At 40.0% G+C, this 72,089-nt stretch overlaps 1 protein-coding gene across 1 annotated transcript; it reads left to right on the top strand.

Moving 5' to 3' along the window:
* The first annotated feature begins 13,661 nt into the window (after positions 1–13,661).
* Positions 13,662–33,415, top strand: MYRFL (myelin regulatory factor-like). Its single transcript, XM_011929314.1, has 9 exons — positions 13,662–13,672; positions 17,164–17,237; positions 17,333–17,386; positions 17,504–17,683; positions 26,790–26,852; positions 27,482–27,569; positions 32,541–32,661; positions 32,939–33,013; positions 33,134–33,415. Exons 1-9 carry the CDS (start codon positions 13,662–13,664, stop codon positions 33,218–33,220), a joined length of 753 nt encoding a protein of 250 aa, XP_011784704.1. The 3' UTR covers positions 33,221–33,415.
* Positions 33,416–72,089: the final 38,674 nt, after the last annotated feature.

The following is a 72,089-nucleotide window of genomic DNA, read 5'->3' on the forward strand; positions in this document are numbered from 1 at the left end:
ACTGCCTACTGTTGCTCAGTTCTCATTAACAACAGCAATGCATGAGGCTTACTGTTTCTCTGTATCCTCAACACCTGACATTATCAGACTTTCTAAAATTTGCAATTCTGATTGAGTTAAAGGGGCATCATATTGTTTTAATTTACCTTTCTCTGATTAGTAATAAAGTTTTGCATCTCTTTCTTATGTTAGCTATTAGGTTTTTCCTTCCGTGAATGGTTTGACTCAGTGTTTTATTGGGTTAACTTGTCTTTTTCGGGACAAGAATATAACTTTTCACTTGACTCTATTATTTTATTTTTTCCTGGTATTTTCAAAAATAAAATTAATGTACCAAGTCTATAGTAACAGCTTAAGAGACTGACAATTATTTTCTATTTCAATGCCTTGTTAGCTTCTTCCTAGTGCTAATTACACCTTTGAACTGTATTGTTTATTTGCAGTTTACTTGTTATTGGTCAATCTCTCCTACTAGAAAATATTCTCTATGAGGACAGAGATCCTGTCTACTTTATCTAATTGTTTTATCCCTGCACTCAAGTGAGTGTCTAGCATATCATAGGTGCTTAATAAAGAACTACTGATTGTGGTAATCAGTTGAATATTGAGGTGCATGTGTCAGGTACTGAGTTGGCCCTGAGGAGTCACAAGACAAAGTCACTGCCTTCAAAAGGAGCTTGTTAATCATCTTGGTAAGATGAGAAATCAAAGAATTATAACAAACTCTGATATTTGCTAGTTCAACTGGAAACTTGTCTCAGTCAAAGGACTGAAGCCCTTTCCACGGAAAATTGCACTTATCTAAAAATAATAAAAATTAAATGAGGCTTCTAAGGCAAACAAAGGGCAACAATACTGCACACAATTTTAAACACTTTTATGAATCTCATGCTCTTTCCATGTAAAGCGGAAGAGAAATGAGTCCAAGATTTGTCCTCTTTGCAAGAGAAATATGCTTGCTAGAGAAGCCCGTCCTCCAGAGACCTGTTGAAAAGCCACCTGGAAGTCTGAGCTTCCACACCATCCCAGCAGCCTGCTTTTCTGGTTTAAGGATTCTTTTTTTAAATCCATGTCAAGGCCCAGTACGCTCTCCACAAAATCAACTCCTGGACAAAAATCTGAAGCTGAGTTTATTCAAAGCCCAAACAATTGCCAGACACACCCATTGGCTAAAGACAGTTTTTCTCCCTTTGGCAATCATTTTTACAATGCTCAATTACAGACTATTTTATTCCCATGGTTTTATTATACAACATCAGTCCATGCAACACCGGATGCATCATTTACCATAAGGAGAGATTTTCAAGTCTGCAATGCTGTCTTATGAGGAAAGAAATAAGGGCCTATTTCAACTTCTTGAAGCTTGCTTTGCCATCAAGCTAAGTTACCCTCGCTCAGTGTCACTAAATAAAGGGTGAACTGTAGCTTCCAAAGAGAGAAGAAATCAGCTCCTCTGCCTGGCTGTGCCCCAATGTCTTGGGTACATTATCTTTAGACCTGCAATGGACCCAGGAACTTCCAAGCTGTGTTTTGCCGAGTCCAGGGGTTTCCTGGAGGGGGTGGGGTGAGAGGGAACTCAAGGGCTTTCAACTGTTTCCTGAGCCAATCTCGTCGCAAAGAGGACAGGACCTAACCTGGGTAGAAGCTGGTTTGTTAGATATCATCGAATCACCAGCCCATTGCCCCAGATGATAAACACTAGTGTTTGTTTAATTCACTCACATTTCCATGGGCATTTCCCAACATGAAAAAGGAATTTGGACCTTAGGTGTCTTCTTTGTTTTTGTTTCTGTTCTGTTTTGTTTTGTTTTTTGCTTCTCTGAGAGAAACTTCAGATAAAAGAATAAACTAGAAGCTGGTACTCTCTTCATTTCTCTGGAGAGCAACACTATGACCTCTCAGTGCCTCATGCCACGAGCCACTTGTAAGAATATTTACTGATTTAATCATCAGATGTGTACTGAGTTATTAGTTTGTGCTGGCGTGCCAACTATGGATGAGATGTGAGCCCTGTCCAGGTGAGCCCACTCTCCAGGTAAATCTAACACCAAGTTTAAGGAAGGTGGGAGCAGGGGAGGACAGGTGATTCAGGTAGAGGAACCAGCATGTGCTGGATCCAGAGGCTAGAGGAATCCTGCCGTGTTCAGTGAATGGCAAATGGTTCAATATGGTGAGAGCATGGAGCGTGAAAGAGGCTGTAGTGAAAGATGAATTTTAGATAAGGGATACCTGCTGTGAACTCACTAACAGCTCTGATTTCACAAATGCTTTCCTGTTGTTTTCATGTGCAATACACTTGCTGGTCTGCCTCTAGTGCCCATTTAGAAAACATGCTCATTCTGTCCATAGGTACGCTAACTCCATAGCAAGTCTCAGTGAGTAAAAGATTCTTAGATGAATTGAAGCAGTTGCCACCTTTTGCTTCACAATCTCATTAGCAAATTTTGGTGGCAAGCTGGTTTAATCATTTTTACATCACAACTGTAAAGTTGTGTTTCAGCGGAGGTAGTGGACCCCATTTAAAAGTGTTAATAGCTGGACAAAGTACAGTAATTAATTGGGTTCAATTACAAAATGGTTAGTCATCAAGGATGAGCATCAAATGGGGAGACTTTTCAAAATGCCCCTCAGCCCTAATGGATCCAAGCTTCTTTAAAACTTTTTTTTTTTTTGTAGAGATGGGGTCTCACTCTGTTGCTAAGGCTGGTCTCGAACTCCTGGCCTCAAGCAGTCTTCCCACCTTGGCCTCCCAAAGTGCTGGGATTACAAGTGTGAGCTAATGTGTCTTGCCCATGAATCCAAGATTCTACATGGGGTTCAGACATGTGTATTTAGAAAAAAGTTCCTCAGGCATCTGTGATATGGGTTCTTGGTTCAAATCTGCTCATTCAGACCTAATCACTTGCATAGAAAAGAACATTTTCAGAAAAACTCTGGATTATAGTTTTGAACATATTTATACTGGCTTCACTCTGACAATGGGGGACAGAAGTCAGAACTCCAAATATTTCAGTAAGTGTCAACCCCTATAATATGTATTGGAAATTTACTTTTCAGTAATTTACTATTGGATAGATCCATAAAGTCAGAGCCAACCATAATTATAATCAGGAAAGTGGTAGTAAATTTCCTCTCCACTTTTATTTCCTCTTGAATCGGAAAACATATGAATTATCTCCTTGCCTACCGGATCCACCTGTAAGATATATGGTACTGGCAAATTTGAGTTGGAGAAATTAAAGCTGACCTTTTATCATTATTGACAAGTAATCAGGCAATTGGAATCATTGCTTATAGCCTATGAGGCAGTATTGAAAGTCCTGTTGAGGAAAACACTGCAGAAAGAACCTATTGCAGTTTAGAGGGGACTTTGTTATCATTCTCCATAGTCTGCTTTGGCTTGAGTTAAATCACAAATTAATGTATTAAGCAATTTTTTTTTTAAAGGAGAAGAAGCCGGTTACCAAGGGAAAAAAAAGAACATCAGTAGTGTCAGTGAGGATGGAGAGAAGTGGTGGCTTTGTGAGATTTAGGATGCGGAACTGACAGTCCTGCATGGTAGATTGCCTGCCAGTGAGCAGGGTGCAGGGAGGGGTCAGGGAGGACGGCTGGAAATCTGTTTTGGGCTGCTGGTGGACATCAGCTGACCATGTGATCCACTGTAAATAATACAGCTGTATTTACAGTGTAAGGCTCTCTACAGGATAAACATAGTAAATAATGATTTAACATTTATCATGATTTGGAATCGTAGAATGCTGTTTCTATCTTCATAATTTCTGCCTTATTTTTATTACAACAAATTTGGGAGTAAAGGAAAACCTGTACCAGGATTAGAAAATTTAGAAGGGCTTTTGTCAGGAGATTTTTGTTTTTGTTTTGTGATTTAAAAAAAAAACACTTTTAATGAAAAATTTCAAATGTATAAAAAACTAGAGAGAATAGTAATGAAACCCCATGTATGCCTCACTCAAATTCCCCAGTTATTCATATCAATTCTTGTCCATTCTTATTTTATTTAAATCACTCACCAACTACCCTCTTCCACCAGCTAGATTATTTAAAGCAACCTCCAACATCATACTATTTTATTATAGATTTTCAATATTTTTTTCTAAAAGAAAAATGGCCTCTTAAAACCAGAACCACTATAACATTATCACACCTAAAAATGTACAGTAATTTCTTAATAGTATCAAATCCAGTTGGTGTTGAAATTTCCCCAATTGTTTTTACATATGTATGTATAAAACAAAGAAACAAATACATGCAATCGTTTTAGTAGACATTGAGGATTATTGCCTAGATTTATTGTTCCATTAGGGGTTGGAAAATAGTGATACTCTATCATTTCTTCTTTATTTATTCTCTGGAATTTATTTGGAATTCTTCTTAAATGAACTTTCAAATATGTAGATTTTATATAGGATAGGCAGGATAAGTTTTATTCTTTTATTTACAAAATTTTTAAAAAATGAGTTAAGCCCTTAATGTCTCCCAAAGGTAAATAATAAACTATTTTTAAAACTTGAATAGGATTTTGGATGCTTTTAAAGCACATTTGATTCTTTGTTCTCTCATAGTAATTAGTCCTTCGATGTTCTATCTTTGGCCAATGAGAGTTTCTTCAGTTAGCTCCTGAGTCATTTTGACCCAACCACAGTGCTCTATGATAGCTTCCTTATTTTCTCATATTAAAAGATATTCCAGGTTCACTTCAGACTTATCCTACCCCAAATCTGGAAGAGTTCCAGGTTCACCTCAGACATATCCTACCCCAAATCTGGAAAAGTACCCAAAATCTGGGTCCTTTCACTGGGAATGGTATTTAGAGACTACAATGAGGGGTCTTCATTGTTAGTAGGTGGGAAGTTTTTTTTCCAGTCCTTTTTACTTAACATAGCTAGAAAATATCTTTTTCTTTTAAGATATGAAATATTTCAGGAATTCATACTAATATTTCTAACTTAAATTTAGATTTGCTAGACTTTTACTAAATGTTTTAATTTTATGTTTATATCTCTTTTCTTAAATGCTAAAAATCTTGGTTTATAGCACTATTAACTATGTATTTGTTTTATCCAAATGTGTGCTGTCTATATGTGTATACTCCATCACTATTATTACTAACAGTATGATTATTGAAAAGCTTAAGATTCCCTTGCTGGTTGACTTTTTAAAAATTTTTATTTTTTTGTCTTTAGGCTCTCTCTCTCTGGGAACGGGCAGTCAAATTGCTATGTTTTGAAGTCACTTAATATCAATCTTCTCTGTAAGGTTAAAACAGAAACTCAATACCCAGTTAGGTTTATTTGTTTTATTTTGCCTTCTATTTCTAAGGGATGTTTTTAAAATTTTTATTTATTTTTTATACGTATTTAAAATACCCGCATATTGTAAACGTAAATTTGTAAAACAAGGTACATTCAGAGAATCTGGATTCTATCCATTTCATCCATCTTGTTTCTTCCTTTCCATTATGTGTAACAATTTTAAGTTAGTTTTTGGTTTATTCTTCATTTTATTAATATAGATATGTTTTGTATTCTTCTTATACTACAGACTTTGCTCCATAACAGTATATAGAGATATTCTTCCTTTCTTTTTACAGTTGCATAGTATACTGCTGTGCAAATGTACCACAGTTTATTATCAATTCCCCTATTAATGGACATTTGGTTTGATTGTCGTCTCTTTTATATCTTACTTTTCTCCAGGAGATCTATGGAATAAACTCCTAGAAGTGGGTTTACTGGCTCAAAAATAAAAATATTTGTAATTTTGCTAGATATTGCTAAATTCTACTCCAGAGTGGTTTTATCAATTTGTTATTTGGATGGATTTTGAAGGATGTATGGTAAGACTTCAGGAAAAATGTAGGGTTTTCTGATGACGTTTGAGAAGCCAAAACAAGTATGATTTTTTTGTTGTTGGATTTTTTTGGTAAGTTTTCTTAAAGCAAACATAGGCCTCAGAAATCAAGCTTTTGGTCACTTTGCATCCCATGTGCGAAGGTTTTCTGCTTCCATAAGCTGCTAACTCATAGCCCTTTTCAATTCACTTATGTCTATTCTTACTGAGCATTTCCTGTGGGCAAAGGCATGTGCTAAATGCTGGTAAGATATGCAAGTAAATCAACATAATTCTGCCCTCCACAAACTCATGATCCAGGTGGGAGACAGACACATAACATCTGATACAAGGCAAATGGCCAGGTGATAGAATTGAATATGCTTTGAGGACGTTGTAGAGTGAGGGGTGCTCTCTGACTAGTGGTCTCTGGGAGATACTGGGTACGGTGGGATTTGGACTGGCCTTGAGGAAAGGCATTTTTATCATAGGTAATTATGGGAGTGAGGTCTCAAACACTGGAGAGTGCAGGGTGTTCAGGGGCCTTATCAGATCTGTGTGGCTGCTCTGGAAGTTTCAGAGAGTTCTCCAGTGTATCATGAGATACATCTGTTTTTGAACTGCATACGCTAAGCCTTGAATCTGGAATGTTCAAGTTTTGATTCTTTCTGAGTGATTGCTCTACAGTGTTTGAAACCCTCAAAGCTTCAGTTTGGATGATAAGAATCTCAAAGGCACGTAGCCCTGAATTTGACCCTCAACCACAATACAGTCTCTGTTGCCCTTGAACTCAGTCTTGGACCAGCCTCTCTGCAATTCAGAAAGTGCTGTGGGATTTTGAACTTGCAAACAGAGAGAGAGAGACAGAAGGAGGGGTCATGGGGTTGGGATGTGAGTTGATAAGAGCTTTCCAGCTTTTTATTATGGCTGAGAGATGGGCACATGTGTTCATATGACAACTGAAGTGTGTGGATGCTGAAGAGGATGGCCTGGACTCTCTGGGTTTGGTTGGTCTCCCCTTTCTTTTTCTGATGTGTCATTATATTTTACGAACAGGAAGAAATATGTGCTTTCTTAAAAAAAATTGCTTCAAAGTTAGGCTACAATATAAGCAGTATACAATAGTTCATTGGATGTTGAAGCAGATATTGACACCTCAAGAATTATCTTCTCATTTATAGATGAAGAAATGGAAGCCCAGAGAGGTTATTGCATTTTGTCTGGAGTCTCACATCTAGTAGGTGGCAGAACTCAGAGAAAAGCCCAGGTCTTTGTTCCTTCTTCCCTCACATGAGCAATTTGATGCACATTTTACGAGGGAGAACTGGAGTCATTTTCTAGGAATTTTGGTGATTAACAGAAAATTTAACATTCAGAAGTCTGTTCTGACTTTCTTTTTTCTTTTTTGAGATAGAGTTTCACTCTTGTTGCCCAGGTTGGATTGCAATGGTGCAATCTTAGCTCACTACAACCTCCACCTCCCGGGTTCGAGTGATTCTCCTGCCTCAAAATTTTAAATATGGAATAATGGCCATTGAAAATAAATCTTTTGCCAATGTCCTTCAGCTCCTTTTTTGAGTTACAAGGTCATATTTTCATTTTATTGGAAATTGAACAGAAGCAGTTTACTACACAGCCAGCAGTTTAGCAAGACTGCATTAGGTTTCAAACCTCTGCAGATTTATCTTGAATGAACTTGAAGATGTGTGTGTCTGTAACCATTTTCAACGGTATATTCCAACTGTCTTTGAATGGACTGTGGACAGCTTTGTAGTGATCTCAAATTGTTAATTTATGCACTCTGTTTGATTTTTTCCCTTTTAGGACCAGATCTTTATGGAAAATGTAGGTGCAGTGAAGCAACTGTGCAAACTAACTAACAACCTTGAGGAGAGAATAGAAGAGTTAGAAATATGGAACAGAAAGCTGGCCCAGCTAAAGCGGCTCAGTAGTTGGAAGTCATCAGCCAGCGAAGCAAGCACAATCAGGTACATTCAGCCAGGATTGCCATAGAAATTTGGGGAAAGGAGAGAGTGAGCTCTTTCCAGAATAAGATCAATCTAAATGGTCTTTTTGATCAAACAGCAACCGCTACTTTCTGATAATGAAGTCTGCATTTTTCTTTTAGAATATTTTGGAGCACAATTGTCTTATGTGATAACTTTCTTATTTTTTTCTGTTTTTTTTTTTTTTTTTTTTTGTGCATGAGTTTTGTTGTTGTCATCCAGGCTGGAATGCAATGGTGCGATCTTGGCTCACTGCACCCTCCTCCTCCCAGATTCAAGTGATTCTCCTGCCTCAACCTCTCGAGTAGCTGGGATTATAGGTGCCCGCCACCACATCCGGCTAATTTTTGTATTTTTAGTAGAGACAGGGTTTTATCGTGTTGGCCAGGCTGGTCTTGAACTCCTGACCTCAGGTGTTCCACCCACCTCGGCCTCCCAAAGTGCTGGGATTACAGATGTGAGCCACCATGCCTGGCCCTGTTGCTGTTTCAAAAGTGGAAAAAAACCAGGAGACGTCTGTTTAGTAGCAGTTGTTACAGGAAGTGCTAAATTTTCTCATAAGGGTGGCTTCTTCTTTAATGAGGAGAAGTGGTCATTTCTAAATTTAGAAAACTATGTTTGGTCCTCAGGGGGAAGACTTTTTGTTATTTTTTCTTAATTGCTTAAGAAGGTAAATGCACATTTCCTGGGGTTTAGTTTTGAGAAAAAGAGAAATATAATGTTTAATTCATTCAGTTATACTTACTGAAGTTCCTTTTCGCAAAAGGAACTCTCAATTGCCATGACTTTTCCTTTTCAAAATATCACTGTATTGCAAAAGAAAGTCATAATGCTGTGTTAGTGACAGCCTGGGCCTTTGTCATATATCTCCTGGAGAGGTATTTGAATAGTAACCAATTTTCTCTCTCTTTTAAAGCAAATCTAGCAGAGCCGTTAGTGCATCTTCTCCAAGAAGGGCCATTCATAAAAAAAACAACAAGGTAAATAGACAAATTTACAATGAAAGGAAATGGTATTTTCTACTTAAAATGTCTTTAGAGAAATTAGTCAAGAATTTTTTTCTCATTTATTTGTTGAGAAAATCCCTAGTTTGCATCCTTATGTACTACATGTGTTTAAATATTAGCCCTCTAGTAGATATTAACTGGCTTTTTAAAGCAAAGTTTAGAGAAACAAGTACAGAATATATTAATCTCAGAATTATTATCTGCAAGTTTTTGTTTGTGTTGTCCCCTTCAGGCGAAAGTCAGCAGCCTCAGCATACAGATGGCCTTCTGTTGCCAGATCTGTGTACATGCCTTGATCCCCACCCCCTTATCTTTGGCTTTAGGAGATCCCAAAGGGACTTTAGTTAATCCTCAAATCCCTCTTTTCCCTTTGATATTTAGTACTAAATATGCAAATGGAAGAATAGGTATTCACTTGCTGGCAAAGGTTAAAATGTGATGGTTTTATTAATGAATAAAGAAAGCATTTATTAAGTAGGATAGTATTTATAGTTAAAGCGAAGGTTAATCATTTATTAACTTGAAGGACACCGTCTCCATCACACAGAAATATCAGTAAGGGAGAAGCTGCAATACACCCTTCCTAGCAGCACTTCGTAAGTAGCTACAAAACTCAGCTTGCTCCCTCTGATCTAGCAGTGGCCCAAAGGTGGCCCTTCCCTGGGAAAGATATCCATGACCTTAACTGACACCCTATTAAAGATTGACCTGATGCTTGTGTCACTGCCTCATTTTACTCTCTACTCCTCATGCTATACTGTGTTGAATTATTCTAAAAGGATTCAGAAAGAGTTCAAAATTCTTCTACTAAAAACAAGTAAACTATTATGCAGCTGACAAGCTCCTTAGTGTATTGACAAACACAAATACCCAGGTAAAAATATATGTAGAATTGCTCTGGGGCAAGTTACTCAACCACACTGGGAAATAGGGACAATTATAGTATTTACACAGATTGTTGATGGGATTTAAATGAGGATTAAGGAGCTACAGCTCTTTGCACAGCACTCAGCACTTAGTAGGTTACTCAATAAACACAAAACACGAAAAATATTGTGTAGGAAAGGTACCCTTTGGACTAAATAATTTTCAGTGGGACAGAGGGAATGGTATCCACATCCATGGCAGCCCTGATAGGTGCAGTTTGGTCACCTGTAATCTCTGTAGCTCCCATCTTGCAAAATAAGAGATTCTCTTTATTTTGCAGTTATCTCAGAATATTAACTAGAATATATGGCCCATAAGAGCAGGCCCTGTGTCTGCCTTCCTCATTCTCGTGTCACTAGGACTAGCACGAAGTAGCCACGCAAGAAATATTTGTCAGATGAATACCTGAGTGGAGAACCCAGTATGAAAATATTCCCTGAAGTATGACAACTGAAATTAAAAAACATTAAGTGGTTCAGTGTCTTGGGTATGTGGGTGGGGTGTAAGCTGGGGTGTGGTCCCAGGGTCGGGGACTCATGTAGGCCTTAAAGAGCGCCCGTTGAACTCAGAGACCTCTTGCTGTCACTAGAGGGCCTGTGGGAGGCAGAAAAGATGAGTCAGATCTCTTCTAAGGAATTGCATTGTAGCCAGGGAAGATTGGAAGAAAATACAAAGAACAGTTGTACCTGGATGTCATCAATGCTGCAGAGGCTCAGAGTGTCAGGAGGTTTATAAGAGTTGAGCCTTAAAGGAGGAGTAAGCTTTGGCTAGACAGCAATGAAATTGAAGGAGAAGTTACAGATGGAATGGCATAAATGAAAGTCTGGTGGCTGGAAATGGCTTCCTTGAAGGATTAGGTGGGAGTTGTTTAGGGAAGATAGCGGAAGATAAGGCTGAAAATAAAGAAGCCATGAAGGCCTTTTGAATAATAGCAATATCTAAGTTGTATAGTTTCCTTTCTTTAAAAACAGACAGTAAAAAGGAGGCAGCATAGCATTGTGGTTAAGAGCATAGATTCTGGAGCCAATTTTTGGGGGTTTCAAATTCCTGGCTGTGTGATTTATTAGCTGTGTGATCTTGAGAGAGAAACTTAGCCTTCCTGTGTGTCATTTTCCCTATTTTTAAAATGGGGTTGATAAAGGTACTTGCTTCCTAGGGTTGTAGAGGATTATTGTGAGGATTAAATAAATTGATATATGTAAAGCATTTAGATGGGTGCATGGCACATAGTAAGTGCTACATAATAGTTGTTATTAATGTGTTCAAACTCAATATTTTAGCGAATCTCATTTCAGGCTTGTCCAGGGAGCTCAATAAAATGCAAATAACCAAAGTGCTTGTTCCCTCTGTGCTGACCTGCTAAGAGATCTGAGCTCTTCCTGTGAGGTTGACTTTTACTTCCATGCTACCACCCATCTCCTAGGTGTCCTCTGTTCCTTGGGGACTCTGTGGGTCATTGAAATGCTTGTGTGTGAGTGGGGAGTGGTATTCTGGAGTAGGGTGGGGGTCTTGTTAATGAGCAGATTGATGCTGTGGGCAGTTAGTGGGTCTTACCAGATGGTAAGAAGCCTGACTGGGCCCTGCCTTTACTTCCACACGGCTCCCAGTGCTGGCCAAGATGGTGTTCATTCTGGAGGAAGATTGAAGTCTCCTGATGTAGCTCTTATTCAATCAGTAGGGTTCCTCTTTTTTCCTTCTCTTTCTCCACCTCCAAGAGGTAGGTGGGCCATTCTCGCTATACGTAGAACTCAGGATGAGATAGGAAGCTCCCCAGGATTCAAATAAGAATTCACTGACTATTTGGAGGAGGAGAGGGAAAAGGAAAGAATGAAGATGGCTGGGCATGGTGGTTCACACTTGTAATCCTAATACTTTGGGAGGCCAGAGTGGGTGGATCACTGGAGCCCAGGAGTTCAAGACTAACCTGGACAACACAGTGAGACCCCATCTCTAAAAATATTAAAAAATTAACTGGGTTTGGTGGCTGTAGTTGCAGTTACTAGGGAGGCTGAGGTGGGAGGATCACTTGAGCCCAGGTGGTAGAGGCTGCAGTGAGGCAAAATTATGCCATTGCACTCCAGCCTTGGTGACAGAGCAAGACCCTATCTAAGAAAAAAAAATGAACATGGGTAAATACTTTTTATTGTCCTACCTCTTACAGGTTCCCAGCCCCTACTCTCCCCTAAATAAAACCTATTGAATCAGAATTTTACATTTAGGGCATTTAGGGTTTTCTCAAGCACCATAGTAATTCTATGCACACCTTAATTTGAGAGACATTACAGTGTTTATTGGATATACCTAATAACTCTGAAAAGTAGGCAGGTATTATTTTATTATTCCTATTTTATCGATAAGGAAAATGAGGATCAATGACATTTAGATAACTTGAAGACTCAACTCTAAGTCTGACTCCAGGTCTTAGGCCATTTCTCTATATTAGGTCAAAGGATTTTGAGGAAAAGCATGGAGACTTAAAATAATTCAGTAGCTGTGGGGGTAGATTGAAGGGGAAAGCACTTACCCTGAGACTAGTCCTATTTAATTCCAGTCAATTCAACAAATTTCATTGAGTTTCTCCTCTGTGCAGTACACTATTAAGATGTCCTCAGAACAGTTTCTGTGAGACCTCAGAACAGTATAAGCCATTGACTTCTTGGTCATCACAACAGCTTCCAGCTGTACTTATGGATGGCTCAGTTACAATAGCCCTAAGGGATAGTGTACTTGGTAAAAATGGCATAGTGAATCCTACACCCCTACCCTATACTACACTGAAGAACATTTGCTTTAGTCAGATAGCTAGCCCAATAAATTAAACCAAGAACCAATTTAAAATTATTACCACCTTATTGTACCCAATAAATTAAACCAAGAACCAATTTAAAACTATTAGCACCTTATTCTAATACCCTAATAACCAAAAGCATGACTCTATCCTATATCCCCAGAAGGCAGCAGGCAAAAATACTCCTTATTGCATTTATAGGAAACTCATATTTAAGTAGCACCTCATTTAAGTGGGCAGAAAACTTCTCCTATCTCTTCAGCCAGATTCCCCAGCAATTCCACAGCTGTCATTCTGTAGCTCTTGGCTTGTTCCCCATATGCAAGTTTTTATGCCAATATGTATCAGTCCTAAAGTTTTGTCTCATTCACAGCCTGGAGACTATAATTTACTAATTTTCATGTCTCCTATAGTGTTGTTCATAATGCTGCTCAATAAATATTGTAGAATGAATATGAGAATAAATAAGACACAGGCCCAGAGATATCTGTATATACAGGTGAAAAATTGAATACTGGTGTTACAATTTTAAAAAGTGTTTCGTGGGATTTCATTCTATAAAAACCTTTTTCATCATTTATCATGATACCTGAAATCATTCCATTGGAAATCATCTCTTCATGTCTTTAAGATCTTTTGATTTTCAAAAGTATCCTACTCAAAGAGATGGACATCTGTGGTCTGACAACATCTCGCCTCAGGTCCCCCTTTCTCATAAAACTGCGGAGATAAGTGCCCAATGAATGGAAGATCATTGTCTGCAGGATGTCTGGGAAAAGGGAGATTGCTGTAGCTTGGAATTTCAAGGAAAGGGAGGTACTTGAGATAGACTTTGAAAGAATGTTGTTTTCAGAGAGGCAAGGAGGAGGAAAGAGATGTAAATTGAGGCAAGCACTCAAACTATCCCAAGACAGCAGCAAATACCCCTGCTGGGAGCAATTCTCCAGGCTCCCTTCTCACATTTAGAGTTACTAATTTATCACTGCTCATTACTGAACCTTTTTATAGGTTTATCTTTCAGGAAAAAGACGGACGTGTCCTAATTGGGTTTTCCAGACCTTGGTTATAACTCTGATTGCTGTGATGGCATTTTGGTAAGAAAAACTTCACTGTTATGCCATGTCAAGCTCTTTTGTTCCTTCCCATGTTTCTTTTATCACATATGAACTGGGGACTTGCCTGTTTACTTTGAAGACAAGAAGCCCTTTAAACGAGGCCCTGAACTTTGATAGTGTAGAAATGAGGGAACCCTTTTTGAAAACTGTTATTTTGAAGAAAAAAGCACAGGCTTTCTGCCTTAAATATGACATGATTTTTTTTCAATTAACTGCCATGTTTAGCAACAAACTGTGGCTTTCGTGTGTGTGTGTGTGTGTGCGCGCGCGCTCGTGCATGTGTGTGTGTATCTTTCTTAGCTTTGCAAATTCTGTTTTCTTTTCTGTTGACCTTGGAGAAAGAAGTAAATAAGAAATCAAGTATAATCCACTCTCCCTTGGTCACTCATATTTATGGTAACTCTCCTGGATTCTTCAGTGAAGACTTTTCACCAAAGGGACACCAAGATATACCATGTGATGGAATTGTAGCCAAATCTACTAAGCAGTTAAACCAAGCAAATACAGTGAGGACAGCAGTATTTGCTATGCAGATTGGGCAACTTTTGATGCCATCCCTCCTCTGCAGCCCACAAAGGCAGGCCTTTGCTAGAATGCAGGGCCGTTTCTCAGGTCTCTAGGCTTCTGCTGCTGTGATTCCCCTCCCCCACCACACTGGGCCTTTGAGACCTGGTCATCTTGCTGTGTTCTCTTGCCTATCTTCTCTGGGCCTTTGAGTGCACCTGGTTTTTTCTTAGTCGGACTATTCATATGGTGAAAGGATATTTATCTGTCACTCAAAAAATGCTTTGTTAGCCTGGGAAAGGACTGGCTTCTGGGGCTTGTCTTAGGGGAGACAATTATTCTCAGGGGCAAAGCAAGCTGTGATCTCAAGGTGCTTCCAGTTCCTTGACCTAAAGCTGCATCCCAGCTACAGAAGATAGTGTAGCTTTATCAGTGCCCATCTTGTTCCTTAGTGTTTTCGCTTGTGACTTGCTACTGCCCACTATAGAGAAACACCCAAGTATTTGACACCACTACCTAGAATTCCCATTAGAAGCCTTCGCACTTTTCTTATTCTCACAGGTGTGCTTGTCTTCTCCTGCTGGGATTCCCAACTCAGGAAGAGTGTGAACCTCTATCTTAGTGGACATACTTAGCATTCTCTAGAGACACAGATTCCCCAGTCCAGTAGAAAGGTTATAAGAAGTCTAATTGTAAGGTAAAGAGACTGCTTTTTAAACATGCTTATTAGATCTTATTATTTCCAATATTGTTTACCACTAAGACTGCAGATGGTAGGTGTTAGACTTATTGTCTTGCTTCTGGCATGTGATATACCTGAGTAGGATCAAAACCAGGGTTTGCCCCCAAAGAATGGAAAAGATGTCCAAAGATGTCCTAGAAGTTTTCTGGGCTTTGTGTTGAGGCAGATGCTGGACACAAATCATAAAGAGTATTTTAGAATTTGGAATGGGGAGATGGAGTGTGGGAGAGGTAGGAGAACAAAGAAGGGGAGACTGTGACACAGGATTTTTCTCAGCCTTTTTGCTGGACTCACAGCAGCAGTGCCCCATCTACTTGGCTCGTTCTGCTGCTGAGTGGGAGCACATGAGAGAGTGAGTGCAGAGTTTGGTCGGCCACTCCAGGTGCTGATACAGGAGCAAGCTCCATGCAGGGCTCATGGCCAGTCCAGGCATATCACCCCAAGGGGAATGTGGCAGTGCCCTGGTAAGAGTGCCTGGGACCCCGAAACCCCAGAGCGGGTGTTAGTGTGCTAATTAGTGCTTTTAGCTCTGCCATCTGTAGCCCAATGCACAGCAGAGTGTTAGCAATTTAGTTGACCCCTGGCTTTATCACATGGGGCAGCTGCCCACCACTGGTGAGGGCAAAGGGCCAATGATACAGCCTTTCTGGGTACCCATGCTCGGTGAGTCCCAAGCTCTTGTCCAGCGTCTAAGAAGAATGAGGTCACGCTGATGATTGAAGGGTGATGAAAGCAGATAATTTTATTGAGCAAAGAAAATAGCTCTCAGCAAAGAGGGGAGCTGAAAAGGGGATGGAAAGTTCAGGTCATCTTCCCCAAAATCAGTTTGTCTCTTCCCTGAAGTCAGGTCATCTCTTCCCCAAAGTCAGGTTATCTCTGTCTCTACTGACTGAGTCTGGGGTTTTTATAGGCACAGGATAGGGGCAGGGCAGGCCATAGGTATTATTGGAAAAGGCAGCATTTGATTGGTTAAAAGGCATTATTCAGAAAGACCCACTTGGGAGAGAGTGGGAAAACAGGAATAGAAGTTCTCACTCTGGGCTGTGGGTTTCAGGCTGTTTTTGGCTTTAAGGTGGAGTTTCACTGGGGACCCAACCCTGTCTGCCTAGGATTTCTCTGCCTCCTGCCTCTATTAACTGGACTACAGCAAACAGTTGCCACGATGACACTATAAATTCTATCTGACAGCATCTTTGGGGTTTAGCACCACTTTTCCCAGGCAGGGCTGTGCCTGCTGGGCAGTAACCAGCTGCTGCTGAGAACACTTTGGGAATTTGTTCTTTATGAGCACATATGGCACAGTTTTCTTGTGTATCCTAATGATGGTAAATCCAGCACCTTTGGTAGGAAGCAAAATAATGAGGAGTCAAGTTTGGAAAACTGGGTGTGAAGTCGAACTGGCAAGAAGTCAAGTCATGTAACTCTTTCAAGCCTAGCACAAAATGGAGCTGTAAAGCCATCAGCAGACTTTCTGTGTGACTTGTGAGAGGGTTCTAAAGATGTCCGCCAAAGAGGAGAACACGAAGTATTTAGATGCATGAGGATTGTTGGGAATAGCTTCCCAAGGCTCGGAACTCTTAAGGAAAGCTTCCATTTGTTTGTATAAGTTCCGGTCATGGGGGAGAAGACATCCTCATTGTTTTGAAGTCTCACAGTGTGGAAACAAATACTTTCTTGCAGTTCTTTTCCTTCCTCTGACCTATTCAGTGTATTGTGCTCTGAAAAGACAGGCAGCCGGAAGGAAGATGTCAGAGAAGCAGCCAGAGGGTTTAGCCTCCATAGCTGACTAGACCTGTGCTGCCTTCCATCTCCCGATGCGACAGCGCCAATGCCCTCCACCAGTGGGATGCAAACTGTGTTCTGACTCTTTCCTGCAAGGAGCAGTTGCCTCCAGCAACTTACATGCTTCCTCTTGTAATCTTCCACTAGTGACAGGCGCCTCTGAGACAGCTTGCCAGGCCTGGGGGGCTGCTCTGTGGAAAAAATCCATCAGCATGGAGTACCCCAGGAGCCTCTGAGCCCCAGGAAGCTGAGGGATTTTTCTCTCCAGGGCAGAAAAGCATAACTGTGCTGGTTTCCATGGTGTTTCTGTCAGCCGAGGCCACCCCCTCCCCCCTGCTCCCATCTGTGTGGCCTGTGAGAGTACATCTCTGGCCAGCTGGATGTGTGAGATATATCTGGAAACAAATCTGCCACATAATGCTTTTTTTTTTTTTTTTGACAGTGCTTTGACGATAGTCACCCTTTATATACTTAGCTTAAAAGATCAAGACCGACGTGTCCCAAATCTCCCTCCAAGGTGAGAGTTCAGTTCAATTTTCTGGCCTAAAATTCCTTTGGAGAGAAGGATTTTTGCAGGTCTCTTTCATTAATCATTTTATTCTTTTTCTTCGGCAATATCACAAGCTCTCAGGAGCCGGCTCTGCCGTCTACAGCCTCCTCCACAGGTAAAGGCTTTACTTTCCTCACCCTCAAACCTGGTTTCAAGTGAACTGTCAACAGAAGAAACCAGCATTTCCGGTTAACCTTCTTGCTTCCCCTCCCCCCTGCCCAATGCCTTGCAGCACCTAATACATCCCAGGCAACCACACCAGCCTCCTTACAAGTACCTGAAATTACTTTCTGTGAAATCCTGCCATGTCAGGAGACTTATTGCTGCCCCATCTGGGGAATGAAAGAAGTCTTTTCAAGTCCTGTGCAAAGACAATCTGAAGAGGAGGAATTCCATCAGAGGCAATGGTCAGGTAAATGATGTTCAAAGAGAAACAACTAGAGCTTTGAACTTGAGGTTGTTTTTCTTGTCACAATTTACTTAGATGGTCATTAATGGTTCCAGATAATGGTTCCATGCTTCTATTTGGGGTGGCAAAATCTTTAAAACACAAATACACAAACTGTCAATCATCTGTAATATTGAGTTCCTTGCCCAGGAATGAAATTTTGGTTGATTCAAGTACTTATAATTCTCACCAAGTGAAAGGTTCTCATTTGTCCATTGCCAACAGGGATAGTAATAGTAGCACAAGTGAAGTAATTACATGCACGTGGGTGGATTTTTTTTGGCTCATTTAGAATTTTAAAAATGATGTGGTATCTGGGCTCTCTGCCCAAACCAACTAGGGCAAAATCTAAGAGACTTTGGAAACTCTAATTTAGAGTTCAGGGTGAGATTTAAGGCAGTGAAAAACACAAGGTTGGCATTCCACTTTCAGAATAACTTTTTCCTCTTCCTCCTAGGGACACACACCTACATACACACATACCAATGTTTTTCAAGTAACAGAATTTTCATGGTAAAAAAAAGTATACAAACTTAATCAAGGATGCAAGTGTAATCATATCCATAAGATTATATACAAGTCTTCCAAATGTATACTAATTTATTACTGTTTTTAGAAATTTATTCTATATACACATATTAATAAAGAGTAATATTAATGATGATGCTAATAAGGATACATATTACTGTGGCTTATTGATTAGGATGCTGTTGTAACAACTCTCAAATAACAGTGGATTCTTATGGCAAAAATTTAATTCTGACTCACTCTATATATTAAATGTGAATCAAAAGAGGGTTCTTGGTCATCATGTCATTTAAAGTCCAGCTGATGAAGATTCCATCACAATAATTATTTCCACAGTTTCCATAGTAGTGGTAAAAGAACAAGGCAAATTATGTACTGGCTCTTAAAGCTTCTACCTAGGTATAACACATGTTACCTCTGCTTATACTTTATTGGCCAAAGCAGTTCATGTCACATTGGTCATGTCCAGTTTTAAAACGGATGGGGAAGAACAGACCTAACATGTATGGAGAAGATGAACCAGAATACTTATAAGTGGTGCTAATGACCTACGTAGAATATGGTTAGTGGTTGAAATGTTGGGGTGCAATGTCATTTCCTTTCCATTTTGACATTATTGCATATCCTAGTCTTGGTTAAATAACTTACAAGTTGTCATCATCATCATCATGATTATCATATTGTAATGAAGTATTACTCTATGCAAGGTACTGTCATAAATAATTTACATGAGTAAATCATTTAATCTTCACAAGCCTACAAGAGAGGTGCCATTATGATCCCAATTTTTTTCCAGTGGGGAAGCTGAGATACAGAGAGTTCTTTCATTACAGCAATAGGAAGCATTGAGCTTTTCTCATGAAAAATATTTTTGATTGAGCTTAGGAGCAGATGCATCACTATAGAGTAAAACTAAAGCTTCATTTTAAAGAAAGGAATTCATTTCAGTCATCTTATTCTCAATATTTTTAAATATGAAAAAATCTAGAACTACCACAGAAATCCCCAAGGCTTTTATCCCTTGTGAAAGCACATGGAAACTTGTGGCTGGTAAACACTTTTCTTACCTTGGGAGCCCATGCTGGAGACACTTGAAGTGTTTTTCTGAAAGCGGTCCTCGGAAGAGACCATCTCACCTATGAGAGATGTACTAATAACAGATCCTGAATAGGAAGAGGTCGTAGACTGGTCCACTCTTCATTTTCAAGGGTTTCTTGACTGCTGAACAAGTTCATTCCTGAAGTAACCAGCTGTTCACATCAAGGGAATATAGTCATGTGCCACATGTTTCAGTCAACAATGGACCATATATATACTAGTGGCCCCATAAGATAATAATTGAGCTGAAAAATTCTTATTGCCTGATGACGTCTTGATGATCCTGACCCTGTATAGGCCAGACTAATGTGTGTATTTGTACTTTAGTTTCTAATGAAAAAGTTTAAAAGTAAAGAAAAAGTTTAATAGAAAAAGCTTATAAAATAAAATTATGAAGAAAGAAAATATCTTTGTACAGCTGTACAATATGTTTGTGTTTTAAGCTAAATGTTATTGCAAGAGTCAAAAAGTTTCTTAAAATTTAGAAGTTTATAAAGTAAAAAAATTGCAGTAAGCTAAGGTTAATTATTTATTGAAGAAAGAAAATTTAAAAAATAAATTTAGTATAGCCTAAATGTATGGTATTTATAAAGTCTACAGTAGTGTCCCAGGCCTTCAGATTCACTCACCAGTCACTCACTGATTGACTCAGAGCAACTTCCAGCCCTGCAAGCTCCATTCATGGTAAATTCCCTGTCCAGGTGGACTAGTTTTTGTCTTTTATACTTTATTTTTTACTGTACCCTTTCTACATTTAGATATATTCAGATACACAAATACTTACCATTGTGTTACAGTTGCCTACAGTATTTACAGTATAATGCTGTACAGGTTTGCAACCAAGAACCAATATAGCCTAGGTGTGTAGTAGGCTGTACAATCTAGGTTTGTGAAGTACACTTTGTGATGTTTGTACAACAATGAAATTGCCTAATGACGTATCTCACATATTCATGTAGTTAAGCAATGCATGACTGTATTGGAACAGCCCTTTTTAAACAAGATCAAGGCTTTTTGCTCTCTGTGACAATGCAGAATTTTCATGTTAAAAAAATTATAGAAACTCAATCAAGGGCTACAAGTGTAATCATGTCTATAAGATTATATATAATTCTTCCAAGTGTATACTAATTTATTATTGTTTTTAGAAATGTTCCCCTAAAAACAATAGCCTAGAAACAAGATGAGCAGACACTCATCTTGTGACATTCATCTTGTTTCTACAACAATGAAATTGCCTAATGACATATTTCAGAGGATCATGTAGTTAAGCAATGCATGACTATATTGGGAGGAACAACCTTTATTAAACCAGATCGAGGCTTGTTGCTCTCTGTGACAATATGGATTTTCATGTTAAAAAAATTACAGAAACTTGATCAAGGGCTACAAGTGTAATCATGTCCATAAGATTATATACAATTTTTCCAAATGTATACTCATTTATTATTGTTTTTAGAAATGTTCCCCTAAAAACAATAGCCTAGAAACAAGATGAGTGTCTGCTCATCTTGTTTCTGCAGCTATGTAAATCCTAAAGAAAGAAGTGACTCCTAAGGAAAGAAAATTTGCTCCATAGTGCCAGGCTGTGTCCACCTAGACAGAACTAACAGCTTCTTTGACTACAAATGAAAGTTATGTTCTGCCTTACTAGGCTCTGTGATACCCTGGGAAAGTTGTTGCCTCTTGCTTTTGTCAACTGGAGAAAAATGGAAAGGATTCAAATGTTTGATTCACTTTTGTCTTCAGAAAACCCAAAAACTTTTGGAGATTTAATCACAGAATCTCAGAGAACAGCTATGCAAGTGGCACCTGGCTTCTTGGCCCTGAGGATCCACTATAAGCATACTTTTACAATGATTTGATTGAGAAAATACATGAAGGGCCAATGTAACTATAAATTCAGTTAAGCTTTTAACTGAATTGTTTTTATGACTCCAACAGTGGCATTTGAAAAATAGTACAAATCTACAGGAGAGATGTTGCTTTTCAAGTCTACAGATACCACCACAGACCCCTTTATGCAATCACCCAAGGTTCCAAGGACCCCATGTCAGGAGAACTGCTGATTTATACCAAATTACCCATTTTGCAGCTGATGAAATGGAGGCACTGGACCTTACTTAAGATTCCTCAGTTGAGTTTCTAGAAAAGTTGGAATTGAAATCTGGGTCCCCCGCTTCCCTGTCCTGGGTTCCTTCCCATTTGCCATCCTGCCTCCATTGATTCAGACATGGGATGTGCATGTACCTAAGATCAACTCTAGAAGGTACAGAAAGTATCCACTCTATGGCCCTTTCTGGCTCCTTCTGGTAAGTTTGCCTCTGTCCATTGCAATGTCCCTGATGTGGGATATTTTGGAGTCTGAGCAAAGCCTCTTCTCTTCTGCTGCTGGTTTCCTGTTCCCCTCTGTTCAAGGTACTGTATAACAGCAGGTTTCTAAATACAAAAGAGGAGAAGTCTAGGAAACTATTCTTTTCAGCCAGATGTTTCTAAGGCATTAAAGACCAATTAAAAATTAAGGAATAAAAATAAAAAAGAAATTCAAGAGTAACAAAAGAAAACTTAGAAAAGCTCTCAGTGGGACACAGAGTAATATCTAACAGTTTACTAAACCCCTAAACACATTTATGAGCCTCCTCCCTGAGGAGTAAGACTATAATAAAATAAGTGAAGGGAAATCAGCATTTTTTTGACATGCTGAGCTTGTGTCATTATTCTTCTTTTGGGCCAAAGTTGATCTTATCTGTGTAAAGTGTCTTTTAGAAAGGTTATCTCTCCCACTCCCCCTCACTTAATAAAAAGTTTGGGTAAGGCTAATCAGGAAGTGGAAAGTGAGTATTTTGGAATATTGAGCTTCTACTTTAAGGAACCATCTGAAGGTGATGAATTAGATTTTAATCCATGGAACCAGTAAAGATTTAAGTAGACAAGAGAGTTAGATATTAAAAAGTAACGAGCCTGTGGAGAAAAGCATCTATGGAATTCTGTAGAATAATTAGAGTTGGTGAAGATTTAAAAAATATCTAGAATTCATGTTCATTTTGTTTTGGAGACCACAACTCTGAGAAAAGTGAATGGCCGGAAGAAAATGGTCCCCTGTGTTAAAGGACTCAGCCATTGACTGGTGGGGCTCACTAGCTTCTTCATAGCACATGAGTCTGGTTCAATGAAGGGAAGAGAAAGGTATCCAAGATGCTGTACTGGACTCAGCCGCCAGTATAGTCTTACAAGTAGTGCAATATACACCTTCTACCATGACAGGAGTATGCTTTTGTTGGGCACCATCCTAAATCTTTACTCTCCAGAAGTTTCTAATTTAGTTTATTGGGAGAGCTCATCCACCGATTGTGAAATATATCTCCAACTTTATAATGAAAACCTCAGGGGATGTACTATATGAAGCTTATAATGAATATCACTGGAAGGCATTTGTAAAATGAGATCAACCCTAGAAGGTACTGACAGTATGCCTTTATAACTTCCTGTATGACTACTGGAAGATTTATGGTTTTCCTATAACCAGCCTTTCAGAGTCAAATAGTCTCCTTTCAGAGAAGTGTCAAATGGAAGGTGTTTTACGGGAGATTTAAATTTTATTTCTTGCATTTGAAAAATCATTTTTATAATTCTGATCTGCAAGATTATCTTTCCTTATTCCCACCTATTTATTGCTGTTTTTTTTAAAAAAATGTTACCCCACCAGGTACTCAATTGTATTCATAGGATTTTATGTCTCCAGGACCTGAAAACACAGTCTTGTGGAATAAGGCAAATCTGTAGTTCTATTGCCAAAATTTATAATGAGCTGTTTTTCTGCAAATTCAGCAGGCAAGTAGGAAAAGAGGTAGGAGAAGAAAACACACAGGATAGAAAAGTCCTGGTTTCTACATCTCTTTATGCCTCATTTGCCTTGTAAATTTATAACCTTCTATGGAGGCAGTTTTAAGCAAAACTAATAGTAGAAACGTATTTGGAAATTATTACCGGAATAGCTAGAATCCAAGAAATCTGGAGGTCTTTTTGGCAGCGTATATGTTCACATGTAAAGGAAAATAAATATTCAATTTTCTAGAAACTCCTCATATATCGGGACCCATTTCTTCTTAATGGAAAGCACCATGTTGGGCTCAGACACTCACCCTGCCTCCCAGTTCTGTCTTGCTTCCTTTTGCTAATAGAGTAAAGGAGTCTAGCTTCCCATGTTCATTCTCAGCATCCCTCTGCACCCTTTGCCTGGGAAATTTCCCTGTGAATATTTAAGAGGAAAGTTTTTTAGAGGTTAAATTGGCCTTCCCTCTTCTTTTCCTTCCTCTTTCCCTGGCTCACTTCCTTCCCTCCTTTCACCCATATTCATTGAGCACCACTGTGAGCCCAGCGTTACCGTATCTGGGATACAACAGTGAACAGGATGTAGTCTTCAAGGAGCCCACAGTTAGGTGAATGGTTAAGTAAACTAGTCCTTCCACCTAGTGAGAGGAGTTATAACCAGGATAGGGATGTTTAGGAGTGATTGTCCCCAAGTATTGTCTTTTGCTTTCTATCCTGAAATTGGATACTGAAACTTGAACATAGATCTAAATCTGCAAATTAAAAAAAAAAAAGACTGCCAAAACTTCATAAAGTTATTTTGTTAGGTATACTTAGCAACCCACTAAATGATTGCTGTCACTATCTACTTTAAAAAGATACATTAAAAAAATAGCCTTAACAACCTTCATCTGAATGGTTACCTTTTCAAAATTGCATTTAAAATGCCTTTTGGGTGATGACAGGAGCCTAGCCACTCCCTGGGCTCCCTCCCTCCAAGCCTGCTCTGGCCCCACACCAGCAGCCTGATTCCTCCTTTCAGCTGGCTGCATCTCAGGCCTTACTTTAGACCAAGCTTGTCCAACCTGCGGCCCATGGGCCACATGTGGCAGAGGACGGCTTTGAATGCGGCTCAACACAAATTTGTGAACTTTCTTAAAACATTATGAGATTTTTTTTGGTAATTTTTTTTTAAGCCTTTCAGCTATCATTAGTGTTAGTGTATTTTATGTGTGGCCCAAGACAATTATTCTTCTTCCAATGTGGCCTAGGGAAACCAGAAGACTGGACACCTCTGCCTTAGACTTTAAGCTCAATTTTTTTCCTACATGGATCACATTTCACATATTCCCAGAATAGCAAAATTGTGGCCTCTGGAATCATGGTTTGAACTGGAAACTCCTCATTCCTGTCTACAAGCTGAGTCCTTAGTGCCTCACTTAGCTTATCTGTCAAGCAGGGATAACCTCCCTCTTGGACTTTTGTAAGGCATTCAGAACAATGCTCAGTGAAGAGTAGGTGTCAATAAATAGTAGGTGTAATTATATCACTATCCTTCAATGCAAAAATATATGTCCCACAGAATTTCCTCTAACATTTCATATTCAAGTTATTAAGCAATTGGGAAGGCATGCTCAATTTTGTAAAATAAGTTTTGCTTATTTTTAGAGACCACAAACTCTATTTGTATGAAGAAGGTTAATGTTTCATTATTTTACTGTAGGGATAGTCTTGCTCCTATTTTTCTTCATTTTTACCCACTCTCTTGACTGCCCTTGAACCTATTTTCTATTTTAACAGGCTATATTAAGCAGCAGAGAGGTCACAGAAGTAGGCAGGGTTGAAAAACCAATGAGGACCAATATACATTTGATGCTAGGCGCTGGTGCTACCTGGACTCAACTCTAAAGGGATTATTCCATGAAACAGTCCATCTCCCATCTCCATGCTTTCTACTGGGATCTCCAGGAATAGTTCTTTCTCCTTGCTAGTTTCCAAATGTTATATCTTTCATAGCCTTTGCTTTCACTCAGAAAAATAAATATGACTAATGAGTATGTCTCTACTCCTTTGCAACTTCATATGAGCCAGGCTTTAGTTGAGCAAAGAAGTTGACTTTAGGGCCTGTTATACTCACTCAGGAAGTAATATCAGGATCAAAAGAAGATCAACAGGAGGGCAGATGCTAGCTCAATAAAAGGGAAAACTGGTATTTAGCATTGCCCAACAGAAGAATGGGCAGGGAGTCCCTTGTCACTGGAGGTGTTCAAACAGAGATTCCTTGGTTATTTATTTCTTTTTTTACATTAGTATGTGTAATCCTGAGATAGCAATATTAAGATAGATATAAAATAATCCAGATAATCTAAAGATAATAATTTCAATTAACAATGTTCATTCATAAACTAGACAGGAAATAAAACTATCATTAGCTTGTCATTAATCAAAGAAAGATGGTTTCCATAGATTGAGCAAGACATTATGCCAGGGGTTACAGAGGATTCAAAGAATGTTAGTAGATGTTCCCTATTCTGGAATTGTCAGGAAAGGGCCAAACTTCTTGAAAAGTTAAGTAATAATACAGAAGTAATATGCCCTTCAGTATGGTGACAGATATGTCACTGGTTGATGATTGCATTGATGGTTCAGTAATAAATGCTTTGGCATTGGAAAGGCAGAATCTGTGAGCTGCAGACCTAGTTGGGGATGGTTGCTTAGTCCACTTTGCCGTCATAACAGAATACCACTGACTGGGTGACTTAAACAACAGATATTTATTTTCTCACAGTTCTGGTGGCTGGAAGTCCAAGACCAAGGTGTCAGCAGGTCTGATTTCTTCTGAGACTTCTCTCCTTGGTCTGCAGATGACTATCAACTTGCTGTGTCTTCACATGGTCTTTCCTCTGTGCACACATAGCCCTAGGGTCTCCCTGTGTGTCCTAATCTGCTTTTTTTTTTTTTTTTTTGAGACAGAGTTTTACTCTTATTGTCCAGGCTGGAGTGCAATGGCGTGATCTTGGCTCACTGCAACCTCCACCTCCCAGGTTCAAGTGATTCTCCTGCCTCAGCCTCCCGAGTAGCTGGGATTAGAGGCATGTGTCACAATGCCTGGCTAATATTATATTTTTTAGTAGAGACAGGGTTTCTCCACGTTGGTTAGGCTGGTCTCGAACTCCTGACCTCAAGTTATCTGCCCGCCTTGGCCTCCCAGAGTGCTGGGATTACAGGCATGAGCCACCATGCCTGGCTCCTAATCTTCAGCTCTTACACGGACACAGGTCAGATTGTATTAGAGCCCACCTTGACAGCCTATTTTAACTTAATCACTGCTTTAAATACCCTATCAAAAAACAGTCACATTCTGAGGTACTGGGGGGATAATGCTTCACCATGTACATTTGAATTTGGTAACTGGGAAGGGGGACCCAATTTAGTCCATAACAGATGACTTCTTGCAGAAGGGGGAGAATAAACTAGATCTATAAGAAACAGGATAGAGATTAGATGGGTTGAAGGATGGGAGACAGAAAGGGTGGGGAGCACTCAACTCACAGAGATGAACTAGGTCACACATGGGGTTTCTTCTCTTTTCCTGAACAAGTCTTCAAGATTGACAGACTTGTTTCCTTTTCAGAAGACAAAAGCAAATCATTCTTGGCAAGAAATGCTCTTAGCAGCCCTGACTGGAGGAGTGACTGTAAGTTGACATTTAAGTGACAGTATTCTTTGGCTTTGTGGGGCCAGGCAGACTAACAAGTTGTAAAAGCATTGCTGGAGTGAGGAGCAGGGACAAAGGCTGCAGCTTGCCTGCCACGTATATCCATGGGACTGTGTATTACAATTGATGCCACCCTAACCACTAATGAGGCATTAGAAATGGTCACTCACTGTCAGACAAGTTGTGGTTGATCTCCATTGATGTTCATAATTTATTCAAACTTCCTGCCCTCTTCTTCTATTCTGACTATATTTTTAGTTTGTTTTCTGTGTTCTGAACAGATTGCATTTCATGTTGCACCCTCCATTTTCAATAAATTTTGATTTAGTAGGACTTCCATGGTCCAGAAATTATTTTGAATGTTACAGGGGATGTTTATTGGAGGCTGAGTTTTTATTAGTTTTTCTAAAATGTACTATAACCCCCAAAAAAGCCTTCTCCCCTTCCTTTTCCTCCTTTTTTTTTTTTCCATTCGAATACAAATGGAATCTCTTTACCTGGGAAACTCTTACTTCCCGTTGTGTAATTTGAGGACTGTGGCTGGAATACAATATTCTTTTCCCTTTCAGAAGAGTTTATTTTCTTTTCTCTATTTCTTCTCAATTCAGGGATTGATACAACTATCAGTTCTATTCAGATTATGGAAATCCAGCAAATAATAGATCATCAGTACTGCAGTCGAAGCCTCCAGTGCGGGTGGGTAAGCCTCCCCAGCATGCCCTGGTTGTTTCTGGAATTTACCCATGGCTCTGGGTTTTTAAGACTGCAGTGGAAGCTAAAGCTACATGATAAAATCAATGTGTGCTTACATTGCTCCTTAAGTGAAAACATCTTTATTACATGGTGGGAGAAAGAATCATAAAACGGTTGGTATTAGCAAATGTCAATAAGCCACAGCCCCAGTTATTCCAGTGTTCTGGTTTAATGGGTAAGTCCAAAGCAGAAAGCCTAGGGAGCAGTTCTGTTCCTGACTCTCTAAGGGCACATATTAAGGGCACAGAGCTGCCAGTTAATTTTATAGACAAGAAAGACATTGTTGCTGATGGCTCCAAGTTACAAGTGAGCTGACTTTGTATATTTTAATAACAAGGGATATCATTATTTTAATTGCTGAAAAAATGTAACTTAGCTTTTCAGATAGGAGGGAAAAATCAGATATAGCAAAAGTTATCAGCAACATCCATCTCCTTATGGATTACAGGTATGCCTTATCACCTGTATCAAGGTAATGATACATTTAGAAGCAGATGGTGCAAGTTGCTTCAAAGAGTACAGTGTGCCAGTTGTAGGGATTAAGACTGGAGAGGGCTGGGCATGGTGGTTCACACCTATAATTTCAGCACTTTGGGAGACTGAGGCAGGAGGACTGCTTGAGCCCAGGAGTTCAAGGTCAAGACCAGCCTGGGCAACATGGTGAGATCCTATCTCTACCAAAAAAAAAAAAAAAAAAAAAATTAGCTGGGCATGATGGTACATACCTGTGGTCCCAGCTAATTGGGAAGCTAAGGTGGGAGGATCTCTTGAGCCCAGGAGGTCAAGGCTGCAGTGAGCTGTGTGTTTGCACCACTGTACTCCAGCCTGGATGACAGAGTGCAACCCGGGGACACACACACACACACACACACACACACAGAATGTGGGAGTTATTTTTCTTAATTTGACAACTGTTTCTTAGGCACCTGCTAGATTAAAGGCAAGGCCTATAATTTGAACTAGTGTCACAAATCCTGTGGGTTTTCAGCCTCATTTCTTTTCCAACCTGATATAACTTGGGCTTTAAGTTGATGGCTGTGAATTATAGAAGTAACATATACGGTGCTTTATGATTTATTTATGACCTCTATGTTCATGATCTCATTGAATTCTCACAAAATCCCTATGAGGTTGGTATAATTTATCCCCGTTTTGTAGTTAAATTTCAGTTAAACTTGAAAAAGTTTGCCTAAGATCACCTGTAAGTGGCAGATACAGATATGAATTAATGTGGTAAGATGACATAGTGAAGAGTCAGATGATTCAAGTTCAAGTCCTAGAATTTTGACAAGATGTTTATTCTCCCCAAATACCCATTTCTCAGCTATAAGGTGGGGATACTTTCAAAACTGGGTTGGGTTGCTGTGAAGCATGCAGATAATGGGAGAGACATCTTAGGAAATGAATTCCGTTTATCTAAGCTTCCCCCAGTCAAACAAACTGCTCCTGATCCCAGTGTAGATCTTTCTGTTTTAAAAAATACGTTGATTCACTGAAATAACACTGTTCTCAATTTGGTGTGCAAGTTGCACTCGTGTTATTTTCAGCTGTATTGATGTATAATTGACAAGCAGAAATTGTTTATATTCAAGGTGTATAATGTTTCGTTTTGTTGTAATATACCTATCCAATGCAAAATGCAAGATCTTTCCATTTCCTTTACTTTTGCTTCTTACCTTTTTAGCAACTTAGTTTAGCATTACTTAAAAATAAAATGACTGACTCTTTTCCTCATCAATCTGATTTTAAGTTGTTTTTCCATGTAATTTAAGGGATGGTCAGGTCATAAGGAGAACTTGTTTTAGAGACCGTATGTCTTTTTGCTGGAGTTTTTCATTATAATACGAATCAAAGGAATTTCCCTTTTATCCAAGTATGTCTCTGAAAGGTGTGGGGGGATCTATGTATAAGCACTTGTCTTGCAATCTTCTCCATTACTAAATGGTAATTAGAATTAGAACAATTTTAGCAGATTCAGATTCTAAAAGTACTTGATATTTCCTCCCAGTGTTGCTCAAAAGGGAGTGATTTAGTGTAGAAAAAATGTATTTATTATTTCTAGGGGCATTGTTAGTTTGAGCCTTTGCCTCATTTGTCTTCAGAAATCTGTGTCTCTTTAAAGGGGACTAAAGTCATTTCCTGTGTGAAAAAGCCATTTCCTGGTCTGGGATTTGACTTTCCATCATTTTTGTTTCTGTGTGTTCTAAAAAACTATAACTTTTTATGGTACATTTTATATTAAGACCTGAAAGAGATCACTCTGAAATTTGACAGGTATATCCTAAAAACAAAAAAAAAAATGATACTAGGTTGAACTCAGTTTTCCATATTTATTATTTACTATATAATATTTCACACTTTTTATAGTATATAATGAGTAGCAAAAAGCCCTTTGAAGACTTTCCTACATATTTTGATTTGTGGTTTTATTTTTTTTCCATCATTAGATCTGGAAATTATAATTACAATATTCCTGTTAATAAACACACACCCACCAACGTCAAGTTCTCTCTGGAAATAAAGTAAGTGCATGGCTGTAAAAATATTTCATTTTTATCATTAGTTGAATAGCAAGTCTGGATTTACTTCACAATTTGGTCAGTACGTTAAGAGGCAGAAAGCTATCAGTTTATGTTAACTGATGATGGTTTGAGAGGTGGGCCATTTGAGGGAAAGGTTTTCAAAATGAGGGCTGTGATCATCCAGGCTTTCTTCAGGCAATGGAAGGGCTCTAAACTCTATACCCATGCCTACAAAGTGGGAGTGATTTTGGTTTGATGCTCACAAGCTATAGACTTTCCCTGACTCTCTCACTTGGAGAGAGAGAATTGGAATGGGAACAAGAGTAATAACATGCCCCTCAATAGGAAGATACACAGCTCCCGGTAGCAATGTTAATGCAGACACCACTCCTATTTTCCAAAAGATAGAAAAAAAAAAAAAGGAACCAGAGTTTGGAATTGGACAGACCAGGGTCCAAGGATTCTGTCACTTACTAATTCTGTGATCTTGTACAAGCCACTTATCTTCTTTGAGCTACTGTTTCTTTATCTGTCATGTAAGTATTACATTACACCATAGCACATAGAGCTGCTGTGAGAATTATTAATAATGGTGAAATTAATAACTGCCATTTGCTGAGCACAGACTATATGCTACACTTTAATACTGGGTCATAAAATCCTCACAGCAACCCTCCCAGGTTGTTTTTTTTCCCCTAGTTTATATTTTTGAGATGGGGACACTTGGGTTTAGAGTTTCAGAATATGTAAAACACACACACACACACACACATATTCTGAAAATCACAGGTAGTAAGTGATGGAGCTGGGCTTCAAATTCAGTCCATCCTCTCAGCCATCACTGTCCTGTCCTGCCTCCCCAGTGAGATGAGACATGTAAGGACACTGCCCTTTCCTGACACACCATAAGCACACAGTAAATGGTAGCTTTTATTAGGACTATCTTTCCTCCTAAATCACAAAACTCTAACTTAACCTATTCTTATCAGATATTTTAAAGGATTATGGAGCTTAAAGACCTTCCACTAAAAAATTATGCAATGAGCTACTTTCCATGAAGATAAATGGTTTTTTGTGTCTCCTGATTTTAGTCTCTCCTTTCCGTATCCCTCCACATTTCCTTTCTTCTTCCCTTCCTTTTCTATCACTCTTTCGCTTCCCTCTGTCCTCCCCTCTCTCCCTCTGCTTGCCCAGCTCTGTTTTCCTCCTCCATCCTTCACCGCATGCCTTCTGCCTCTTCCTCCATCTTACTCAGGCTTCATACTCTTTCTCTCATCCACTTTGCCTCTGTGAGGAACGAATGTCACTCAACCCAACTGCTTGCCTTGGAAAGGTTTCTTTTAAGCAGCTAATATTTTGTGACTCAGAACCTACCATATTTCAAGGCAAAGCAAAAGCTAAATGTACTATTGTTATAAACTGAAAGTACTATTATCTAGCACTCCTTGAGTAACCAGAATAACATAACTGGAATAACATTTTCTTACTCATTTCTGGCTTTTATTGGAAGGAAATAAGGTTATATGCTATATCCCCTGAAGTGGTAGATCGTCTTGAGCCGCTAAATCAGGACTTTTAGTTTACAAACTATTTTTTTGTAAAACGGATGACTTAAAAATAACACATATGCTCAACTGAGACTGTAGGTTGCCCTAACTTGTGCAAAAGGATTGTTCCCAAAGACAAATAGATCGCATCCTTTTGATGATGATTAATGGGCCAACCTCCAGAGAAGAAGAACCATACATTCTTGCAGACTTTCAACTCTGATAGCTTTAAAATCTAGTGATTTCTGATAGGACTCACTCCCAAACTCCTACCTGTATTTATTGCCTTATTATTTTAAACCGTATCTGCCTAGACCTGGAATTTGCAAAATCAAAAATCCTGAAAGCTTCAGATAAATGCAAACTCAGTGCCAGTGCAAAGAGAAAGAATATATCCAAAAATTATAAAAAACACATATGCCGATAAGTTTTGATGTAAGATTAGGTTTTAAAAACTATCATACACAGCCAGGCTAACGTCTGTAATCCCAGCACTTTGGGACGCTGAGGCATTAGGGTTGCTTGAGCCCAGGTGTTTGAAACCAGCCTGGGCAACATAGCGAGACCTTGTCTCTATGAAAAAATAAAATAAAAAGAAAAGAAAGAAAAAAAGAAACCATCATATACTATTTCAGTAGCCATCTGAGATTGGGTTTCTTTTTGTAGTAATGAGATGTGAGCTGGCCTATTGGCATCAGTGAGCTTCGTGTAATACAATGCCTGTTGTGAACTCTGAATGGATTTCCAAGTTACATTCCCATTAGACCCTCTTCTTATCAAGGTGTATTCTAGCAGAACTGGTAACTGCTTTTTCATGTGCTCTTTCTTTTCTTTGTCTCTTGAAGCACAACAGAGCCATTGATAGTCTTCCAGTGCAAATTCACCCTTGGAAATATATGTTTCCATAGTAAAAGGGAAACCAAAGGGCTAGAAAGCCACAAAGAAATCTCCCAGGAGATGACACAGGTAATGTTTTCTGCCTTCTCTGTTCCCCGCTGAGAGAGGGATTCATTGAACCAATTGCCAGTGTTTTCCCTCCCTGGCCAACCCTAGTCACAGGGCTTGGCTCAGTCTCTTCCTTGTGTCCTTATGAATCTGCCAACTGTTCTAGCAACACCCATCAAAAGCTGTGATCCTGATACTTCTCCTACAGTCGTTGAAGAAACGCTTTTTCAGCCTGTGCTCTTTCCTACTGACTGTCAAATGCATGTATGAAATGGATCCTCTTTTATTCATTATTTAGGGATATCAGCACATTTGGAGCCTCCCTGTAGCCCTGTTTTCTGACAGCATGTTCCATTTCCGCGTAGCTGCACCGGTAAGCTTGCTTTTTCTTTTTCTTTTCACTGGGAAAGAAATTGAGCAATAAAAAAAAAATCACTTTAACCACAGTTCATTTTTACATTAATCTTCCTCTTTTTTTCTCCTTTTCCGACAGGATTTAGCTGACTGTTCAACTGATCCTTATTTTGCTGGAATATTCTTCACCGATTACTTCTTTTACTTCTATCGACGCTGTGCCTAATTTGTTCAAGTTTGGGGACTTTACCAAAGAAAAATACTCAGGAATACATTTAACAGAAACCGACATCCTCTTGCAACTTCTTTTTTCTTCTTTGTGAAACACTTACATTTATTACTGAAGGACTTTTTCAGGCTTTAGCTTCCAACAGTTTTGAGACATTAATGAGGAGAATAAAATGTTTGCTGAAACTTGAAATAATGTGGTGTTTGATTTTGCCATGATTATGAAGAAAACATTTCCTGGAGGAAACAGTTCTGTCGAATTTAAAAATACTATTTTTGGTATTAAGGAAGTTGTGAGCTCAAAATAAGCAGGTCTAGCCTCTACTTTGTTTTAATGTATTTTAAAGCTTTTGAAAAAAACCAAAAGGGCCATGTCAACTTTGGCACACTAAACATAGACTCTTGAGAATGTGTGATATGGTATGTCGAGGAGTTGTGGTATCTGATGCTGAGCTCGCATTTAGGCAAATTGTCCTCTGTGTGTGTGTGTGTGTGTGTGTTGTATAAACACATACACTAGGGTACAGAATGTAGTTTGTTCAAGAGAAATAATTGCAACTCTGCTTTGCAATGCTTGATGGACACTAAACTTTCTGTGTGGGTAGGATATGCTCCCTTGTAAAGATGGAAACTCCTATACTCAAGAGCCCACTGAAATGAATTAAACTAGCCAGTCCTAAGCCTGCTTACTCTGCCTCACCTGTTCCTTCCCTCAGACTACCACAATAAAGGGTCATGTCCGCAGTTCCTCCTTCTCCCTCTGCCTCCCAACTGATCCCAGGGCTTCCTCGGGTGGCTCCCTCTGCCATGGCATGCCCCCTTGTCTTGGGGACTGTGAGTAACAAACTCTCTTTTGGATGGCAATTTTCTCCTCATCTGCTGGTCTTATACCTCAAATTTTCTATTAATACACTATTTTTTAGAGAATGGAGATCCCAGCCACCCTCACTGTAGTTCCAGGTAACAGGGTTGCTGAATGGCTGGCCTTGCCTTACCTTACTGTTGGTCTCTGGGTCAATTAGAATAAGAAATTTGATTTTTTTTAGTGTCACAGCAGTAATCAGCAGCAATAAAACATCTTCTTCCTTATTTTCAGCTATTATTAAATATGTGCCATATGGATGGAAATTAATTGTGAGACCCCCAACAATTAAGAAAAGAAAAGATATGGTTCTTGCCCTCACAGAAGGCGTTTAAAAATAACATATTAACACAAAGGTGGTTTACCCAGTTATTAAGAGCTGAGATTCTGAAATCAGATGGTCTTAGCTTAGTCTTGAGTTCAAATCATGATTGTATCTGTGTATCTTTAGGCAAGTTATCTAATTTCCATAAGTTGCAATTTCTTCACTTATGGAAGATAGTGAATATCTACCACAGACAGGATTAAATGAGATAATGTATGTAGAGCACAGATAAGTTCTAAATAAATGTGAGCTGTTATTGTTATATCTCCATAGAAGAGGTTCTAAATAAATGTGAGCTGTTATATCTCCACAGAACAGGTTCTAAATAAATGTGAGCTGTTATTGTTATATCTTCATAGAACAGAATAATTATAAAGATTTCAGTGGGATTATAAAGGGATTAAGTAAATACTCACATATACATCAAGGCATTTTCATCAATTATAAAAACTAAATTGTAGGCCGAGTGCGGTGGCTCACACCTGTAATCCCAGCACTTAGGGAGGCCAAGGCGGTGGATCACCTGAGGTCAGGAGTTCGAGACCAGCCTGGCCAAGATGGTGAAACCCCATCTCTACTAAAAGTACAAAAATTAGCCAGGCGTGGTGGCGCATGCCTATAATCCCAGCTACTTGGGAGGCTGAGGCAGAAGAATCACTTGAACCCGGGAGGCAGAGGTTGCAGTAAGCTGAGATCGCACCATTGCACTCCAGCCTGGGCAACAAGAACAAAACTTCATCTTAAAAAAACAAAACAAAACAAGAAAACCTAAATTGTAGACAGAACCATATATATGTATATCATATAATGTTTATATTTTTTCTTTTAAATTTATTTTTATTTTTTTATTTAGAAACATAGTCTCACTGTTTTCCTGACTGGAGTATGGTGGAGTGATCATATCTCACTGCAGCCTTGGACTCCTGGGCTCAAAAAATCCTTTTACCTCAGCCCCCAAGGAGCTAAGATGACAGATACATGCCACCAATGCCCAGCTAACTTTTTTGGGTTTTTTTGATGGAGACAGGGTCTCACTATGTTGCATAGTCTGGTCTCAAACTCCTGGCCTCAAGTGATTCCCTCCTTCCTTGGCCTCCCAAAGTGTTGGGATTACAGGCCTGAACCACTGCACTTGGCCCCCATATTTGGAAAATTATTTTCCCTTTTATTAATACTAATAGCATAACTTTTGTGGAAAATAGAATAAGGTAGTTAAATTCTTGGGAGGAGCATTTCAGGATTCCTCTAGTTTCTTAGATTCAGATTCAAACTTTTTTCTCCTAAGCTGTAGTGTCAGTCTGTCCTAGCATGACTTAGGTCTAGATACTGTAGTTGTAACACATTTAAAAATGGGATCCCAAGTGGTTGATGTGGGAGAGATTCCATTAATTTGACTCTTCTCCTAGTAAAGGAATGTTTGTCAGCAGCAGAATTACAAGTGATCTTTTTGGCACATAAATCCCATGTTCTTATTCATGCACTTAAGTTTGGGATAATATGGGGGGGTTTCAGATATCTAATGTAGTTCAGAAATATTGCTTATAAAGGGATTTCTGTAAAATCAGTGCCATTTTCTCATTAAATTCCATTAAAAGACGAAGTATTTTCCTACAGAAAAACTTCTATAGGAGATTGTGTTGAAAGCCTTCAGAAAGGAAGGATTTAAGAGAGTGAATAGATCTATGGCAACCTGTGACATGCTGGGATTAGTTAGGCCTATTGGGAGAATAGACTTTGCTGGAAGATTCTCTTTGTATTTGCAGCACTTTTCCAGTTGTGAGATATTCACTGTGGACCACACTGCTTCAGGCCACAAGGCTTTCCTTTTATGCTAGAGAATTTTCCACTCTTTGAGGAATATCCTCAAACTCAAGTAAATTAAAGTGTCTATAACAGTCTCCTCCCAGAAACTTATAACCCGAGGCTAATCATGAGAAAAACACCAGACAAATTCCAACTGAGGGGTATTCTACAAAATATCTGATGAGCATTCTTCATAAATGACATAAAGTGTCAATCAAGGTCATCAAAAACAAGGAAAGTTGGGCTGGGCACAGTGGTTCACGCTTGTAATCCCAGCACTCTGGGAGGCCGAGGCAGGCGGATCACCTGAGGTAAGGAGTTCCAGACCAGCCTGACCTACATGGAGAAACCCTGTCTCTATTAAAATACAAAATAAGCCAGGCGTGGTGGCGCATGCCTGTAATCCCAGCTACTTGGGAGGCTGAAGCAGGAGAATCGCTTGAACCTGGGAGGTGGAGGTTGCAGTGAGCCGAGATCGTGCCACTGCACTCCAGCCTGGGCAACAAGAGTGAAACTCAGTCTCAAAAACAAAACAAACAAACAAAAAACCAGAACAACAACAACAACAAAAAAAGGAAAAGTCTGAGAAACTGTCACAGTCGAGAGGAGCTTAAGGTGACATGATGATTAAATGTAATGTGGTGTCCTGGATGGGATCTTGGAACTGGGAAAGGACATTAGGTAAAAACTAAGAAAATCTGAAGAAGTATTAAGTAAAGCATGGACTTTGGTTAATAATAATGTATCGATATTGTCTCATTAATTGTGACAAATGCACCACACTCATGTGAGATGTTAACAATAGGGGAAACTGGATATGAGGTTGATGGGAACTTTGTGTACAATTATCTTTGCAATTTTTCTGTAAATCTAAAACTGCTCTACACTAAAAAGGTTATTTTTTAAAAACTCGGATAAAGGTTCATAAGAGCTGGGCTGAAAAATTACATCCTGCTACCAGGTGCCATTTGTAATAACATAGGGATAAGTTCAAGCATGAAAAATAGGTACTATATTTAACTTCAGGTCATCAAAGTATCTTAGTTCCCTGCTTTGACAATTATTTAAGGTCAGATTCTGTATATCAATCTAATTAGGCCCAAATATTAGAGAGTATTCTAAGATAATCATATAACATAAATAATTAACAATATGTTTTCATGAGTTCTAATAAAGCTACTCAAACAAGATTTTAAAAGCTGTCAAAAAATTTTTAAACAATTGAACCATAAAAATTCACTTACAGCAAACAACTGGCATGTATGTGTTCAACACTTCAGCATCTAAAAACTAAAAACACTTTATAGTGCTCATAACCCATCTCTTTTACTGTTTTTATTTTAATATATTTTTCCTATGTAATTTTTGGATTTCAATATTACTGACAGATTCTTAACAATATATTATTTGAATCACAAAACTAAAATCTTCAAAAGAAAAGCAAAAAATAAAAATAAAAAAGCAATCTGTTAACAGTTTACAAGTATTTTCACTGACGTTTCATTTGATTTTCACAACACTGTGATGTTGGGAGTGAGGGGAAGTATTCCTGTTTCTCCATTATATAATTAAGGAAACTCAGGCATAGAGAGGTTAAGCAAGGATAAGAGGTGAGCCGGGTTTTCTGGTGCTAAATTTCATCCCTTTCCACTCCATTACTTAATTTCCTCTTTGAGATTTGTTTCCTCTCTTCTTGACTCTGGAGTTTGTGAGACCACCAACTCAGATATTGACCCACTGAAAAGTCACTAACACACTAATGGCTCTGGAAAGTGCTATTTCTTCAGGTTTCTTAAGCAGATAGATTAATTAGAGGCCATTTTGTCAAAATACGGAATAGGGAGTGAACAGAGGGACCTAGATGGGTGGAGTCTCCTATCCCTGGCCACTAAGTTACATCTTCTCTTGTGCCAGAGCTTAACAGCTCACTTGAGAATGCTAAATATCAACCTCCATTTGAGAAACACTTCAGTGGAATCTTCACTTGGTAAAACTAAAAGGGTTTTGGTTTTCATTTCTTTAAGGACATGGGTAATTGATTTTTGTGACTGATTCTAAAGAGCCAGTTGAACTCTTAGGAAGCATCCAAGGATTAAGAATCTAGTGAATTTTTGGTGAGTGATTGTTTAAAGTTTGAAAAAGTGCAGCTTCAGAGACTTTCAATTTACCAACAGTGTTGAGTATACTCCCCCATCTTTTTTTTTTTTTTTTTTTTTTTGTTGAGACGGAGTCTCGCTCTGTCACCCCAGGCTGGAGTGCAGTGGCCAGATCTCAGCTCACTGCAAGCTCCGCCTCCCGGGTTTACGCCATTCTCCTGCCTCAGCCTCCCGAGTAGCTGGGACTACAGGCGCCCGCAACCTCGCCCGGCTAGTTTTTTTTTTTTTTTTGTATTTTTAGTAGAGACGGGGTTTCACAGTGTTAGCCAGGATGGTCTCGATCTCCTGACCTCCTGATCCGCCCGTCTCGGCCTCCCAAAGTGCTGGGATTACAGGCTTGAGCCACCGCGCCCGGCTTCCCCCATCTTTTTGGGGGCTGGATTCTGTGAATGGGAGTCTTTCTCAGCCCTTAAGATATAGAATTGGAGCAGAAATGAGTGCCAAAGATCACAGTCCCAATCCTTCAACTTCTTTATGGCTCCACACAAATATGAAATGAGATCATTATTTTAGGAAGACTCCTGATAACATGTCTTCGCCAGAGCTGAGTTCTCAAGACATTTTTAGCTGTACCAGACTGACCCACTGTTTAAATTCAAAAATAACTGGGAAGAGAACTAAACCCAGAGCCAGGAGACTTGGGCCTAATAATGGCTCAATAACTCGTCATTGGTGTTGTTGTGGATAATTCACTTAACCTCTATGAGTTTCACTTTCCCAGTTGCAAAATTGGATTTGTAATAGTTTTGACCACTGCTAAGGGTTTTTATGAACACTAAATGAGATATTTACATGAAACCTCTTTGCAAAGTGGAAGATGCTATATGAATACAGAAGTCATTAAGAATGGTCCCTGGGAAGACATTATTTTGAATGAATAAATCAGATGTTAGAAATTCTCTCTTATTTTAATGAGTTTCAGCCCATGATGCTTAGGGGAAGTTACTTACATTTCTAGCTACCATCTTCTTCACCTGGAAAACATGTTGCTTAGCATATAGTAGATGATCAATTAACATTTATTAAGCAAAAAGTGGGTAGTAGAAACATTTTCCTCTTATTTACCAGGGACTATGGCAAGATGATATACTAAAACAGATTGAATTCCTCTCCCTGTTACTGTGACTTTTTTTATTGCTACTATTTAAAACAATAGGATTATTATTATATTATTATTATTATTTGGAATAATAGGTTATTGTTCTTTTGCCCAAGCACATTTAAAACACTTCTAAATGACTTCCCATAGAAACTAGCAAAATCAAATGGCTTATTATTTGTCTGTTAGAGGATTCCAGAACCATGATAGTCAACTACAGCTTATTATTCATTATTTATATGTATATTGCTGCATTTAATTCTGTTCAGCACAACTGCGTAAGTATCTAAATTAGTTTCAGGTTAATTGTAGAGCATTTAATGAATGTTTCATATTATATCTAAATATTGAATACAATATGTCAGCAATTAGGCTGCTGTAGTATTTGCCCTGATGTGAGCTATAAGATTGCAGGCCTGTCATCGTATTCAATTACCGAAAAAGTATGGACGCTCTTGGGTTTCAGAAGTATCGGGAATTATCTACAGTAGAGAAGCTACTCAAAGTTACGTAAAAAGAAAAAGGCTCTTAGTGGCTTCTTGGAGGTAAAAAACAAAAACCAGACAACACCCCCGCCCCACCACCACACATACACACACACATGCACACACACAAAACTTCAGCCTAGATGAATCTGCATCTATTCATTCTGCCTCTGAGCTCTGTAATGGTTTATTCATTTTCACTCACTCACTCATTCACTCGCTCACTTAACAAACATTTGTGGAGGACTTTCGGTGTGCAGACTTTATACAAGGTGCTAGGATACAAAAGAAGCGTGGCATCATTGCTGACCTTTTTGAGGCATCATGGACTAGCCAGGCAGCCACACAGTCAGCCATCACACGATACCAACAGCCCTGGAGCTGTGGCATTGACATTGCACTGGGAGAGAACAGGGAAGGAGTCATAAATTCTGCCTTTCAGGTAAGTGAGAGGAAGCAGGAAAGGGAAGAAAAGCAGGAAGAGGCATCTGAGCTCTCTAGGTCTAAAAGGATGAGAAGGGTTTGGGGATTTTTGTTAAACAGAAATGGAGAAAGGTAGATGTTGCATATGAATCTGTTTTTCAAAGAAAGTCTGATTTTAAGTGCACCAGGAACTGCAAAGTAATTCCTACCCTCTCCCATCTTAAGCCAGCTCTTCTATTAGCTTTACTAACAGGAGAGGCACTCTTGTTTCTGAAAGACACCACTTCCTTTCCTCAGCTCCAAAAGCCAGCCATCTGTCCCAGGAGATTCAAGGAAACTGTGGGAAAAGCAAAACATGTTGGATGGAGCATGGGATGACTCAGTGAGCTGGCGATGAGACTGTGGGTGGGGAGGCTGAGCCTGAGGACAATGACTGATTCATCCACAGGTACTGCTGTCTCTCTATGCTACCATAGAGATCAAATTTGTGTAGTGAGCAAGGGCCACAAGTCTTTTGGTCACTCTACCTGTTTATAAATAAAAAGTTTTCCTTCCTAAAGAAAGTTTACTTCTATTTTTAAGTCTCAGGTGCTCATGGTGGGAAGGGCTGGGAGAATCAAAGTCCTCCCTGCATGCCTTTCCCCTTCTTTTGGTAGCAGACCCTGATTTTTCCTTTAGGGAAGTATCATGCCCTAGCACTCAGTCTCTATGAATCAGGTGAGGCTGATACCATCCCATCGCTCCAGAGAAGAACACATGACTCAGGCTTTGGCAAAGAAAACGTTTCATTCCCTTGGCTACAGTGATTGCTTTAGGGGTAAGCGTATGACCCAGGTTAGGCCAATCATACTCATCCTTGGGTGTCTGACTGAAACCATTTCTCTATGGAAGTTATTAAGCTGGCAAGAATAAGCCTGGAGCTTCTGAGAACCACCTTGCCATCATGGTGGGCAGCCTGCCAGAGAATGAAGCCAACACAAAGGAAAATAGAACTGAGATATGAGAAGTGCATATTTCTAAGTCAGATATGAAATTTACATTTAAATTCCCATGAAAGTCCCCCATGGACTTAGCAGTTAGGTGGACTACACATTTCCATTTCTCTTTAGTTAGGCTGAATTAGGATTTTGCCACATTGCCAAAAGAGTTCTGATGAATATGGCCCTTATTGGAGACTCTTTCAACACTTTGCACACAGGATGCCCAACTGGCTGATTCCAAATGCTGATACCTTGTTGATGAGGTTGTTGGTTGTTATTCAGGGTTTGCAAGGTGGCTCTCTTCCATTCCCTAAAGGCCTGCCTCCATTTACCTCTCCTCCATTCCCTATTGGCCGCTAAGTCCTAAGTGGATATCAAAGACAAAGTTAATCCTGTATTTGTATAGTGCTTTCATTTTACAGTTCTACAGTTATTTCTCTCTCCTATTTTATTTTTATTTTTGGCAAGGAACAGAAACTCTAACTAACAAACAGTAGGTTTATTATATAAGAATGTAGAAGAATTGCACACCAAATGTAGGACATGTAGCTCAGCTTCATGAGAACTAGATGGTCACCAGAGGCTAATCTCACCATCTCTTTCTCTTTAGGAGTCCACATGACATCTGCCTGCTTCTCTCTATAAGGCAGCCTCATTCTTCTTTCCTCAGACCAGCTCTTCTGCTTGCTCATTTGCCTGCATCCATCATGGCCACCCTAAAATGTAGTCTTGGACCCCAAGTCTCCATTAACTTCCAACTTGGTTCTCCAGGGCAAAATGACTCAGTATCTCAAGTTTTAAATTCCCATGAAAGAGAATCTGACTGGTTTAACCTTGCTCAGCTTTCCATGTGGGGTTTAAGCAGCTGTGGCCAGGCAAATGTAGTCTGTAAGGCTGCCTCTTTCAGGCTAGGGTTGGTGGTGGTGGATAGATTCTGTAAGTAGGCAAGAAAATTATAAGCATCTTCAGTGAAGACACTGTATCTCATTTGGTCCTCATATTTCTGAGAGGCAGAAATTATTATTATCCCTATTTTACATAAGATTTAGGATAAGCGGCTTGTCTGAGGCTATACAACCAGGAGGTGACAAATGTAGGATTTTAAACCCAAGACTTTTCACTTCAAATCGCAAGTGGTTTCCTCAGCACTATTCTGTCAATGCGAAATTATATGGTCTCACTTTCTGGAGCATCACAAACATATCCAGTCTGGATTTTTAAGGATTTGTTTTAACAGCACTAAGTTATGGTTTTAAATCAAACATTAGTAGTGATCCAGAAAGAAAAGGTTGAAGAAGAAAATCTGAACCACAGGTCTTGGATGAAGCACTGTAATCCATTAATGAAGAAGTGAACAAGAGTGAAAATCCTGTTGGGAAAAGTTCAAAGGAAAAAGTAGTTGGTTAATGGAGGGCCTATGCGTGGGGCATGTGTGTGGCTCACCGCTGCTGCAGGGGTTTCAGCGGTAGTTAAGACAGCTGGAGATTCAATTCCTAATTGATAGGTTTGAGTAGTAAATGCCGTCAATTGAATGATGGATCTCATCATAAAGTATTCTGTCTGGGTCTTCTGTAAATACGGACAGCCGAATCTCAGATTTACAGTTCATGCTCCCACAAACTCAGACTTTCCTACTCTGTTCCCTACTTCCCATCTTTCACTAGACTTAGAGAGAGGAAAGCAAATGTTTAATACCATTACAAAATGATATAATTTTTATAATTTTAATTCATACAAATTGCAGAACTCGTCTCTAATGTGACCTGCTCTGCAGGATTTACCCCGCTCCCCCATCCTGCCACTCTCAAATCCCACCTTACATAGTTCTGATGTCCCCGAGGGTCCGTTCTTAGTTGTGATGTGACAGTTGCCATTCTCCTTTTCGCTTTTGTGGCTCCTTGGGGAATTATCTTTGGTCACTACCATTACCAAACTTAGTGGCTCACACATTGACACTTAACAAAGATGTCACAAATAGCTGCTCAAGGTGCTGCTGTTACTGCCATCGTTGTCTGTGCCTTGGCAGCCTTAGCCAAACCAGTGTTGAGGGCTCTCACTGCCACCCTTGGGCTGGGTCTAACGGTGTCAGGCCTCCATCTCAAGGGGGGCTGTGCTAAGCCAGTTCTTTGTTGGCAGCCTCCTCTTCCTAGGATTCAGCTTAAATTGAATTAATGCCACTTGATGTGAAAGTTGGGCTCTACTGTGTTATAAATATCTCCCTCTCAGAAGCTGCTTTTGTCCTAGGGCCAAGCTGTTGGCCTCTACTTGCTTCTCCTGGGATGAGCATTTTGGTTTCTCATGTACAAAGATCCTGGGAACTCACCTCATTTTCAGACACGCTTGAATCCTAGGTGAATACAGATTTTAGAACAAAGTATAAACAAATACATGTGAATATATGGGACAATTTCTGACAGATTTTCTAAGGTTATCAAACAGTGCTTTATATAATCCCACCTCTGAGGTAGAGTAAAACTAATTCATATTGGAAAAGCAACGTATCCAAGAACACATATGCTCTACTTTAGCTCCTGTGTTTCTGGGCTTGGAATCTTGGTGATCAGGGTCATCCCAGGTAACGCAATGTCTTACACCCAGAGAGTTTGTGCTCAGCAGCTAGACTTTCAAGGAGAGAGTGCTACTGTCCTTTTATAGACTCACTTTGTTTTTCTTTTGTGACAAGAGCCAAACCAACTAACCAGATAAAAAACTTAAAATACCACTATTCTAGAGGAGCACACAAACCCAACTGGAGTACTCCCCAGGTGAGACACTCTCCCTCTGAAAGATTTTTCTCTCCCCTGACACATTTCTGCTCAGAACAGATCTCTGACCTTTGAAGTTTTAGACCAATGCACAATTATTTAAGTCTGTGCGCTAATACTTCATTAATGGGTCTTAGTTTTTCATTCACATCTTAGTCATAGACTTTCTGGAACAGCCTGTTTCTTAAACCAAATTTAGGACATCTACTTAAAGCACTTTTGAAATGCAAAGTTTTTTTTTGTAAATAGTGATTTCCGAGTGGAATTATTTTGTTTCTATTATGACACTGACAGGTTATTAAAATCTATATGTTTAGATGTTCGATGGTTAATTTTTTGATCAGGGGAATGGAAAGTGGAGAAAATAACTGGTGAAAAGAAGGAACAATAATTGTGTGTGTGTGTGTGTGTGTGTATGTGTGTGTGTGTATTGTGTCTATGCATGTAAAATGAAGTTGAGCTAGCCACAAGTCAAGGAGTTCTTACATTCTATCTATCCAATCCCTTGTGTCCTAACAGGTTCATAATTGTATTAAAAGGACCTTTGGCAGTTAGGAAGCTGATAGTGTTCGAGTCTGTGTAAGGGGTATTTGTGAAGCACCTATGATGTGTTTCTCATATGAAACAGGGATGTAATCAAGATAAATTTATAATAAGGCATCTTCCTACTCTGAGTTGCTACCTTTAACTGTTGATCCCAGGCACTCTGAGCTGGAAAGATTAAAATTCACCTCAACTCCACTTTGGCTGCTAATGTGGTTTGGGTGTCCCTGCCCAAATCTCATGTTGAATTATAATTCCCAGTGTTGGAGGTGGGGCCTGGTGGGAGGTGATTGAATCATGGGGGTGGTGCTTCATGAATGGTTCAGCACCATCCCCTTGGTACTGTACTAGTGATAGAGTTCTCATGAGATCTAGTTATTTAAAAGTGTGTGGCACCACTCCCTCCCTTCCTCCTGCTCTGGCCATGTAAGATGCCTGTCCCCATTTGCCTGCTGCCATGATTGGACACTTCCTGAGGCCTTCCCGGAAGCAGACGTCTCTTTGCTTCTTGTACAGTCTGCAAAATTGTGAGCCCATTAAACCTCTTTTCTTTATAAATTACCCAGTGTTAAGTATTTCTTTATAGCAGTGCAAGAATGGACTAATATAGCTGTTAATTACATTCCGTCTCAAATTTAACAATCTTTCCTGGGACTGAGACAGCTTTGTATATGTAGGTGTGTTAGTCGTTCATTCTCACGTTGCTATAAGGACATACCTGAGACTGGGTAATTTATAAAGAAAAGAGGTTTAATTGACTCACAGTTCCACACGGCTGGGGAGGCCTCAGGAAACTTACAATCATGGCAGAAGGGGAAGCCAAGATGTCCTTCTTCACAAGGGGGCAGGAGAGAGAGGTGCTGAGCAAAGGGGGAAAAACCATTTATAAAAAAACTATCAGATTTCACAAGAACTCACTCACTATCACGAGAACAGCATGAGGGTAACCAGCCCCAGGATTCAATTAGCTCCCACCAGGTTCCTCCCACCACACGTGGGGATTATGGAAACTACAAAAGATGAGATATGGGTGGGGACACAGCCAAACCGTATCAGTAGGCTTGCATTTTATTGGTTCTCCTCCCTCGAAAACAACAAGGCATTTTATAATGCAATGACTTTCTCAAGTGGTCCATTCCCGAGCAAAGGGAACTGCTCTCCAGGAATAACCCATTCGGCCACATGATGGGCATCTGCTCCCCAATACCTAGGGAGCTCGTCAGGACCCAGGGAAAGAGGATTATGGAAAACTCTGAGAGGGGCCCATTTCTTTAGATTTGGCCATGGTGTATTTCCTTGGCAGAATATGAAAAGAGTCCAAAATTCCAACACACTGCATTTGTTTGGCTCTTTAGCACAGAGCTTCTCAAATGTTAATGTGCACACAATCACCTGGTGATCTTGTGGAAATGCACACTCTATTTCAGTGGGTCTGGGGTGGGGCCTGAGAATGTGCCTTTCCAACAAAGTCCTGGATGCTGTTGATGCTGCTGGCATGAGACACACCCTGAGGAGCAGGATTTTCCAGTTTGGCAAGTGTTTTCCTATATCATCTCACTCAGTCCTCATGACAAGCCTGTGAGGTACTTGACACATCCCCACTTCCAGCAGTAGAGGCAGGTTCCATGAGGTAAACAGACTTGCTTAGGGTTGCACAGCAGGTATGACTTTCGCTCAGACATCTGAATCCAAGTCCTGTGATTTTTCTCCCACACAACTGTGCCTCCTCCACGTACATCTTGGCCCATAACTCTTCTCAGGGAGATGCTCCAAATCAGGGTTTTTGTTTTCAGTGAGTTTGTTCATCAGCACACCACTGCATTTTTCCCTCATTCCTCATATCTTGTTAGATGGGTTCTTTTATGTTGCTTGTCAGTCTGTTTAGGTGGTGATTGTCATCCAACATACTTGCTATCCCTCTCCACTTTATACTTCCACAAATAGGTATAAAATGCCTACTTTCTCTTATTTGAATTATAAATACAGGTTTTTCATCAATGTTTGAAGGCTCAAGTATTGATGGATACACAGAGGACTAATCTCTGGGAAGTAATACAGGCAGTATATATAGAGTCGGAGTAAAAGATTAAACATCTCATTGATAATGATCAGGTAACAAAGTGGGAGTCATTATTGTTAGGCAGGAATCTAGACCCAACATGGCGGTATCACCCGGCATGGCAGGCCCTTTGTTAGGACTCCCCGCCCTTCACTTCCTGCTAAGACTCTCAGCGTGCGAAAAAACCCCACGCCCGCCAAAAAACCCCCGCTCTGCGAAGCTCCTGGACACATCATTCCTCAGAAACCGAAACCTACAAACCCCGCCTACCTCACCCTATAAAAGGCCCCCAGATACCCGCCCCTAGCGCGACTTTCTTGGCCCTCCTCCTAGGGGATCGGTGAACCTCACCTGTGAGCCCAATAAAGGCTACCTCTGTTCTCATCTGCCTCATGTCTTCTTGCTTGGCTCCCCATTACATTACAATTATAATAGCATAAGCTGGAAGTTGACAAAAACATAGTGGAAAAACACATGGATTCTGGAGTTTTGAATCCTGGTTCTGCCTGACCAAATGTGTGATGTGGGGCTAGTTACCCAACCTCTCTGTGCTTTGATTTTCTTTTATGTTAAAAGGAGATAACATGTTTTTTTTGTGACAATACATTTTATTAATTCACAACAGTCCCCCACATATATTTAGTGTTCAATAAGTATCAGTGCCTATCCTTATTACCAATCAGATAGTCCAATCTCCTCATTTTTAGTTTTTGAGACAGGATCTCACTCTGTCACCCAGGCTAGAGTGCAGTGGTGGGATCTTGGCTCACTGTAGCCTTGACTTCCCAGGCTCCAGTGATTCTCCCACCTCAGCCTCCTTAGTAGCTGGGACCACAGGTGTGTGCTGGGTAATTTTTGTGATTTTGGTGGAGATGGGGTTTTGCTGAGTTGCCCAGACTGGTCTCAAACTCTTGAGCTCAAGTGATCCACCCACCTGGGCCTTCCAAGGTGCTGGGATTACAGGCGTGAGCCACTGCACCTGGCCAGTCTCCTTACTTTTAATACGGAGCCAGAGAGTCCCAAAAAGCTCAGGTGATTTCGACAGTCATTAACCAACAATGATGGAGCTTTCAACACTATGTAGCAGATATTTGACTAGGCAAAGTGTTATTAAGTTAAGTTGGGAAGTAGTCGAGCTGAGAACCAAACACAAACCCTCTGGTTTCTATTCTATTATGGTAAGTGTGAGTGTATGTCTCCACACTCACTGCCACTCTTGATCTGCAGTTGCTCTCTGATATTTCCGACAGTTCCAATGGCAGCATTGCCTTTAACTCCATTGACCCTAGTAGCCATCTAACTTTATCTTCTTTTCCCATTTGTCCCAGAAGGATCCTGGGAGTGTGGAATGAAAGACAAATAGCCTTAAGCTGAGCCTTAAGTGCCCTAGATTGGCTAAAGAGGTGGGTCTGGAGGTCAGGAGTGCTCTTAAGCCCCAGGGCTTACTGATGCTCTTCCCAGGTCTGAGTTTCCAACCCCACCCAGAGATTGTTGGTTTGACAATCAGCATAGTTCACCTGGCTGAACTTAGCGTTATTGGCATTTCTGTCCTCAAGAACAGCAAGGAATTTGGTTACCCTGGGCTGGGGGCGGGGAACTAGTTAGCAGCTGTCCCTCCTGCTCATTATGCGGCTCTATTTCAACAAGACTTGAAAACCTTTGTCTTCAGAGAACCCTCCGGCTCTGAGCTTCGGTGCTTTTGTTTGGAGAAACCTCTTCTTGTACTTGTAGTTTCAGGTAAGTCATCTGATGTGTAACTAAAGGATAAACACTGAGAGAAATAAAAATCTTTTATTACTTATATGAAGTGAAGTATGTGCAAATGATAAAAAGTGCAAATGAATTTGAGAGAGGAATTGTGCAAGCCCTTAAGGGGCTATTACCTGTCTTTAAAAACCAAGAGTTGCTCAATATTTTGCTACTTTGTATTTTCGTCTTCATTTAGAACATAAATTTATGGTGATTGCTGGCAATTTAAGGAGTATCTTCTCTTAATAACTAAGCTTTTTATTACAAATGTTCGAATCTTCCTGCAAATTATTTTGATATTATTACACATCTTCCTCCTTCAACAATACTATCAATAATACTATTATAATACCTCCTGTGTGTGAAGCCTGTGTGTGCAGAAAACCCGAAAATGTTAAGAATAAACTTTTATATTTACTCTAGTCCATGGTAATTTGCTGCCCCAGGGACAGTGTTTCGGGACTGCATGGGATAAAGGACTCCAAATTGCAAGGTATGCAAGATAGAAGACATTATGGTTCTTTGCTTTTAAACAAGAAATATGACATTTGTAATATTAACTTCTCAATGTATTGATTTGTGGAACTGGACAATGTTCAACTTAAAAAAGTTATTAGAGGAATGCATACACATGGTTTCAGAGGTTGAATAGGACTAGTAATCTTATTGATGAAACTATAGTTCTCTCATGCATAACCTTCCACTCTCCACTGATAGCTATTTTCTTTTCTTTTCTTTTCTTTTTCTTTTGTTTTTGAGATGGAGTCTCGCACTCTCACCCAGGCTGGAGTGCAGTGGCGCGATCTCGGCTCACTGCAAGCTCCACCTCCTGGGCTCACGCCATTCTCCTGCCTCAGCCTCCAGAGGAACTGGGACTACAGGCGCCCGCCGCCATGCCCGGCTAATTTTCTGTGTTTTTAGTAGAGACGGGGTTTCACTGTGTTAGACAGGATGGTCTTGATCTCCTGACCTTGTGATCCGCCCGCCTCGGCCTCCCAAAGTGCTGGGATTACAGGCGTGAACCACCACTCCCGGCCCATTGATAGCTATTTTCTACTGTTTCAGCTCTTTATTCTTGCACCAGCTCCATAGTTCTAAATAATATGCATATGCTGCTATTGTTTATCAATTTTAGATATTGAAGTAAATGAGGATTTTAGCTCGTCTACCTCCTACCCCATCCTCCAATATAGTTATATGAAAATTTTCTAACAATTCATATTTTGTGTTTTCATTATTCTGACTTTTTAAATATTATTCATAGCTGACCTTAGCAGTACGATTATATTTTCTGTAAATACTTGTTATGGTTGTTATTATTTTCTGGGCTCTGTTTCCTGCTGCTGTTGAAACATTTTTCATCAGGCACAATTACTTCACTAGGCTGATGACCAGAATTTGCCAGGCACTGTGGTTGGTGGATGTCTGCACTACCTGCACCTCTTCTGGTAGCATGTTCTTCTAGACTGATTCCTCTGGCATCTACCCAACCCCACTGAGCAGCAGAATGTGAGGCACCACCATAGCCCAAGATTCATAAGTAAGGTTTAGAGATGGCAAGAAGGAAGAGCAACATAATTAAAGGCAAGAGACAAGCTTGAGCATGGGATTGTCTAGAAAGAGTTTTCTGAGATCTTTAGATGTTGTGTGCTGTAGAATCTTACCATCGGGTGGATGTGGGCACCAAGTTAAGTGATGCTCTTCCCAGGTCTGAGTTTCCAACCCCACCCAGCGATTGTTGGTTTGACAATCAGCATAGTTCACCTGGCTGAACTTAGCGTTATTGGCATTTCTGTCCTCAGGAACAGCAAGGAATTTGGTTACCCTGGGCCGGGGGTGGGGCACTAGTTAGCAGCTGCCCCTCCTGCTCATTATGCGGCTCTATTTCAACAAGACTTGAAAACCTTTGTCTTTAGAATCACAGTTGAGGTTTCTATTTTCTTTGTAAATAGGCCATGAACATTTGTGCAACCTAGAAATTGATTTCATTCAGAAATACAGTATTTGACTCACAAAACTTGGAATCACCCACCGCATTGTTTAGCCATTGGACCCCCTTTGGCTGTGTCCTCCTCTTGTCTTTTTCTTGTCACTAGTTGAGAAAAGTAAAATGCCTGCCAGCAGTTTCACTCCAGCCTGTATTGCAGATCCTCAGAAGACTCAAGCCCAAAGGGAATCAAAGCACACGCACACACACACACAAACACACAACGGAGGAACCAAGCACAAAAGGAATCAAAGCAAGTGCAAACACACACACACACTGGTCTTCTCTGGATTTTTATTTAACCATCTCTGATTCTATTAAGACCTTGAGTACACACATCAGAGCATATTAAACTTTGAGATGGGGATATATGAGAAGACATTGCTTGATAAATGTTATTTGCTAGACTTTATTTTTAATTCCTGTCTATGAGAATGAGAACCACTCCAGAATCCTTCTTTTTCTGATTCTTTGTGGCTAGAGAAATAGAAGACGTAATAAAAGATTAAAGTATTGGCAGGGATGGGGTGATGGGAAGCTTGGAGAAGACCATCCCTGTTGCAGTTTTTACTTTCAAACTCTGGATATGGAAAAAAACATCATTTATAATAATCAAAGCAAGTTCACTAGATCATAAGTCAAGAATATGAATAGAAAAATGCTGGTAAGTAATTTTAATAAAAACTGAAGTCCCTGTTTTAGTTTTCCTGTTTTATGCCTCTAGGGATGGGAATAATACGCAAAATATTTACAAAATTGTCAGGCTTCTTATGGTCAATGTAGGGAGACTCCTAGACTTTCTTCCAGACTTGTTACTGGTATTTAGTCCATTAGAGCATGGATTAGGATTTTCTTCTTAAAACTTTTACTTTAAAGGCATGATTTACAAGTAGAAAAAGCAAATCCTAGACATGTGTTCAAATCTTGAATAAATGGAAAAAGAAATGTTTGACTAATTATTGAAATTAGTATATTTCAAGATAAAATTTGTGATACATAAACCAAATGAAAATGGCATACAGAAGATCCAAAGATCAAAAATTTGTGAGTGTTTAGCATTGTTCTTAGGAGAAGATGTTAATAAGCTGGCATTATAAGCACTGGGTCCACTTAGCAGGTGTATCAATAAACCTGGAGCTTGATACCTCAGCATATCAATCTGATGCATGGATCTTGCTTTTAACTCTACTTGCCCTTAATCTGTATTTGTTAGGAAAACTTCATGTTGTAATCTGGCTTTCCATATACAGTTTCTATAGGGAGCAGGTATTTGATCAACTGACATGAACATCCCAATCAGCTTGGTAGCTTTGGTTCTCACTGTGAATGAACTAGATTTTGGTTTGGGTACCACATTCTAGAGATGTGGACCTGCATAAGCCCAGTCATCAGAGAACTGGCATGTTCTGGTGTACTAACAAAATCAAATTAGCTTTCAAATTTGAGGTGATCCAACTAACTTACTCCCTTTTCTCCCTGCGGGTCTGTTTCTGCATTTGCAGAGCCCCAGATAAAAATGCAAATGAAAAGGTCAGGCCTGTGTCTCATCCTTTTTCTCTTTCCACTGATGGCTCTAACCTTTACATCAGGGGTTTGAGAGTATGCATGAAGACCTCCAGCCACCAAGTCCAAGCTCTGTCCTAGTTCCTGCCTGCCCCAAAGCCACCCATTGACCACCTCTTGGCTCTAGGGGTCCATATATGGCAATGGCTGCCCTTGGGAGGAAAGACCCTAGGAGGGCCAAGCAGGAGCTGGCACTCACTACAGGCCATGTGGTGAGGATGGTCTGGGGGTGAGGGCTCGACCTTAGGGTGGACAAATCTTTTTGGCTCGATGGACTTTTCACCCTGTGGAGAGGAGATTAGCCAGAGCAAAGCCAGGTTGGGGCTCAAGGCAAGGGACCTGGTTGCTCAGCTCTAACAATGATACTGCCCACTTGATTCCCCCTTCTCCACTCCAAAGACATACAGGAGTGACCATATTACCTCTTGGGATGACCTCTCTACCTCCGCTATCAAAAACTGCAGTTGTTTCTAACAGAATTTATTTTGCCAAATTGTAGTCTAAGGGGGATCTGACTCAAGCCTGTGGACCATAAACAAAAAAGTATCTTGTCTGAAATCACTCTCCAGAGAACTGAGAGTAATTCTGGGACTCTCTATTAACATTTGTAAAGCTTTCTCAGATGCCAGTCCAGAGTCACAGACTCTTAATTACAGGGTCAAAGACAGAAAAGGGTTTACTTAACTGCTAATGAAAGTCCTTAATCCGAATGAACCTGAACTATTTAGCCCAGGAAAATTCGTGCACAGTGTCAGCAAATGATAGTCAAATAACTTTAAAATGATCGAGTCTTCCAGAGTTTTGTGCTTGGCTCACGGAAACAAGAATTTGAAAGGAGCAAAGTGGAATTCACTTGCTTATAAATGTGCTTTGGGGCAAAATGGTTGCAAAAGCGATCACATTTTGTTTCAAGAGATTTCTCTGCACACACACTCCATCCGGCCTAGCTTACAGAACAAAGCCACAGAGCTGCATTAACTGTGGCACAGAAAAGGATTTTCATCTATACAGCCAGCTGGTCTATCATATATATTATAAAGGGGCGTTGGAGGGGAGGAAGAGGAAAGCATAAAATATAACGACACAGAGCAATTTCATGCAATTCCTTGATAGGAGATGCCTTAAAGTTAAAAGGATGGGAAATCAATATTTGCAGAGTTCTGGGTGAGATGAAAGGTTGGCTCTTTCTGATAATATTGAAATGGCTGAAGACGTGTGGCCAGGGGAAGGACTGGCCTCCTTGGCTGTTCATTCCATTTTATTTTATGTCAATCATTTATTCAACCAGTATTTAAATATCTGTTATATGTAAGGTATCATTCAACAAGATACCATTTCTATGAATTATTTTCCTTCACTTCCTTTCCTATCATTTCTTCTATATCCACCTTCAACTCTATCACTAGGCAGGCAGTATAACGTAACAGTTAACTACTCAAGCTCTGTAATCTTGGGGAAGTTATTTTACATTTCTGAATCTTGGTTTCTTCATCTGTAAAATAGGCATAGTAATAGTGTCTACACTAGTGGCTTGGCAAACACTAAGCTCCCAATAAATGTTAAATATGAATAATATTATGAAAAAGATGATAATAATTTGCTTTATAGACAGAGATAATTTAGAAGCCACCTTTGGGAAAAATAACATCCACCAGAAGTGAATCTAGGATAATGTTTGTACCTTCCAACATTCTGTATTTCTTGAGCATGAAGGAACCACCAACATTGATTGACCAGGTACTATGCAAAGATATAAGTAAAGATTTTTGAATATGTGATACTTGTCAGGGAGGATAAAAAAGCTTTTTCCTCTACTTTTAGGTTCAGTGGCTGCGACCCTTGAAAATAAACTGACAAATTAACAGGAGAAAAAGGTTTATTTTGTATGCATTTAGGGGGCCTTACAGAAATGAGGTGAAAACTCCAAAGAGGCAGTCCAACCTGGTAGCTTATATATTAATATCATTTTGTAAAAGAGGGATAAATTGTGGAGACATAACCAGAAAGAAAGAAAAGGGGTTTGTGCTTCTCTGGGTAGTAAATACGGGGAAGGTAAATATATGGGGGAAGCTAATGAAAGACAGGTTGTCTTAGCAAGGTTGGTTATGCAGATTCCTCTCCCGTGTCTCAGAACAGGTAGAAGTCTAGAGTCGTCTGGTGATTAAAAGTTGTTCTGCCTTTCCTGGTATGAGAGAGGGAGAGGAGGACGACTTCATAAAGGGAAATTTATTCCCCACTTTTAGAAAAATGGGGGAACATAGAGAACTTTTTCTTTCATCTACTGTTTCTTGATTGCCTTCAGCTCAAAATAATCTTTATGCCAAAGTGGCAGATTCTGAGATGGCATATTCAGATTTCTTCCATATTAATTAATAACCCTCACACAATAGCCTATATATTGGGCACTATCAGAACCTCCATTTTATATTGGATAAACTGAGACTCAGTGAGGTAAGATACCTGTTATGTTTATACAGCTGGTAAGTTGTGGAGCTGGGAATCAAATCCAGGTCTCCAGAGCCCAGAGCCAGCATTCTCAGTCATTACTGTCCCTGAAACTCTTCACGGACAAAATGGTGGCAGAAATCCTGAAACAGCCAGGATTACAGATGAATTCTGATTCTAATTGTTAGATTAAGAAAAATACCAGTTTGTTCAGGAATTGGATCCTAGATTCTGTTTGGTCATCATTTAAAGGAACTCATCATATAGTGCCAGACGACAGGCTCTTATTACAATAAGAAGAAAGGCATGTTCTGAAATTCTGAATTAAGCATCTGTTGCTACTGTTTACCGTGGTTCCATAGTGAGTAGTTATTCTTTCCTCCTTTGTTTATTCTCATCAGAGGGCAGGGACTGTTTTCAGCAAGGCAGTGTCCTTGCACATTTATGTGGCTCCCTATTTGTAGAATAAGTAAGTGTTGGTAGATTGGTGCTCCTCCCTGTAGATGAAACAAAATCTAATACACAACTGGAGAAAAACAATTAGGGCCTCGAAAAACCTCAAGGTTGACTAATTTGGCTTTACTAAGTAAGCAGTATATATAAAATAATTCCAAGAATTCTGAAACTAGTTACAGAATTCTTCCTTCCTTTTGTAATTCATCAAATCTAAATTCTCAAGAAACTGGCTCTATTATTTTGTCTGTAATTTATTACGGGTTCAGATTAGTTCATTTTCCTTGTAAATACAGCACTCCCAGATTTCATTGACAGATCCTTGGTTTCCCATTTAACAGCTCTAAATGTGTTTTCTCTTGGGACAGGGGTTGTTGGAAACATTTGTGGTTGATGAGCCATTTGTAGATTGATGCCTGATCAAAAAGGTTCAGTTCCTACCAATCCATATACCCATAGAGGCCATAGTAACTGGAGGCTAGGGCAAATATGAAGGTGAATTTAGACTACTGAATATAAACATTCTCATATTGAGGTATAGAAACATACAGGCAATTGCTTTATTATTTCCACACAAATCTCATCTCAGGATATAGTCTAAGCTTCTTTGCACAGGAGGAAGGCTGTTGCAATGGTTAAGAATGCAGTCCTGGAGATGTCCACCCAGCCATTGGATTGCGGCACCCATCTTGATGCTAAGAGGAGAGGATGGGCCTGAAGAAGGTACCAGCATGGCCAAAAGCAGATCTGAGAGAGTGAGAAACCAAGTCCTGAAGATGCAGTTGGAGAGCCCTGATCAAACTCAGCTCAAAGTCAGAGCTACTCCCACTAGATTGTGCAGGCATATAAGCCAAAATATTTCCATTTTGCCTTAACCACTTTGGGTGGGGTTTTCCCCCATCATTCACATTCTGGTCTCCATATATCAAAAATGTTATCAATCTTCAAGCCTAGTTTAAATACATCTTTCTGTGAAGCCTTTGTCATTCCCAGAAGCTTTCCTTATTCCCTCCCAGCAAAATGATTTCTGTCTCCCTCCCTCCCTTCCTCTACTCCCATCAACTACTCAGTTGGCTCCTCAACTAAGGCCCTTACCAATTATGCCTTGAACTGTTAAGTGCCTGGGGACTCTGGAGCCAGATTGCTGAGGCTGCAATCCTGGTTACAACACCTACTAGCTCTGTCATGTCTTCCCTAATAGTGTATAAGGAGCTCAAGACAAAGATCTTGACTTGAGCTATTTTTCTGTTGTGCCACTTAATCTTGTTAGGCAGTTGTCCAATCTCCGTGAACACAGCCTGTTTTTAGACCTCTCTTTGAGTTCGTGCATTGCCCTTCTGCCCTCGTCCTCCATCAGAGGACTGATATTTCCTTGGCCTCCATCCTATACTCACACTCTAGGTCTTTGCCTAACCTTGCAAATATATTGGGATCCTTGACTTCCTGGGTCTTCTCCATTCTGTTGATGACTAGTCAGGATTATGACAAAAATATGCAACCTAAGTGACAGAATTCTCCTTTCTGGACAGGTAAAGTTTGCTCCAGTGGTTTATCTTGACTGCAAATGATTCATTTGGTAGAATGACATAAAGTAACTCCTATTCCCTGGCTACTAAAAATCATCCCTTCAAAACCTTTACTGTCCTGCCTTTTCATTCCTGAGAGGCAGTCCAAGGGGTTAACTATTGACAAAAATCCTTCATTTAAATGAACGAATTCTGAAGTTTATGGAAAGGATATTATATCCAGATGTTCATCTAAGATGTTGTCCTTGAGCAAATGGGAAAATAAAACAATATAATTTAATAGAGTCAAGATGCATAAAAAGAGAAAAGGGAGGATTAAAGGCTTTTAGACAATGGCCTGGGTTATGATTTCATTTCTGCCACTTAAATATGTGACTTTCAGTAAATCACATAGTTTCTCAAAATTGGAAATTGTTCTCTTCTGCAAAATGTGACCAATAATAATCCATTTTATCTCCATTACACTGAGCTGTGATGATGATCAAACTGGCGGGTGTGTAGTTGCTTTCTACATAGATAAGGTGCTGCTGTTACTACTATTACCAAGTGATCTAGGGTGTGAAATCTAATTTCTTAGTTGGACTTTTACACAACACGTGGTAAATATTAAACTCCAACATCATTGAGAAATGCAAGTTTAACTCTTTATGAATTGTCACATGTATTTTCTGGCTGAAGTAAGGTCTGAATTTCTGAAATCTGTTCCTGTTACCTCCACGTTTAGAGCTCTGACAACTATAATTAGATTAGGTAACAATAATGTAATATAACTATGTAAATATAATTATGACAGGTTAAAGAAATAGAGCACAAAAGCAAGTAGGAAAGCAAGTGGGAGTATTGAACTGGAGGGATCTACCAGAGTGTTGGGTTCAATGTTCTTTAGGCTTATTGTTGTATTCTGGGCTTGTGCTTACCCCATTCTAATCAACACTGGATTTCCCTGCTTTAACATTATATAGCTTTTACCCAGACTCCTTCTCACCATGGTGTGAGCTTAAATTTGGTGCTATTGAATTTGTCTTCCTAAAGTATCCCTCAACAAGATTAATTTAGCTGAAGTCTTCCTATAGATAGTCACTGTGTTGACATTCACAATGATGTTGCAAAAACAACCTGCATAAAACTGATGGCATCTTAGCACAGATCAAGGCAGCAGCACCAAACCTCACTAGTAGTCATTGATTGTGCTCTTTACCAACAATAACACCCAACCTTGGCTCCCTGAACCCCACTGTGTAGGGCAAGACCTCAGACGGGATGACCAGGTAGTGTCTTTGGGAGGCTACACCACTGAAGTACTGAGTGCAGGCAAAGACACCTTACCCACAGGCATGACAGGGAAGCCCAGAGCCTCTGGACTTATTTTTGGGCAACAAGAAACTCAGGAGGAACTGGGACAAACTAGAGATTAGAGATTTTTCTCCTGGTTCTGCGTCCCAAGAATTCTCTTGCTTTCCGGTCTTATCTTGCAAGCAGATTCAGGCTCTTTCCACCAGCCAGGCAAAACGGGAGCCTAAATAAAATAAAGTTAACTTAAAGGAAATAAGGAAATGCCAAGGGAATAATTCTGGCACACTGAAGTTTTTGAATGTAGATGAATATCTACTACTATAATAATAGGTGTGGCATTTATATTCTCCCTGTTTAGGGGACCACTTGTTTTATGGAAGATATGTCATTGAAGTTATGTCTGTGTGGCATTTGTTTTGTTCTAAAGCCAAACTGAAGTTTATTACACTCTGTTAAGCCCCTAATGACTTACAGGGTGGAAGTGTTTTTTAAGGCAATTGATGACACCACAGCAAAAGCAAAATCAGAATGTGGAAAACCTTCGGCACATTCTTTAGAAGATAGACAAAATATAAGCAGAAACGAATCCAATAGGGAAAGAAGAAATTCACTGAAAGATAAAAAGTAAATGAGGTAGAGAAGATTGACTTTGCCCACACGTTATCCACTTAGTCAGTGAATAAGAGGACAAACATGAATCAATAAATCTAGTCAACTCCTTGAATTCTCATTTTCCCCAAATAAGATTCCTTCTTTCATTTCAAATCTACCCAGATTACAACTTTCCTTTTGCTACAAGAATTGAGCCCATCTCGATTACCTACCTCATTTATTTTATTCACATGTCAAATATTTATTGAATACTTCCTAGGTGCCAGCCGTTACATATACAAAGAAAATAACATATGATCTTTGATGCAACAGAGACAATATCAATGCAGCACCAAATTGTGTTTCCTGTTCTTTCCAGGCACACAACTAGATGGAAACAGGCTAAGAGAAGGTTAAGTTGGCCGAGGTTACATGGCTAGTAAAGTTGCAGAGCAGGATTCACACTTAAGATAGAGCAGAGTTCACATTAGGTAGTAGGATCAAAAGTATACCATTAGCTGACATTCTCTGAGTTCTGTGCCAACCTGAATTTCAGTAAGGACTTCACTGGAAGGTAAAGTTTATGAGGCCTGGCAACCTCCCCTGCAATTATGTTGGGTAATATGGCAGAGTCAGTAGAGCAGAGGTAGAAATGATGTCTGTCGTTTCCAGGCTTGACTTATCAACATCTCTCTCACAGTCCTCTGTGGGCTCTCTTTTTCCTCATCTGCCAGCCAAATGCTGATGAACTAGTAGAAGATTCCAAGGTCCTCAGGGATGAGGAAATCACCCAATGGAAGATCCTAGAACCCTGGAACCCTGAATGACTGTGTGGAGTAAATGACTCCTAACTGACTCCCACTGGACTATGACATGTGTGAAAACACACACACACACACACATTTTTATTGGGCTAAGCCACCGAGATTTTAGGCTTAATTGTTTTAGCAGTTAGACTGCCATGACTAATATATGTGTCATTAAAAAAAAGTCTACAGTCCAGTAGAGGAGAGAGGAATGTAAAAAAAATCACACCTCATAAAAATTATTCCTCTCAGAAACATCATGGTGCTATGGTATTTATGAATACTCTTTGTTACCATATTCATAGAACCCTGAAAGGGAGATGACCGATTGTCCTACATGTGATGCTCAGAACAGGAGTAAAACACAAATAGTTCAGGGGCCAGTTTTCACACGTGTAAGTGTGAGCCAGTGGGAGAGCTGCCAAAAGCGAGACAAGAGGGAGCTCTAGGAAGTGGGCCTGGCTGAAACTGGCACATCTATATCAAAGCAACTAGACTGATTCTTTTAAAAACTTGATTGGCTAAACAAAAAAATGGCCAGCTTTGTCTATTGATGTCACAGTTCTCATGTGGGAGATTTCACTTAGATGTCCCTAGGTGGCCCATTCTAGTGCTGATTGTTAAGAAGTTCTTGGGTGTATAATACATTCTTATACATTTTTCCTTGAATATCATCTAAAGGCACACTTTCCAGCCTAAGATTCTGGATCTGAGTGCCTTGGATCTTAGTGCCTTTTTCCACTGAGAACTATAAGTTTTGATCCCTAGGAGTCCAAATTATTAATCTAATACATAATTATTGACAAGATCAGCTACATAATATGTAGAGTCCTTTGCCAAATTAAAATATGTGCCCCCCCCATCCAAAAAGCATGAAAAAATTCTGTTTTGGTACTGAAATGTTAAACTTTTAAAAATAAAAAACATTGTGGGTACATAGTAGATGTATATTTTTATGGGGAACATGAGATACTTTGCTACATGAGACAGGCCCCGGCATGTAATGTGTAATAATCATGTCATGGAAAATGGGGCCTCCATACCCTCAAGCATTTATCCTTTGTGTTAGAAACAATCCAATTATGCTCTTTTAGTTACTTTTAAATGTACAATTAGATTATTATTAATTGTAATCACCCTGTGTGTTATCAAATATTAGGGCTTACTCATTCTTTCTAACTACAAAATATTAAAATTTTACCATGCCTGATATGTCCTGCCCTGGCTGGAGACAGGTTAGTCCTCCAAGGCATGCAACTTCTGAACCAGAATGCACTTGGCACCTGGCTCAAGCATGGGTGAGAGACTTGCACTTCCTGAACCACCCACTGAGTGCGCTGTGGAGCTGTCAATCCAGGGTAGGTCTGTGGCCACCACTCCCTCCCTGAGATGCCACAGGGAACACACACCCAACCTCAGCCCTTCCCTCTCCCACGCCCAGACTCTGGCCAGAGTCAGAGTCCTGCCCCCTCCCCACAAGACCTGCTTGCCACCCAGGGCACCATGGGTGAGGGGTAAGCAGCCAAGAACCCAGGTAGTGATGGGCACAGAAGAGGTGGGAGGTGGGGCCCCTCGTGAGCAGAGACTCTGGGTGCCCACCTGTGCCCCATAGTCCCATCAGACTTCATCTACACACAATTCAAAGATAAAATTTTAAGAATCTGAAGACAGCAATGCAGAGCATTGAATCCAAGTGGGAAGCCCTCCTGACTGGAGGCCCTGGGTCACCATGCTGCTCACAGACCCACAAAGTCGGCCCTGATTATGGGACACCTACTACCTACTAGGCACAGGGATGCCGTTCTGAACAACATAGACCAAGTTTCTACCCTCATGGAGTTTACACTCTTACAAAGTCCTTACTGAAATGTAGATAAGCATGAGAGAGGTCATAGTTCAATGAACAGTTTAATTAGAGGGAAGAGTTTGCAAGAGGTCAGCTTTTGAGCTTACCATAAAGATTTGAATTTTGGACTCTGTTCTTCCACTTTCATTAGCAGTGTTGTGACATTGCACAGTTTACTTAACATACTCTAAGCCTATTTCCTCATCTGTAAAGTGGGAATGAAAATAACACCAATTTCTTTTTTTTAATCTTTAAATTTAAGTTCTGGGATATATGTGCAGAACGCGCAGGTTTGTTACATAGGTATACACGTACCATGGTGGTTTGCTGCACCCATCAACCCGTCACCTACATTAGGTATTTCTCCTAATGCTATCCCTCCCCAGCCCCCACCCCCCACCGACAGGCCCCGGTATGTGATATTCCCTTCCCTGTATCCATGAATAACACCAATTTCTATAAGCAAAGAGTCTAAATGGGCTCATGCTCATATTATTACCTTTTAGCCATAGTATTAGTACTATTATTAATATTCATTAACTGTAGCCTAAATGAACAAAAAGAAAACACCGTTGTAGACACAGGGCACAGGAGAGTACTCAGGTGAAAGAAAACTGGTTGCAGCTAACCGAAATTTAGCTTGTGTTTACTTATTTAATGCCAGCTGAATTCGATTATCTTTTTTCTTTGCTGAATTGCCTGAATAATTTGGTGCTGTGTGAAAAAAGAAAAAAAAAAAAATGCAAGTATAGTGCCCTGTCATTTTTGTCAAAGAAAACAGTTTTGAAAGTTAAGCGAAGTAAACTTTTTGCAAAGTTAACTGAAGCAAAATCAGTTTATTTCTGATTTCTAGAGGCAAGTAAATGATCACATGTGATGGACTCCTCACTAAACTGTGGGTCGTGAATTTGGGATTTATGTTCACTTTCACCACTAATTGATTGAGTGCATTCTCTTTAACCTCCGGAGAATTGTAGCAGTAGCACTTGCCACATTTCCTACTGAAGTATTTTGAAGAAGATTAGGTCAAATTCTTAAAATACGAGCACTTTAATGAAACGTATTTGCTCAAAGATTAGGAAAAGCAACGCAGAAGCTCTGTTTCTTGATTTTATAAAGAATCCAGGAAGTGTTTGAAATACAGTTGGATTTCGACAGATCTTGATTGTGACCTTCCAGAGAGGCATTCATAGGTCTGGAATTTCCCAGGATGCTTTGCCAGGAATTAGGGTTGAATTATCAGAAAATCGATATGACACGTAGCACACACTTATCTAGATAGTAATTCAGCACACACATACACACACTCACACATACCTTTCATTGTTGGTGGAGCTGCAATTCAGGAGAAAAGGGAGTGTCCTAAGCAGAGATGGAAATAATTCATTTTGTAAGTTGTTCTAGAAAACGGTTCCTAGCTGGAAATACAGCTTTATTCATGATAAAATGCAAACTCCTTAGATTCTGTACTTTCTTTCATATTTATTTATTTAATCTTATTTTAGATTTATTTTCATAACTCCCCATGCAATTCTCTCAGTCCTTCCTACTGCCTCATTAATATGAACTATACTCAATCTAAATCATCTCCATTATTTTCCTCCATTTTCTTTTCTTTCATTCCGTGTGTATCCTTGGCAATTTCCCTTTAGCATGAGTCTTCTTTAGAGATTCAAACTTATAGTCCTTTTCTGAGAGCATGGATGGCACCTCCATAAATCTGGTCAGGAATCACTCCATATTGTGTCTGAGGATTTCATTTTTGTCCCTGGGTCTGCATGTTTCCACTCTGTCAGACCTTCTGTACCTGGCTGAAAGCCCAAGATATTTAGACTATCTGGTAAAATAAATCTTTTCCATCTCTGGTTAGTATACGCCCTGAAAATCCATGTGCTACAAGAGAATCCTAGGGTTAAAAATTCAAAGAACTGCAGGGAGGGGAGAGACAGGAAGGGGAGCCTGGGAAAAGTGGATAGAAAACTTTTGGCTCTTCATCTGGGCTGAGTTACTTAATCACTCTACCTTCCACCAGAGCCTCAAGAGACTCCAAGAGAATTCCTGGACTCTCTCAGGAAGCAGATTACTCTATCTGAATGAAATCTTCCTTGGGAAATAAATTGCACAGAGTGAAGAAGAAAAAAATGTTTCATGTATATTTCAAGTGATTTATCCTCTCCCCAGAATTCTTGAGCTTCTTTATTCCTGGAGTTTATTTTGTTTAAAATAACATTCCGGTGACTACCCATAATTCAGCAACCTAGATTCTGTCTGATTTCAGAGTAAATAGGTAGCAACTGTCAGACACCATAGTGGAGTTTTCCTGTTTCTTCAAGGGAAAGTGAGGAGTGACTCAAGTATCTTTTCATTTAAATTACCTCGAACTTTAAACAAAGCTTATGAAATCCACTACTATTTGTCACAAGGTTCAGAGTACCCAGCAGTAACCTGGATGCATTCTGTTGGGTCTGTTTAGGACCAGTTACAATAATTACGACCTGCCCTCCACATCTGACAGAAATGTCTATAGGTTCTTTCTCCTTCTTGCTGTCTCCTCGTGTGTGTGTGTGTGTGTGTACAGAGAAACACTTAGATGCCTTCTTCTCTAACAATTCTATCCACGCTTGAAGGCCTTTATGGAGCTTCTCATTGCTAACTACTCCTCAAGGGAGGAAGCTGGAAGGGATGGAGTGTTGGTGGGAAGAGTCATGGATGGGAGGAGAGGCTGACATGCTTTGAGGGCTGCTGTGTGCCTGCACTACTCTGGCCGTAGAAGGTGGAGGCTGAGATTGTGTTTGCTCCTGTTTCTGCCACTTATTAGGCATGTGAATTTGGGCAAGTTACCTAACTTCTCTAAGCCCCAGTTTCCTCATCTGTAAAATGCGGACACTTGTGGGATCATAGCTAACACTTTTTGAGCACTTTTTGTGCTAGGCACTGTTCTAAGTGCTCATGTGCCCACGGCAACCCTATGAGGTGTTAGAGATACAATAGAGAATTCAAGGAAAGGGCTTAGCTAATAAATGTTCAGTGATAGTAATTATCATTAGAATATATTTTATATTATTGTGTAATATACCTTATCTATAATATAATCTATCTTATTTAATTTTCTCAAAACCCCTATACAGTTGGTATTATCATCCCCATTTTTTTTTTACCATGAGGAGACTAAAGGAAGTTAAATAACTTGCACACATTTGCTTAGCAGCTAAGACAAAATAGGAGGACTCAAATTCAGGTCCTTGTAATCCAAACTTGTTCTTTTTTCCCCAGTGTTGAAAAAACATTGCCAGTTGATTCTGTAGAAACGTTGTCTTCTGCACTGTGGCTGCAGAGTTTCTTGTCTATGACCCTGCTTCTCAGGACTGAACTTGGTCCCAACAGCTTTGTTGAGAAAAGGGGTCAGCATTCTGGGGCACATGTGCTTCGGTGGCATTTGAGAGTATTTCCACAGATGGGTTTAGTTGTTGCTGTCATTATATACCCACCCCCAACTCCTTACCCGAGAGTGCTTCTGAGACCACCACCACCACCTTGTCCTGACTAGTCCTTGCTCATTTTCCAGGTCCTGGTTCAAACATCATGTCTTGGAGAGCCCTTCCTTGAACACTGACCTTCTATTCTTTTAGTCATTCAATGAGAAGACGTTTTAAGAGGTCCTACTATGTGTCAGGTACTCTTCTAGAAGCTGGAGTACAGTATTAAACAAAGCAAACAAAATGCCCTGGCCTCGTGGTACCCTCATTCTTAAGTAAGGCTCCCCATGGCACCCTGAAACTCTTGCTCATACACCATTGCACGCTTCTGGTTATTTGTAAGATTTTGACTTAATGTCTTTATTCCCCACTAATTTCTAAATACAAAGAAGGCACAAATCACAGGAGATTTTTCTCTGTTAACACAGAGTTTTGCACTTAATAGGCACCCAATAGATATTTGTTGAATAACTGACTAGCAGTGGAGCACATCGATTCATCCTTCTAGGGAGTCCTGGCAAAGGGCATTGTTAGTACCAGCTCCTAGGGTTTCCTCAGGTGCTGTGAGCTCAGGCAGTGAGCCTTGGAGCTAATCACAAAAGGTCCATAGTCTGAAAGGAGAGGGTTCCCTATTATGACCTACCTTGTGTAAATGGTTTCTGCCCTGGGGATGTGGGAACATAGGAATCTTTGCATAGTGCTCATGGAAGTAGAGACTGTTGCAGCCATTTTGGTAAGCAATCTTGGAGAATTTAGTCAAATTAAGTATACATATATCCGGGGTTCCAACTATATGCCTCCTAGGTATACATCCCATGGATATTCTCACCCAAGTGCATAAAAGGACATATATAAAAATGTAAATTTCAATATTTGTGGGTGTCTTCCATCGCTGGAAAAGCAGATGGGTAAGTATTGTGGGGCACACAATTGGGTATTAAGCAGTGATTAGGAACAATGGGTTAGTTATACATACAGCAATATGGAACATAGCAACATAGAACCACACTAATGCTTAGTGGAATAAGTAGAAAACAGAACAAGATGTTTAACACAACCGTTTATGTAAGTTAAAAATCCTTCCACATAAATCATTACGTCTTATATCTTGCAAAAACATATACAAATAAAAAGAGCCACACTAAACACATTTAAATGATTGCCTGTGGTGAAAGGAGAACGGAGGTGGTGATGGAAATAAATGGACATTAATTTGTGTAACAGATTAATTTATAAGTAAATAAGGGAGGGGCCTTGCATGGACCAATGATGTCACTGAACAGAAGGTTCAAAAGTAAACATGTTCTCTGGAGCATCTGCCCCGTTTATGGTCCCACTTGCTAGACTTGTCTGCCTGTTGTGGCCACTCTCTGATGCCGCCTTTAGATCACGTAGTTTATAGAGGTGCTTTAGTATATCATAAATTTGTTACTTCTTCTGTGGTGGTGACCCTTGTTCTTCTTTCCCCATAGCAGTTGCTTGAGAACTCTGAGTTCCCAGTGTCTGCTCCTGTGCAGCTTACAGGGAAATTTGGCGAAACAAGGGGTGTCATTAGGTTGGCTCAGCTGGTACTACTCCTGGAATCTCTGTGAGGGATCTGTCCCTGCCTTGCTGTGATTGCTGAAGCGTAGCCTGCTCAAGAATCCAAATATGGCATCTGGGAAAGGCTCTGGTCTCCCAGTCACATAGAAATGTTGACATGACTTCTGCTGTTAGTTTGGAGTTTGATGCCACATTAGTGCAGCTGTGGCCTGTCTGTGCCTGGAGTTTCCTGGACACAGGCAGCAGTCATGTTCTGTTTATTGACTACCCCTAGCACTGTGGTTGTTCCCTATTATTGACACTGTTGTCATGCCATGTTTCTCAAGTCACTATTTCCAGAACCTTGGCTGTCCATACAATAAGCTGCCACAGAGAAGCAATACCATCCTGGCATGGAATTGGCCCTTACTGTACTGCAACAGGCAACTTCTCACATGGGGTTGATAGAGGCTGGACTCTCCAGTGTAAAAGCTTCTGGGTTGCAATGCTCTGAGAAGCATCCAGATATGTTTTGGGAGCTGTGACACTAGAGAGTCAGGGTATAGTCTGAGAAAGCAGGAATGAGGGAAGCGTGAGGGCTGGATGGAATGGACTATGCCATTGTACTGAATGACTCCAGCTTGGGACAAAGGTTGAATCCATTACAAGAGTGTCAGGAGGACCACATGAGGCCAGGCACACATTCCCACAGGGGCTAAAATTTTGATTTTTGATATTAAATCTAAAGGAGTATACAACCAGGTACGGAAATGCTCCGAATGAGGCCGGGCGCCATGGCTCATGCCTGTAATCCCAGCACTTTGGGAGGCCAAGGTGGGCCGATCACAAGGTCAGGAGTTTGAGATCAGCCTGGTCAACATGGTGAAACCCCGTCTCTACTAAAGCTACAAAAATTAGCTGGGCATAGTGGTGTGTGCCTGTAATCCCAGCTACTCAGGAGCCTGAGACAGGAGAATCACTTAAATCCTGGGGTCCCAGGTTGCAGTGAGCTGAGATTGCACCACTGCACTCCAGTCTGGGTGACAAAAAGAGACTCCATTTAAAAAAAAAACAAAAAAGTACTCTGATTAGGTTGGTAGGGGAAGCATGTCATCATACCACTTTAAACTTGTGGTCTATTAGAGGACCACACAGTCTATAGCACACTGCAAATAAAAATGTACCCATAAATCTTATTAGTTATATAGAATGTTTATTGATGATATAAAGCATTACTTTCTTAAATGTAAATAGTTGTAATAGACTAAACATTTTTTAAACCCTCTTTTGTCATTTCTCATATATATGTGTGTGTGTATATATATGTGTGTGTATATATGTGTGTGACTTAAAGTTCTGTGAGTGCATACCTCATAGGCAAATGACATATATGTATGTGTGTGTGTGTGTGTGTATATATATATATATATATATATATGCTAAAAGCCTCAAAAAATGGAAATGGCATGCATATTTCAACCTCTGAGAAATCTTTGGTAAAGGACACACACAAACACACTGTCTCTTTCTCTCTCTCCCCTACACTCCTCCCCAACCCTTAACAAACGGAATCAGAGGACACACAACTTTTTTTCCCACTTAGCAAAATAGAAGCATCTGTCTTTCCATATCTATAAGTATAGATCCCTATTATCCTAGTTAATGGCTTCATGGTTTTCACTGTGTAGATATGCATAATTATTTAACCAAATTCCTATTGCTAAATGTTCAAGTCACTTCAGATTTATCAGTGTTCTAAACTGTGTGGCAATTAACATCTTGTTTGTTCATCTTAGCACATTGATCCAACTGTTTGCTTAGGGTAAATTCCTAGGAGTGGGATTTCTAAGTCAAAGACATTTTTCAAAAGTCTCTTCTACATGTTGCTAAATTTTCCTCCAGGAAGGTTGTACCAATTTACACTCCCGCAAAAGGGGCACACATGTGCCAGTTTCCCCAACCCTTCATCAGCACTAGATAACATGAATCTTTCATTCCCATTCTGACATCTGGTTCGTCCTTTGAAGCCTGGGCTTCATCACCAGTAGCTTGACCTTTTTCAAGGTTAAGCAGACATGCCACTTTATTATTTAAAGGGTTGGCTTCCCACTTGGAGAGAACAAATCAGCTTTCTCCATAAAACAATGAAATGTTTTCCTGGTCTTTAAGGTTGAACTAAACTTTCCTTTAAATATGTGCCTGGATTTCTGAGTTTAACTGGCAAGGATAAACTGAGCCTATTTTAAAGCTCAGTCAAATTAATGGTCAAATGAAGGATCATCTGTGGTCAGGGCTAATCTAAGCTGGAAAATCATTGTCAAGACACCACTGAATTGCATCCAGGTTACCATCCCTCTGATTTATCTTGGAATTCTAGCTAAACAAATTATTTATGTCCTTTAAAAGAAATCTATCTTTTGTTCAATCATGCTATTTGTTTTAGACATTTAAAAATTTTGTTAGTAACAAATCATCTCACAAATCTAATATTAACATTTTGTATTTGCTTCATCATTTTTCATTTCTTTGAGATGGAGTCTCAGTCTGTCACCCAGGTTAGAGTGCAGTGGCACAATATCTCAGCTCACTGCAACCTCTGCCTCCTGGGTTCAAGTTATTCTCCTGCCTCAGCCTTCTGAGAAGCTGGAATTGCAGGTGTGCGGCACCACACCCGACTAATTTTTGTATTTTTAGTAGAGACAGGGTTTCATCATATTGGCCAGGCTGATCCTGACTTCAAGTGATCTGTCCGTGTGAGCCTCCCAAAGTGCTGGGATTACTGGCATGAGCCACCACTCCTAGCCTGCTTCATCAATTTTTTTCACTAAAGTAGTCACAAGATAATTTCAGAAATTGTGGCACTTGATCGCCTAACAATAATTCAGTCTTATAATTTATGTTTCCTTTCATTTCAGAATATTCTGTGTGTTAGTTCCATAAATACAGAAACACACACATACATAAAAATCCAAATAAAATTTTTTTCCCACTAAGAATCACTTGTCCTCTCAAGAATTAGAGTTCTTACCTTTGTCCTGACAGCTCATGGAGATGGAGAAGCAGTTTATGAGCTCGGGTTTGCCCTTGTGTCAGTCAAGGACAAAGTCCAGTCTAGAGACAGCATCTATCCTCACGTGACACGGGTGTCTCTTTTCAGCCTGATGTTTGGAAAGAAACTGCAAGTGCTACTCAACCCACTTCCATATTTTATGAAATTATTTGTTTTGAAAAGATAAAGTTACAAATGTGACTTTGCTCAGATTATCGTTATTCTATGGTGAGTCTACTGGGTGGCTTCCAGGGCCTGTGAATCAGGAGATCCTGGCTGCCTTACCCCGTAGCAAAAGTAGCGGGGAAAGAGAGGCTGGCTGTAAGCACTGTGAAGGAGGATAAACAAGGAGATGGTGGTGAATGCAAACAAGACAAAATGAGCCCAAAGCCCAGCCAGCTCTGCCATGTTTTAACGATGTGACCTTGGCCATGTTATTTTTCTTCTCTAAGCCTCAATATTAGAATTTATCTTAGGATCATTTTAAGGATTCAATTAGCTAATACATATAAAGCTCCTAGTAGAGTACTTGTATAAACTGCTCAGTAATGAGAGTTGTTATATAATTAGTTGAGACATGAAGATGAACTTCTCTTCTTCACATTACTTAATATACTATACTTCAAGGCAATGTTAGGCAAACTACAACCCGTGGGTCAAATCCACTCCGATGCCTGATTTTGTATAGACCATGAGCTAAGACTGGTTTTTACATTTATAAATGTTTGAAAGAAGGCCAAAAGAAGAATAATATCTTGGGACATAGGCAAATGACATAAATGCAAATTTCAATGTTCATAAATAATATTCTATTGTCATGCAGCCACACCCATCATTTACGTATTGACTATGGTTGTTTTTGTGCTATAAAGGCAGAGTTGAATAGTAGTAGCAGGGGCCAGATGGTCTGTAAAGCCAAAAATATTAATTATCTGACTCTTTACAGGGAATGTGCTGACCCCTGCTTTAGGAAGCTGTTCAGCATGGGCAAGCAGGAGGCAACTCTTCCTTGCTGAGGATCAGAGACAGTGCTGTTCTCTGTCTCCTTCCACATACTTTGTCTGGTTTTTGCTAAAGAAACAATCTGGTGAAGCTGTTCCCTGAAACCCAGAAGGATTAGCCTGGACAAGGGGGTGCAAATTAATGGTTAATAACTGGCTTTATGGAAGGCAGAGAAGCTCTGATGTGTAGTGTTGGCTGATTTCCGTGGTTTGAATCCTTCCACCATGGCTAAATTTTAAGCTTACCAACAACATAACATCAACTGGCTTGAAAAATTCTTATGACTTTGACCATTGATTCTTGTGAACCCTGCCAGCCAGCTCCAGCACGTTTCCTGACCTCTGCTGATCACATCACCATTGCTTTTCTCCCTGGAGTTCTCTTAGCAATGTCTGTACTATGTGGGGGCACCATAACTGGTTACTGAGTCACCAAGGAGGGCGGTGTGACTTAAAGTTCTGTGAGGTGCATATCTCAGAATACATGTTATTCAGAAACAACATATTCTGAACAGAAACTTATGAGAGATTTAACATAGAGGAAAGCTGACACACGCGTGGGGAGAGATAGTGCTATCTCTCTTATCTATCTAAGTCTGAGTGGTATGATAAAAGATCTGGTACACGCAGTTTTTTATTGGAGAATGGCACAGCCCCTACAAATTTATCCATCTTACTCTTGTCTCCCTGATGCTGGTCTTTTTCTGAACACGGCCAAGGGAGTGAGCCGTGAGGCTATCTCAAGGGAGAACATCCAGCCAGGGAGAAGAGCAAGTGCAAAGGTCCTGGGGCAATTGCTTCTTACCTCACTGTCTCCTCTGTGCGTCCCCTGGGCCCTGACCTTTCAACTCTGGGGGTTTTGCTTTGGGGAAGTATTGGGTTGATCACACAGTGATTAGACTATGAGCTCCTAGAGGCTAGAATTCTCTTATCTGACTTTGTGTCTCCAATGCCTAGCACAAGGCTACTTGTAAGTGTGTAATAAACAGGACAAAACTCCTTCACGATTAGTGTAACTCTCTTACCATGCCTCCTTGGGTCTTCTTTCCAGCAATTTGGGTAGGGATTCTCAAAAAGAATCTTGTCTCCATGAAGCCAGCATTTCCAGTGTCCCATGGGAAATGCAGCCCACATTCTCCTCCTCTTCATTCTCATGTGTTGGGGCTCACTTTTCCTCTTCAGATATCCCAGGGAGAGGGTTAAAAGTTAAAACAGAGAAGTATAGAATGGGTTTTTAAACAAGTGTTGCCAGCCTGGTGCACAGAGCTTAGAAAAGAAAGGACTGGCCGGGTGCGGTGGCTCATGCCTGTAGTGCCAGCTACTCAGGAGGCTGAGGCAAGAGAATCACTTGGATCTGGGAGGTGAAGGTTGCAGTGAGCTAAGATCACATCACTGCACTCCAGCCTGGGCGACAGAGGGAGACTCCATCTCAAAAAATAAAATAAAATAAAATAATAAAATAAAGAAGAGGGCTGACTGATTTTCCATGTTCAGATCAAGCCGGAGGAGGGAACGGGGAAAAAGAGACTGATTGCAGTTCCCCTGATTTGATTAGTGTGTGAAAATTAAAGAAAATTAACTCTGGTCATTGAAAACCTTCTGAAGAGTGTTCATTTTATCTTCTTTTCTTCCTTCTTCAAATAAATTGACAGTCTCACACTCATTCCTCTCTCTTCCTCCTTCCCTCTTTCCCTCTGCGCCATCGGTTTGCCTTTTTTTTGGTCCATGACTTAATACAGAGCCAGATAGTCTTGAATCTGCATGATGTAAAGTCAATTTCAGGCTATTTTCTCAAGGTGATCTGGGCTGTGCAGGGCCAGCCATATTAAGAATCTGTTTGGGTCGGGAGGCTGTGGTGGGAGAATCACTTGAACCTGAGAGGCGGAGTGCAGTGAGCCGAGATCGCACGCCTGCACTCCAGCCTGGGTGACAGAGCGCAACTCCATCTCAAAAAAAAAAAAAAAAAAAAACTATTTTGGGCAGAAAACACATTGACTCATAAGGTGTTATTTTTACATTCCTTGTTTTTCTGGTGTAACTATACTCCAGAAACATATTTGG

The sequence above is a fragment of the Colobus angolensis genome, unplaced genomic scaffold (genome assembly GCF_000951035.1).
Source record: "Colobus angolensis palliatus isolate OR3802 unplaced genomic scaffold, Cang.pa_1.0 Scaffold80, whole genome shotgun sequence".
In the NCBI taxonomy this organism is placed as follows: domain Eukaryota; kingdom Metazoa; phylum Chordata; class Mammalia; order Primates; family Cercopithecidae; genus Colobus; species Colobus angolensis.

What these genes read in the sequence shown, in the direction of transcription:
- MYRFL (XM_011929314.1), top strand. An exon ending in CCATCAGAGGCAATGGTCAG is followed by an intron (nt 17,684 to 26,789) that starts GTAAATGATGTT and finishes TTTCCTTTTCAG; the next exon opens with AAGACAAAAGCAAATCATTC. An exon ending in CCCTGACTGGAGGAGTGACT is followed by an intron (nt 26,853 to 27,481) that starts GTAAGTTGACAT and finishes TTCTCAATTCAG; the next exon opens with GGATTGATACAACTATCAGT.